The sequence below is a fragment of the Pleuronectes platessa genome, chromosome 7, assembly GCF_947347685.1.
Source record: "Pleuronectes platessa chromosome 7, fPlePla1.1, whole genome shotgun sequence".
NCBI classification, from domain to species: Eukaryota; Metazoa; Chordata; class Actinopteri; order Pleuronectiformes; family Pleuronectidae; genus Pleuronectes; species Pleuronectes platessa.
In genome coordinates, this window is record NC_070632.1 from 12188006 (window position 1) to 12257951 (window position 69946).

General features: G+C 41.9%; 6 protein-coding genes across 9 annotated transcripts; 3 read left to right on the plus strand and 3 right to left on the minus strand.

Annotated features, from left to right (window-relative positions):
• Window positions 1-3176: 3176 nt before the first annotated feature.
• Window positions 3177-5873, plus strand: gtf3c6 (general transcription factor IIIC, polypeptide 6, alpha). Of its 3 annotated transcripts, none has more exons than XM_053427358.1 (6): window positions 3177-3325; window positions 3644-3724; window positions 3845-3908; window positions 4435-4479; window positions 4580-4687; window positions 4840-5873. In XM_053427358.1, the coding sequence occupies exons 1-6, from the start codon at window positions 3302-3304 to the stop codon at window positions 4965-4967; spliced, it is 450 nt and encodes a 149-aa protein (XP_053283333.1). In that variant the 5' UTR covers window positions 3177-3301; the 3' UTR covers window positions 4968-5873. The 3 variants fall into 3 exon arrangements, with proteins under 3 accessions (XP_053283333.1, XP_053283334.1, XP_053283335.1); XM_053427359.1 differs by having other exon boundaries at window positions 4843-5873; XM_053427360.1 differs by having other exon boundaries at window positions 4580-4728; window positions 4840-4978.
• A 178-nt stretch (window positions 5874-6051) lies between these two features.
• calub (calumenin b) lies at window positions 6052-11240 on the plus strand. 2 transcript variants are annotated; one of them, XM_053427356.1, is made up of 7 exons: window positions 6052-6173; window positions 7824-8066; window positions 8257-8450; window positions 8553-8719; window positions 8815-8875; window positions 9045-9244; window positions 9882-11240. In XM_053427356.1, exons 2-7 carry the CDS (start codon window positions 7837-7839, stop codon window positions 9984-9986), a joined length of 957 nt encoding a protein of 318 aa, XP_053283331.1. In that variant the 5' UTR covers window positions 6052-6173; window positions 7824-7836; the 3' UTR covers window positions 9987-11240. The 2 variants fall into 2 exon arrangements, with proteins under 2 accessions (XP_053283331.1, XP_053283332.1); XM_053427357.1 differs by lacking the exon at window positions 6052-6173 and adding an exon at window positions 6375-6505.
• A 2302-nt stretch (window positions 11241-13542) lies between these two features.
• On the minus strand, window positions 13543-20775 carry LOC128444113 (cadherin-related family member 5). The gene is made up of 16 exons (XM_053426420.1): window positions 20526-20775; window positions 19621-19747; window positions 19300-19514; window positions 18594-18650; window positions 18411-18503; window positions 18224-18310; window positions 18001-18111; window positions 17687-17857; window positions 17184-17274; window positions 16955-17061; window positions 16656-16856; window positions 16436-16567; window positions 15724-15802; window positions 15448-15638; window positions 15332-15352; window positions 13543-14553 (listed from the first exon to the last, which is right to left on the minus strand). Exons 2-16 carry the CDS (start codon window positions 19709-19711, stop codon window positions 13543-13545), a joined length of 2658 nt encoding a protein of 885 aa, XP_053282395.1. The 5' UTR covers window positions 19712-19747; window positions 20526-20775.
• Window positions 20776-23173: 2398 nt separating this feature from the next.
• On the plus strand, window positions 23174-41306 carry kcp (kielin cysteine rich BMP regulator). Its single transcript, XM_053427722.1, has 46 exons — window positions 23174-23929; window positions 24919-25478; window positions 25747-25819; window positions 26404-26708; window positions 26793-26961; window positions 28242-28315; window positions 28420-28513; window positions 29002-29084; window positions 29160-29253; window positions 29336-29415; window positions 29903-29988; window positions 30120-30210; window positions 30452-30551; window positions 30640-30725; window positions 30864-30957; window positions 31080-31229; window positions 31585-31691; window positions 31772-31865; window positions 31976-32149; window positions 32227-32309; window positions 32395-32488; window positions 32592-32774; window positions 32887-33057; window positions 33168-33341; window positions 33461-33543; window positions 33635-33725; window positions 33806-33888; window positions 33969-34142; window positions 34512-34691; window positions 34813-35077; window positions 35217-35299; window positions 35389-35482; window positions 35554-35727; window positions 35819-35901; window positions 36469-36589; window positions 36681-36763; window positions 36962-37061; window positions 37156-37241; window positions 37692-37794; window positions 37880-38022; window positions 38286-38458; window positions 38884-38995; window positions 39067-39168; window positions 39260-39424; window positions 39503-39803; window positions 40580-41306. Exons 1-46 carry the CDS (start codon window positions 23827-23829, stop codon window positions 40798-40800), a joined length of 6342 nt encoding a protein of 2113 aa, XP_053283697.1. The 5' UTR covers window positions 23174-23826; the 3' UTR covers window positions 40801-41306.
• A 7641-nt stretch (window positions 41307-48947) lies between these two features.
• dnaja2b (DnaJ heat shock protein family (Hsp40) member A2b) lies at window positions 48948-54606 on the minus strand. Its single transcript, XM_053427192.1, has 9 exons — window positions 54429-54606; window positions 53251-53310; window positions 52674-52900; window positions 52518-52598; window positions 52261-52394; window positions 51973-52169; window positions 51500-51644; window positions 50766-50893; window positions 48948-50651 (listed from the first exon to the last, which is right to left on the minus strand). The coding sequence occupies exons 1-9, from the start codon at window positions 54504-54506 to the stop codon at window positions 50463-50465; spliced, it is 1239 nt and encodes a 412-aa protein (XP_053283167.1). The 5' UTR covers window positions 54507-54606; the 3' UTR covers window positions 48948-50462.
• Window positions 54607-59866: 5260 nt separating this feature from the next.
• LOC128445101 (ferritin, heavy subunit-like) lies at window positions 59867-60567 on the minus strand. Its single transcript, XM_053427870.1, has one exon. The coding sequence runs from the start codon at window positions 60528-60530 to the stop codon at window positions 59997-59999; it is 534 nt and encodes a 177-aa protein (XP_053283845.1). The 5' UTR covers window positions 60531-60567; the 3' UTR covers window positions 59867-59996.
• Between the last annotated feature and the right edge of the window lie 9379 nt (window positions 60568-69946).

The following is a 69946-nucleotide window of genomic DNA, read 5'->3' on the forward strand; positions in this document are numbered from 1 at the left end:
CTGTCACTGCTAATGGGGCAATTAACCACTCAGATACCCCCCAGGCAGAAAGGGAACCAAAAGCTCCCCAACTCCAAACTTGTCTTTATGACATTTATATGACTAAATGTGAGGGGGGGCTGGAGGTTAGCTGGGGACCCATCTGACACCTTGGAGGGTCCTTAATGTCACTCCCTCCCGTGCCCCCCGCCCCTTTCTGCCCCAGGGTATGGCGGTTGGGGTGGAAGTGTAATACATCATGTACTGGAGGGGCTCGGGCCTCGCCCAGGAGGGAGCAAAAAACTTTGCTGTGCAACCAAAGATGCAACGGGGCAACTCTGACATACTGTGTCCAGCTGTGAATGATTATGAATGGGACCAGGCGTCGCAAACACAAACACACTTCAAGCTAACACACTCCAACTTGACCTCTCCCTTCATTCGAGGCTTCGTGGTGTATATAAGTCCCTCTATCTTTGTCTCCGCACACATTCCCCCTGTCCTTCTCACATCCCCAAGGAGGCAATAACCTCCCTAGCAAGTGCTTCCCCTTGAGCCGTTGTCATAGTAACTTGTGGGCTGGTCGACATGACAACCCCACCATGGTCCAGAGATAGATGATAGGCCAGAAATGGGGAGGGAGACGGCTCACGGGGGATTTGCACCCCCTTTAATTTGGTTTGCCTGATTCTGATTCAAAATGTTGTTTTTTTTTCTCGCTCCCTCTTTGAGGCTGAGGCGCCGTCAGCGTCAACCTGCTTTACATTTACACAGGTATAAACAGCCTATTGTCAGCCTCCGAGCTGCTCCGCTTAACAGTCACCTGCCTTGTTCTATGGCACCTGGGCGTATATTCTCAACCTTATTCTATAATCTTATCAATAAAAATATTTTCTACAATGCTAGAAATACTAAATTACATATTGAGCTATTTTCCTATTTTATATTTTTACAATAGGCCATAAAGCACAGTGGTTTAATATTAAGTCCAGAGAATAAGAAGATAATGGAAATGCAATTTTCCCTTTTTGGGTACAAAATCCACATTCCGCTATTTATTGTGACCACAAACAGGAAATTACAGGAGTGAAAACATGCTTTAATATTAACCCCGATTCCTTAAAGATTAAAACAGCATCGTGACCGTCCCTGCACCAAGATCTATCCGCGCCGCTAGAACAAAAAGCAAAAATGTAAATGTGCCAGATGAAATATCGCACATGGGTGAAATGCACTTGATCGTTGATGATTACATTTTCGTGAATATATTTCATTCATTTATCACATCTTCTGGTTATTATTACCTGTTTTTCCCTATGGTCCTTCAGGTGGACGACTGCGTGAGAAGAAACATCCGCCCTCCACACGTCCTGAGCACGCTGATGAAATTCTAGCCGCCCTCAGAGGTGCTGCCCCTCAGCCGACCCTGATTCCTGACCCTGTAGACTGGAGGAGAGAAAAGCGATAATTACCGTTAAGGATTAAAAAATAAGTATGATTACTGATAACGACTGTTAAGCATATGATATTAAAAACTGCATCCATCTTGATATACTGTAAATATATAGTGTGTGAGTGAAAATAAATATATGTTTTGTTTTTTTGCCAAAAATGTTGTTTGCGGCTACATTAAAAGGATAAATTACACACAGCCTATAGTAAAACTGATAAAGCTTCTTACATTAACAACAGAACATCTTTAGATTGTGAATACCATATAATCTAAATTAACTTTCATATTCATTTATATTGACTCACTGAAAAATGTTTTGTAATAACAGACTTTTAGGTGGATTTTTGATTATCATCTGCATCGTCAGAATCAGGTTTGTTCAGGCCGTGGTCTATACCTGTCTGATATTTTACAGTCCACAGTCAGCAAGGCCCCAAAATTCACCTCTGTAAAATAACTACAGTCCAAACAGACAAAAAAACGTGATGTCTAGATTCTCACACGTATGTTCATGTCAACAAGGCTTTTGTTCCTAATATATTTTCCTTGTTGTGCACTTTGATTATAATGTAGTCATAGACATCCGTATCCGCCCTATCATGTCACCTCGAATATGTCACAGTCTGTGTCCTGTCTTGTTTCACCTTTTTTGTGTCTCCTCGCTTAATAAAAAAACATAAGTCAATCAGACATATTCTGTGGTCTTTGATTTATTAGCATTTCTTACCTGGCGTCTGGGTTGTGTGAGTGATTTTTTTCCCTTCTTTTCGTTGCTGTTATTTGCGAAATATGTTTGATGTGTGTGCCTCTTTTTTTGATTTTGTCGCCTCTGCCTTTAACAGATTCATTTCTCCTCTGGGATCAATAAAGTGTATCGTCTCATTTCATCTCATCTCATCACTCGGGTTATGGCCTCCTGCAGGTCAGGAGAACGTTAATAACATTAATGTTGCATGTAGATGAGCGCACCTACAGGTAGACAATATTTATATCCAGTCGTACTCAGACGGATGGAAAGATATGGAGATAGACAAATTGCTAGATAGATAGACATACAGACAAACAGACAGACAAACAGATAGCTGGATAGATAGATATATAGACAGACAGACAGACAGACAGATAGGTAGGTAGATATACAGACAGACAGGCAGACAGATAGCTTGTGCATAGATATATAGACAGACAGACAGGCAGATAGATACATAGACAGAATGAATCAAAGACAGATGGATGGATAGATATGGAGATAGACAAATTGTTAGATAGATAGACATACAGACAAACAGATAGCTGGATAGATAGATATATAGACAGACAGACAGATAGCTGTATATATATATATATATAGACAGAGAGACAGATAGTTGGATATATATATATATATATATATATATAGACAAACAGACAGACAGACAGGTAGGTAGATATACAGACAGACAGGCAGACAGATAGCTTTTGCATAGACAGACAGACAGACAGACAGACAGGCAGATAGATAGATAGACAGAATGAATCAAAGACAGATGAATGGATAGATATATAGATGGATAAACATAGAGAAAGACAGACAGACAGACAGACAGACAGACTGCCGGAAGGACAGATTGATAGATAGATAGAAACGGCTCAGTTATTAAACATGTAACTGTAAACCTGAGCAACAGTGCCCCTCAATGGTCGGACTCTGTAACTGAAGGTAGAGGAGACTCAAAACACTGGACCAACGTACCCTCTCGGACACCGTACATTCGCGGAAGTAACCGAAGACATGCTACAGGACGAGAGAGCGGCAGTTTCCTCTTGACAATATTTGCAAGACTCGATGCTTAACCTGATTGGTATTATAATATTTGTATCACTGTGAACATGGACGATGAATGGGAAGAAGAGGTATGGAATTAAAAGTCCTAGCTCGTTAGCAACCGATTAGAAATGATAACTAAAATGATTTCAGAGTTTTTGCTTGTGTTGACTTAAACACTTCGATGAGAGGTTTGGGGAAAAACTACTCGGCAAATGTTGTTTTGGTTTTTAGCGAGTGAATCCCACAGGTGATTTATTCCCATTCAGATCTAATTATTGTATAAATAGTTCTGTTGTAATGTTTTTGTATTGGTTTCTATCTGTGCTCTTTTCACCTATTGAAAAATGATTGTGTTTAATAATAATTAAAAACTTGTGTCTTTGTGTGTGTTTGTGTTTGTTAAGGAGCAACTTGTTGTGGTGGAGCTCTCCGGTATAATCAGTAACGACTTTCTGTCCAAATGTCGAGGCACATGCAAGATACTGGTGAGTTGCAGGTGTTGTGTTTATATTGTGTCTGTGTGTTTGCATGAACTTTACATAAACATCACTGTCAGTCTGTCTCTGCAGAATCCCTTGTTTTATTTTGTACATATTGTGTTCAAGGACATTGACAGTGACAGGCCCATGATGCAGGTTGGACAGTATGTGTTTGCAGGAGAATATGAAGGTAACAATGAACCTTAAAAAATACCTTCCCATCTTCTTGAAGCAGGTTGCTGTGCTGAAAACGCATCACTTTACTAACTAGTTAGTAATTTGCTAACTTGATATGCAGTTACTCTTTCCATTGATTGTTGTATTATAAATATCTATTTCTTACCTTCATATAATTTATTTCTATTCCTATTTCTATCTTACACATTCAATGGTCTTTCCGCTCCCACTCAATCAATGCATCTCTCTGATCCTGCCCGAGTCTTTGTTTTCATCTTTTGTAGGACACATCCTAAGCACTTCACTCAATGTCCAAGGTTTTCTCGGTAATGACAAATGTGGGCGAACTGCACCTGCAGGAATCTGATAATAATAAAAGCACCACAGATATCTTGTTATACAGTAGATGGTACAGACATTTTAGATGCTTTATTTCTGAATATTAAGTTTAAACAAAAAGCAATCAAATAGTGGACTATATTTACCAGCAATGAAAGAGCTCAAGTGAAATTTGTATCTGTATCCCTCCCTCTTGAAAGACGCCTTGGGAACGTGTGTGCTGTTCGAGGAGGGACCACAGAAAGGTAAGATATACATTTTCAGTGTTTATTGCAGTGTTGAGGTCAGGGTTTACTTTTGTTTTTCTTTTCTTATTCTTTTCTTCATTCTGGCATACGTGTACAGGACAAGGAGACAGTGCTCCAGAGCTCAAATACATGTGCCATACTGTGAAGAAGCTGATGATGCAACGAATCTTCCTCACTGAAAAGAAAGAGGGTGAAACCAGCACAGGTCAGGCTGAACGGCTAAACTCAACATGATGGAAACCTGATGTAATCCCTGTCTTTTAATAAAATTATTATTGCTTGTTGTTTGTGGCACAAACTTTAATGTATTGCTACTTTTGTTAAGAATCTAAATATGGCTGGTTTGTTTTCTCCCAGCAGGAAGTGGTGATGGCGACGAACAGCAAGGCCCAACCTCTCAGTCCAATCAAGGAGAAAATGTGGAACAACAGGGGAAATCAAGAGAAGAGATGGAGAGCATAAATTTAGACTCGGCTGTGGGTTGAGCGGTAGAGGCTTCACTACATTATGACTTTGCTATGCACCTGTACAAACACCAGCATTTGTGAAGCTGTGAGGAGGCTCTTCAATACAGTTAGGTGTACAGGAAATCAGGAACAAGGAGACTTGACAGTAGAAGTGGAGGTCTTTTACAATATGCCTTTTCTTCACTGAGCCTCAGAATCAGGATAATTTACCATGCAACTTAAGTATATGGCAAAATGTTACCTGAAGGTAAAAACAGGCTTTAACAATTCAACATGTAAAAGCATCTCTTTCGGATCTGCATGGTACGAGTCTTGGGGGCAGTTATAGAAACTTGGGGAGGAACCTCAGTTTAGTGGTAGGAAGTGCAGTCATAGTGTGTAGGATTAATTCATTGACAGGAAATTGATAGAAAACTATGGGATTTGGGACTTTTTCTTTGGATCAAAAGGGAGATCTGATCAGTTGGAAATACTGAGTATTTTTGTACGGTTTTGATTGTTGGCTGCAGAATATTAAATAATGAAAATTCTAGTTGCAGCCCTCTACAGAAATCTGCAAGAACTGTAGGGTTAGAGAAGAGTAGTGCTCATTATAGAAACAAGTTTGGTACTTTACTACAAAATACACGGCCCAAATTTGACCTTTTTGTGAAAAACTGACTCCATTGGCACTATTATAGCAACAGAAACCCATCAAGGAAGGAAATACAGCTGTTTTATTTGTCGATTGAATAAACATGACATCTTTTTTTGAAACATGTATATTATATTTATGCTATTTTGATTTGTCATGTGCTTTTATTCCCTAGAATTGTTGCTGCACTGTTGTGGATCGAACGTTTGTTTAAAACTCGAATGTCACTGAGGGCTCAGATCCCCTGTATGATAAGAACTGTGAATAAATCAAACAACATGGAAACTGAAGGTCATGGTGTTGATCCTCTTTCATTGTGATAGTGAGTTTGTAAAACTGCTGGTTTGATCTTTCTCCTGAGTCGGTGTCGGTTTTATGAATGAACGGGGTTTTGTTGACTTTGAGGACGTGGCGGTTTTCGGCCAATCCAATCACCGATGGTCCCTTGGAGTGGACCAATCAGCGAGCGACATCGCACTCGCCTAGCCGCAGCCTGATTGGTCGGTTGGCCTTTTGGCGCAGGAAGTGCTTGGGTGTGTTTCCGAGGGGCGGGACTAAGACGGCAACGACGAACTTCCCTGAAGACACCGGTGAGTTATCCTCCTTAATGTCGGTGTTAAATACAATAACAGACTTTAAGTGTTTCTTCGGCCGCCTGTGTTCGAACAGACACGCCACGAGCTGGTCTGTAGTTGTCTGTCCATCCTCTCCCGACGAGTGGAACGGCAGCGGTATGCTAGGTTAGCTGCTGTGTTCGTGTCTAACCTTGGCTGTGGATTCTAACGGTGCGAGTTGCAGATAACTTTCGCTCCCGCTGTGATTCGTCTCGTTATTTAAAGTCACTGGGCGCAGTTAACGGGCCGAGGTTCGCACACAGTGAACGTGTCTCAGTGAAGCTGTAGATAAAACGGTGGACGTGACGGTAACAAAACTCTTTTCTCCGTTCGATACGTAACTAAATGTTTCCTGCTGTTGTAATGACAGCAGCGTTAATGTGTGTTAATCTGTAAGGTCTGTTTTTGATGCCATGTTATTGGTGAGTGTTGTCCCCCTGTGAGGGAATCCAGGTTGTGTACGTGTCAGTGTTTCAGCTGTGACTACATAGGAAGAGTTAGGTGCAGGGCTGGGCCATAAAACAACATCACTGATAATTACAATGTAATTTTCATTAAATGTTCAATGTATATCAATGTATAGTGTAAGCACAGTGAGGAGATATAAAAGTAAAGAGCAGTGTTTAACAGCAACCTCAACCCACGAGCCAAAATCTCTACTTTAACTTTATAATAACAATGATAACCAAATGATGATAATAACAAAGATTCTGATAATAATAATAATAATGTGCCTTTTTTTGTGATGATTACCAATATCGACTGATTACTTGTCTTGATCAAATTTTGGCCACATCATCAAATCCTAATTGTTGAGGGTTTTCCTATTCTTCAACTCCTTCTGTCATGTTTATTATGCTTCACCTATATCAAACTAGTGATGTCTGACAACAGGTCTGTAATAAGTCATGAAAATAATAATAAACCTTATTTGTATAACCCTTTTTTAAAGGAATGCAGCTCAAAGTGCTTATCATACAGTTTAAAGACAAATAAATACATGTTTTTAAAAATAACACATGTTAGGGAAGGTTTGATGTTCGGTTTTCATGGAAAGCTAATTTAATTGGGGGGGAGGCTGTTGTTTGTAGTGCTTAAAATTGTATTTCTTTATACTGAGACTTGTGTTCTCCCCATTTTTTTTTTTTTACCAGAGGTCAGATTAGATTTTACAAACGTATCTCAGTAAAATACAATTGTGCAACAGTCCCAGTCTTTAAAAAGTCAATCAATGTTTCTGAAACAGCCCAAACATAACCTGGTCATTGTAACCTTTATGAAAGGAGGATTTGTTGCAGGGTTGTTGCATCAGACTGTTTCAACTAGTTGTGACTTACAAACTAACAACTAAGTGTAGTTTGTTGTCTAGTTTGATGAGTTGAGTTTCTGTTAATGTTTGGAGAATTGCTGAGCTCATGGCTGTTGAACATGTTTAAAGTCAGCTGCTACAAATTGACCGAAGTGGATCAAGTGAGGGCCTGGAACAGATCAGCTTAGCAGTTCACCTCTCATTGCGTCATTAAGTATTTCCTTGCACTGTGAGTCAGACGCTTCTAAACTACCATGTGGAAAGTTGAGTAGCCCCAGGTTAATAGCGTTTTCTTGTCTTTTTTACTTCTTGTCTAGACGGTGTTAGCACATGCACATGATGGAGCTCCGGCCACTTGTTATGTGCTTTGCTCTCTGCGTGGTTTACGCCACCAGCAAACCAACAGAGAAGAAGGAACGTATTCATCACGATGATCCCCTCAGTAACCGAGAGCATGATGACGCCGAGAGCTTTGACTATGACCATGAAGCGTTTCTCGGGCAGGAGGAGGCCAAGACTTTCGACCAGCTCACACCTGAGGAGAGCAAGGAGAGGCTCGGGTAATTACACATATCAGACAGAGTGTGAATCTGTTGACTCACTGGGCACGGCAGGAATACACGCATCATACTTTTTATATAACTGTGGTAATGACCTAGTTTGCCCTCAGGGAGCAGAAAAGTTCATCTGAGATGACATCACTAGATGTTGAAAGGGTACTACAAAAACATTTTCCCAATGTCTCTGCAGCATGTTGGTTGAACGTATAGACGAGGATAAGGATGGCTTTGTGACAGCCGAGGAGATGAAGAGATGGATCAAACACGCCCAGAAGAGGTGGATCTATGATGATGTGGACCGACAGTGGAAGAGTCACGACCTCAACGGGGATGAAGTGGTGTCCTGGGAAGAGTACAAGAACGCCACCTACGGATACATTCTGGGTACAGTTGCAGATGTCTCTTCATTTTGTATACTTTAATGTATCCCAGCATATGTTTCCAAACGTCCACATGTTATATGAAGCTGTGACCTTTGACTTGCAGATGACCCCGACCCCGATGATGGTTTCAGCTACAGGCAGATGATGGCTCGCGATGAGAGAAGATTTAAAATGGCCGACCAAGACAACGACTTGAAAGCCAACAAGGAGGAGTTCACAGCCTTCCTTCACCCGGAGGAGTATGACCACATGAAAGACATTGTAGTGCTGGTGAGTCACACTCGCACCTTGGTGTTAGATAATGACTTTAACACTGTATCTTTACGTCCTCTCTCACTGCCGGTTGTTCTCTTTCTTTTCTGTAGGAAACAATGGAAGACATCGATAAGAATGGAGATGGTTTAATTGATCTTGATGAGTACATCGGTGAGTTCCTAAAGCTCAGTGTCTATTCAGTATCATCAGTTTGTGAAACATCTTTTTTTATGTAGTGATGGATTTTATGTTGTTAGGCTCCTGCAAATATTAAGCACTTTTACAAAAATCTGCAATTTCTCACTCGCGTGCTCGTCTCTTTTTATTTGTTGTCCTCTAGGTGACATGTACAACCAGGAGGGAGACTCTTCAGAACCAGAGTGGGTGAAGACAGAGAGGGAGCAGTTTTCTGAATTTAGAGACAAAAACAAAGACGGGAAGATGGACAAGGAGGAGACCAGAGACTGGATCCTGCCCAATGACTACGATCATGCTGAGGCCGAGGCCAAACATCTCGTCTACGAGTCGGATGCAGACAAAGTATGTGAAAGGGAAAACTTCAAATGATTTCAGATACCATAAATGCATGTTTCTCATAAATGTACTTCCTGTCTTATTCTGTGGATATTGAAAAGATGGGGAATCGCAGGTCTGACAACACATGAATGTATTGGTGGTCTTACGCAGAACAATATACAATTTAGTGGTTACTGCTTTGGTGATATTATGCCCAATGAATTAAAGTAGCGCAGAAAGTTACACAAGTTTACATCACCTCACTCAAAATGTCTGGGTTATACCTGCAGTTTTTCCATTAAAAGCCATTCAGCTGCACCTCTTGTCTTCCTGCCTCAGCCACTGGAAGGCTTTGAGTGTGCAGGGGAATTCATTGTTAGACGTTGTTAACCAAGAAATAACAGGCTCATTTTATTTTAGGGCTTTTTTTTACATTTTGCTAACCAATTTAACACAGTTAATGAGGATCTGACTTAATCACAGCTCTAACAAAGCATCAGCCTTTCTGTTATTGTAGTTCTTTAGATTCAATTTGTCAGATTAAGATGTAAAACAACCTTAATTGTTCAGTGACACAATTGCAAATCAGATCGATAAAATACTTAAACTAAACTAATGCCTAACAAGGATTATCATGTTTGTTACTCTCTCTCTCTGATAGGACGGCCTCCTGACTAAGGCAGAAATCGTGGATAAGTACGACCTGTTCGTGGGCAGCCAGGCCACCGACTTTGGAGAAGCTCTGACTCGACACGATGAGTTCTAACGTCTCCACCTCCACAGACTTTGTGTTCATCTTGTGTTTTCCACCTTACTCCTCCGACAGTAGATGGAGTAGTTTCGAACAAGATGAGTTTGCCTAATCCAACGCCACGGACAATAATTTATTTTTTTGTCAGGGAATGTGTCCCATTGTACACACTAACATTTTAAGTAATGTGTACATGCCTGGCTAGGGTGTCCTTATGCTTAGCTGTGTGTAACTTGGGATATATCACCGGCCTTTGCTCTGCTTCCACCCACTTTCCATGTCTTGTCTAGGTTAGTCGAAAGAACAAACAGTGTTAGATGACACTTTATTTCGGTTGAATTTATGTTTTTTTTAATGAAATAGCCATTTTTTGGACAGAACAACAAGTTTAGGCTTGCAATATACACAATAGTTGGTCAAAGCATTTTCCTGCAATGCACCGGACTGTGAAGAGTAAAGCTAATTTCTAGCCATCTGTCGAATCACGTAATCGAGCCCAGACTAAAACAGACTAGTTACTGATTAATTTGAACTTTTGTTTTCATGTCTTTATTGATCATTTATTGCGTAGTATAGTGTGTTTGGAACAAAGAGTAAATATAAAATTCAATGAAGACAATTTGGACAAGTGCAATACAGTATCATCAGTGGGACCATGCTGTGTTTGCTGTACTTGTGGTCCCCCAAAGGCAGCCATGTCAACACGAGCAGTGGCCCCTGCTTCAGGGCTGCTTGTGCTGTTGAAGGAATCAAGATGTGTTTAGGGACTGATGGATACTTTGACGTTGAAGCTGCCTCCTTTCTCATCAACTCAACAGTTTGTGTGTGTGAGTGTGTGTGTGAGCCTGTGTGTGCATGTGGGTGTGAATCTGTGTGCGTATACATTATCGTGATGACTGACTTCCCTCGTGTGTTTCAGGTTTTGTTTGATTCAGCTGAACTTACTGAACTAACTGATATCATATGCGTGCCAAGCAAGAAAAAAAAAATCTTAATACCTTTTTATTTTCCTTCCCCTTTCTCCAAATACATTTGTTATTCTTATATTCTCACTTACCCTTCACCGCCATTTATAACCACTGTTGATACTTTTTATGATATACTGTAACGTATATGACAATGTTTTTTTACAGGCTCACTGCAGCAACAAGCATTTCACGAGTGACTTGACTGTAAATAAGTTGTTGGTCTGCGAACCGAGCACTCTGACGAGCAGGTCCACTTTTTGTGATTGGGAAAAATGTCTCAATTAAAAAAAAACAATTGGAACTTGTTGTCTGTTGTGTTCTTTTGACTCGGTGTGCTAGTTGAGTTTATCCGTACATGGTAATTGGTTTCACAAATGATGTGTTCTCATACTCTGCAGCCACGCTGTTTTCTATGGAGAGCAAGATATGTCAACCAAGGATTTTTTGATTAACTAAAAGTTTTTTTTAATTTTGATTAAAAAGATCTGAAATCCTCAGTTTTAAGTTGTTAAGTTAGAATTTGTCTGTGTTGCATTCGAATCCCTTCCAGCTTTCTGACATGTTCCCCAGCTTTCTGCTTCTTCAGGAAATGGGCCGTTTCCTGGTTTCCTTCAGGCTGTTGACCCGCTGAACCTTGGGTTGTTGTTTCAGACCTGTTTCTTCTCACCATTGCTTTCAGGAAGTCACTTTGTTTCCTAATGTCCCCATAAATAATCTAATATCAGCTAATCTGCAAACACTGCAAAGTATCACAACTGAATACAAATCTAATGCTTGTTGTCCATTTTCAAGACATGTCAGTTTTAGCAACTGAAGCCTAGGGCTTTTTTTACCCTCCTATATCTCATGTCTGTATGACGTGTTATCTTTATATTCACACCTTAATAAAGTGTGATGAGCACTAAGGCAGCTCGTCCTTTTTTAATTGGCCGTTTAGAAACTTTACTCAAGCTGTCGTCCTTATGTTTTCTTTGTTGTAATAAACTAATACTAATTCATCAAGAATGTTTACGTCAAAGTTGCACCGAAAAGTCTCACTTTGTGCTTATGTTGCTTGTACGTGTGTAGAGGTGTTAGAACGAGTCGGATAATCTCCAGGACGGGGGAAGCTAACGTTGCATCATCAGAGCTGAAATGATAGATTGCACATTTTCATTTTCACAGTCACACTCTGCTTGCGTGCAGGTGTTTAATAATCTCGTAAATATTTACTTTGGGGATTCCCTCAACTTCTCCTCTCAACATCCTCCATTGGGTCATGTTTTCACTTTTGGCAAAAAAGAAATGTTCGTGTAAGAGTGATAAGTACTGATATTATGTCAGAATGATAACATGCAAACAAAGGGTTAACATAAGGTCGATTATCAAGAATTCCCACTGTTCTGAAGGAATTCAGAAGGAATCTCAAACACTATTCAAACAATCTAGACATAAAAAATATAAAAAAATATTACTTTTTCTACCAGTCTGACTTTTCTTGGGGATCCTCCAATTATTATTGCAGAGCAACCTTAAACTTAATGAAAACTATTTCAATTGGTATTCCTAAATGGAACCATCTCAAAGCTTAAAACCTTGAATAACTTCTCGTGGTCCATTGTTTCAGTCAAACAACAACTTTACTCACGTTCAACGAAAAAAATGGAGGCAGCTTGTAGAGTAGGCATAATTAAGTAATTAACGACGAAGTACACAATGTAAAAGTTCTGAACATACAGATGTGCAGCTACTTACATGGTAACCCTACAACCACAGGAGCAAAAGAGCTGCCGGTGGCTCACAGACTCTGTGATGTCAAAGCAGGTGTCGTTTCTACATTACATTACATTACATTACATTACATTATATTACATTACATTTATCTGACGCTTTTATCCAAAGCGACTTACAATAAGTGCATTCAACCCCGAGGCTACAGACCCAGGACGACAACAATCAAGAAAGTACAATTTCTTCAAAATAAAGCAAAACTACAAATTGCTATAAGTAAGTAACATTTTTTTTTTTTTTTTTTATTCAAGGTATAGTCGGATAAAAAAAAAACACGGCTGAAGGAGAACACCCACTGTGACATCAATGGGAATGTGTGGTCAGTCCACACTGTATATATAATGTACATGTTAGATATTCTAACTGCAGAGACGAGCCTTTCTTAGTGATTTCATGTGGATTTACCCCCGGACCAAGAATACAGTCGTATTATTCCTAAACAAAGAGAATATATTTATGATGACTATATTATAGACGAATATGCTGTTTTGTTGGAAAAGCTCTGTATGTCAAATAAGTTTGTTATTTGACCTGTGTCTTGTGCATCATACATGTCAGCTTGCCTAATTATGTGATGTGAATGTTAGGGACTTTTTAATTCATCTACATTAATGTGCGTTATGTGTCTTCAATCAGGACAGTGTGTAAACATATGCATGTGGCCGCTGTGCTGTCTTTACAGAAAGCTGCCCTCTTCCATGACTCAGCAGAATCAGACCGTCATGTTTGTTGTGGATGATGTGTTCTCCTCATCTGCTTCTTACATCCTCCATGTTCTGTCGTTCTGCCCCGTCACACTCAGTCCCTGCCACATCCTACTGATCGTAGTAACATCACTTACTAAAGGTGATAAAAATAGGATTACATCGAGCCATCACTCGCAGCAGCTCTTCTTCATCTGACTCTAACGCATCGTCACTTTGCCTGTCTCCATCTTCATCTCCCAGAAAGCCGTCGTCATCCTCCTCCCCCGCCCTGCGGTCGACCTGGGTGTTTGCTGAGTTCTCTGAGGGCCTTCTGTCCTCAGATGGCCTTCTGTTCTCAGATGGACTGCTGGTATCTGCACATGGCTGCTGTGGTGGGTCTACCTGATCCAGCGAGGTGGACGGTTGGTCTTCCTCCATGCATAGAGTCATCGATTTTCGCTGTGGCGTCACCGGAGGCGTATCAAGTGGTGAAGTATCCATGTGGACCAGCTTGGCTTTGAAAGGTTCCTGCTCTGGGGTGGGTGGGGGCGTGCTCATCTGCTTGGGGTGGGATGAGGACAGTAAAGGTGAATACGGGGGCGTCTTCACGCGAGATTTGCGGAATGGTTTGTCTATTTCTGCATAAGCAATGCGGGTTTGACTGCATGGAGCGCTTGATTGAGAGGAGGGGCTTGTGACAAGGTCAATGATGTCATCATAGGTGGTCGCTTGTGAGTCGGGACGGGAATAAGGTGTGTTGGGGCTCGGACTGGTGTTGGGTAGTTCTGCAGGAGGCTCCCGGGGTGTAGCAGGCGGGGAGTTAGGATTTTCTCTGGATGGCACAGCGTCTTGAGCCTTGTGTGTAGGCCTCAAATCCACAGTGGCTGGGTGAGAGGTGGGTGGGCTACGGGAGCTTTTGATTGGTAAAGAAGCATTTTTAATGGAGATCACAGGGCTGCACACGTTCTCAGGGAGGACCAAGCTGCTGTCGAGTGCAGCAGGTGCTCCAGGTGCAGCAGGTCCTTGGCAGGTGGGGAGATCTTGGACGGTGTAGATTGCAGGTTTGTCAGTGAAGCTGAAGGAAGGATTACAGAGTCCATACTCTTCCCTGTTGTTGGGAACTTCCTCCGTGTGTGGCATGGCAGTGCGGTGACTCACCTGAGGATAAACCACAGTCATTGAGGCAATATTTGAAGGAAATGTTGTGAGACTCAATGCAAGTAACATTACCAAAAAACAAGAAATGCTAATCTGATTGACACCCCTCACATTATGTAATTTACATGACAAGGTAAGATTTAGAAAAGCACTCAGTAGAGCGCATATACTTCTGCCAAGGCCGAAGAATTATATATAAGTGAAAATAAGTTATTGTTATTTTAATTATTGAAATTGAAAAAATATAAAGAAAAAAGGAGGTGGTCTAAGTACAGATTTATTTGTGATAAAACATAGTCTTAAACAGTGGAAAATCAAGGTCTGCTCATTGTTCACTGAGATATGAACACAAATTTAAATACTGGATCTGATCCTTAATTCATTATCTGCACCAAATTGTAATGAATTCTTTGCAGGACTATGCTTCATCCCTCTAGCAACATTGGTGGAAATCAGTTTTATAGTTTTTGCGTAGCCCTGCTAACGCACAATGAAAAGCTAACCTACTTACCAGAGGTAATAACTGTTACAGAAAAGAGACCAGGCTTCTCAATAACCATTAAGGGGAAAGAAATGAATTAATCCATCAAATACCGTGTTAGTGTGTTACCTTCCACACTAAGCTACCTTACATGCTCAAATCAAATGAATAGTAAAGACATCTTACACTTACTAATAATAGAATGCTTATTATATACGTATAGTCTTTGTAGGAATAAGACAGGAAATCAGGACAAGAGAGAATCGAAGCTACAACAAGAGAAAATGAATAACTCACCAGATTGAAACACCGCAAACTCTGTGAAAATATCAACAGTAGGAGAAATCTGAGACCGTATTCACAAACAAACAGGCTGACTCTGGATGTAGATTCGAGTCACATAGTGTCCTCACCACATTGGGGTGTTTTCCCTGGGCCACACAGCCTCTCTCCAGTGGGTCCCTGTTTCCCCTTCGTTTCCTCTTCAACCACGTCACCAGAGACAGGACACATCCACCCGTAGTCATGAACACCACGCTCAGGAAGAAGGCTTTGCCCACAGTGCAGCCCGTCAGGCGCTCTTCTCCCAGTGGACTGTGAGGAACTGCAGTGCACACAGAAGGACGGACAGAGTTAGTGTCAGCAGGCTCATCTGCAATGAGTGTGCATGTCGGAGTGTGTGTCCTCACCTGATTGTCCTTCAGTTATCACCTCGATCACGACAGTAGTAAAGGTGGCATCACCTGACTCTTGGTCTGTGGCTTTCACCTGGAAATAAGTTGGACTGTTTATCACATCATCTTCATTGTGTCTTTTCTAAGATTCCGATGAAAGACATAGATGTTGTGTAGTACAATGAACTTGCTTCACTATAATGTGCAGTAGTGTAGCCTATACATATTATTGTTCACTTGCTGCAACTAACTTAAATTGTATATATTTTACATTAGTGCGGATCATTTTATTTACAATTTCAGTTCTTTATTACTATTAACCCCTACAAGGACGTTATGTTTTCACCCCTGTCCATTTGTTTGTTGGTTTGTTTGTTATTTCGCAAGATTATGTAAAAACGAATAGATAAAATAGATAAAACTGGGCAGGACTTCAGTATGGGTCAGAGAAGAAGCTGTTAACGTTTGGTGCGATGATATCTTTTTTTAACATTGCGAGATAAGCTGCTTTTTTGACACTTTCACAGATTATCCGTGGAATAAATCTAATATTTGTGAGTGTGTGTAATTTGGAGCTGCTTTATTTAATTTAAGGGATCAATTGGGCCTTGGCATCTGATTCCATCTAATGCTCACATCATTTCTTGTCACTGGTCTTAACCACGAGCACTCACTAATACAGCCCTTCAATCAAACCCATCATTATTACAATATGTTTGAGGCTCACCTCTAGGGTGTGTCTCTGTTTTGGTTTGAGCTGGTTGGACCTGGCGATCACAAGGCCCTCCTGTGTGAGCTGGTAGAGGTCTGTGTGGTTGGATGTAGGGCTGAAGGTGAAGCTGATCCTGGGATTGAAACCCTGTCAGTTTGTGGAGAGAAGGGAGCGACGGTGGGTAACAGAAAACCAAACAAATACAGAGAGCCAGCGATCATGTAACCGTTCACACCTGCTCAAAGTCCTGGTCTTCTACGTGTAACATCAGCACTTTTCCACCGTACGTGTTCACCAGAGAGGCAGCGCTCTTTACCGCAGTTACAAAGCCGTGATATTCAGCCTCGTCAAACACCGGGTGGAAGTGGTTCACTGCCAGGATTCGGATCAACGCTGTGGCGACAGAGTACTTCCTGGGGTCATCATCCTGGTATGCCTGGGTGAGAGACACACAGAGAGAGAGCACGGAGGATGGTCTGGGGAGTAAGAAAGAAATGTTAAACCCGTCATCAACACAGAGCAGCTTAGTCTTACCAGGACCTGAAGATGCAGCATTGGAGTTGTGAGTCTGTCCGTCACACCCTGAGTCAGTTTCATCTCCCCTGTCACTCGATCGATCAGGACACGGCCATCATCGTTGCCTTAGCATGGACACAAGCACAGTTATAGATGCACACATGAAAGCGTACAGCATAATTTGTATCTATACTGTACATCTGTCTGTGTGTGCGTGTGTGTGTGTGTGGGTGTGTGTGTGTGGTACCTGAGAGTATGGCATAACTGAGTGGAGTGCTGAGGCCTCTGTCTCCATCCACTGCATATATAGGACCAGGAGAGAAGTCCAGCACAATGTCCTGCAGCATAACACACATCCGGTGCTTTACTCATCAAATCCTCACAACAGCTCACAATACAAACCATGAATGTTGAGTGGCCTGAGTCATCTGGACGTTATCAACTGAGCTATGTCAATTTCCAGATGATCTCAGAGTTAGAACTTGTGCAATGACAACACTAGACTCAACATGAATAATAAACACAGGAGCGCATCAAAAATGTGGCAGTATATTCTGTAAGGTCAGATATAATACAATCACACCTATGGTTCCAGTGTCAAGGAAGTGACACATGCGTTATCGAATTTTCCACCTCTGTCCTTAAAAAGCTTTACATGAAGTTAATAATATAGTTAACACAATCCAGGATAACATTAGCACATCCTCCAGTATATAACACTGGTGATGTGTATGAGCTTCAGCCGCTGACCTCCTCCCCCTCCGTGATATTGACTGTGTACACAGGACTGGTGCAGATGTGACTGGTCTCATCTTGGAACAGCAGCGTGCAGGGCAGGAACTGTGGGTACTGGTCGTCTCCATCCAGGACGTGGATGGTGATGTTGGCGCTGGTGTTGAAGTGCTCAGCGGTGCTCATTTCCTGAGGTAATGACAAGGCAAGTTGTCTTTGGAGAAATGGACTGATGGGGGGTTCGTCTTTTTGTGTTAGTTATTGTCAGGAGCATCATGACTCTGGACATTGAGGTGGGTGATGTCAGTGTAGCGGGGATGTGCAGAGCATACCGAGGCGTGGATGGTAACAGTCAGCATGGGTTGAGTCTCATAGTCTAGAGGCTTGGACAGGATCACTTCTCCACTGTTTGGGAAATCAAGCTTGAAATAATCTGCATCAGGCTGCAGAAAACACACAGAAACAGAAATTCAGTGATCGAGTTTCTCTCTCGTGGTGGAGGCATGCAACTGTTCTTGATTCCATTCTTGGTAAGAGAGAAAGACTAAAACTCACGGAGGTCTTGTCAATAGAGTAAATGATCTTGTCGTTATCTGCGTCAGTGGCCAGGACGGTAAAGATCACAGTGTCCACTGGAGTCAGCTGGAAATCACCCAAACAGAAAGGCAGACAGGAAACACTTCACACATTCGTAGAGGCAGTTTCATTCAGTCTGTTTTGTGCACTAATTTGAGTGTCATACCTCACTTATAATAAGAGAGTGGGTGGAGTTTTCTGCAAACACAGGCGAGTTATCATTCTCATTAAGAACCTCCACCATGACCCTGTACACACTCTACAACAACAGCAGATAAAAAAGATGCAGACATGTGTAAATGGAGGACGACACATGAAATCGTGAACGAGATGATGGGACTAAGAGCACCTGAAGTAGATCGTCCTCATAACATTGTAACTCAGCCATCAGGACGGGACTCTGGGCCTGAGAGATGAGAACAGAGAGAACAGACCGGGTATGAAAAGAAGTCTTTCGTTCAAGATGATAAAACATTTAAACACAAATTCTATGTACAAATACTTGAGCCATAAATATTTGAATTACCAAAACACTAAGAACAGGCTTGAGTCAAGGTATTGACAAAGCAAATATCCAAATTTATAATGTTCAACTGTGCTTCAGGTACACTGTAAAAATCCCCTCCCAATGTTTTATTAAGAGTATATTAGGAAGAAGGAAGCATTTTTTAGAGGTAGACAGTCACACACTGAACTGACGCTCTGAAGCACATTGTGTTGAGAAGGTGTAACGTTGAAACTCTTCAGTCAAGCAATATTTTCATTTCAGGGATCGAGTAACAGAAGCAGACAGACAGGGAGAGAGAGAGTCTCTTGATCTGGTTGACCCTTTAAAAGCTGATGTAAGACAGCTGGCTACGAGGAGGATGGCTGTGACGGATTGTGTTTAGTCCAAGAACAAGGATGTGAAGTTCAATGTCCGATAGTTTGTTCTAAACCTAGATACGACTTCCTCACTGCTTTATAATTCTTGCATCAGTTTCATCGAGTCTTCATTATAAGAAGTCTGAAACACTCCGATCAGTGTGTTGTGAGAGTTTATCCAGAATTGTTACCTCCCGGTCAAGAGCCTTGTCGACCGACGTGTTCAACCGGATGTATCGTTCATCCAGGAAGAACCAATCTTTGTCTTTTCCATCCAGGATCCACTGTACCCCTTCCACTGTGGTGTCAGACGAGAGCTCAGCGACAACTTCTCCTGGGGGGCTGTTTTCTCTGACCGTCACAAATACATCATGTCCATCCAAACAACCGCCCCACCCTGACATCCCTGTGCAAACGTAAACACAGACACATATACGCAGTACGGTAACAACCCCGTTCCTTCTGGCCGAGAACCACACGCTTAATAGGATCAGATGTGAATTGGCTCTAACCTTTGGCTGTGTGCAGACATAGAAGGACCAGCAGCAACCAGACTGGAGCCTTGGCCTGAAATGGAGTCAGTTTGAGTTCAGGGAGGTCCATTCCTGGGCTCAGCGAGGCCTCAGGGGCTAGTTCTGTCTGGGAGAAGAGCAAAGTGTAGCACAGATGTTTTAAGACCTTCAGAAACTTTGTCAGATTGTGGAAAAGACGCATAATATGCCCCCTTAATAACAGGTTTCATCTTCTTCATGAGATTTATAGATTGAGCTTCACTCTGTGTCTTGATAGCTACACATAAATACCCTCTCCTGATCTAAAACTGACACACACACACACACACACACACACACACACACACACAAATATACTCTGTCTCCTGTAATTCCCTTTAATCCCTGTACCTGGATTTCTGCCTTGTCTATCACGGTCTACAGAACAAACCTGTATAATGGTTGTGTACTGTCGTTCTTCTTCTCATGCTTCTCTTTAACAGTTGCTCTCTTTTTCTGTTCCCTGTCGAGTTCTGCAGACAATAGCCCCACCCATTTTCCATAGGCACACAAATGATGTTGTAATCACGAACCTTTCTAAAACAAACTCTGAAACCTGATGTTATGTTTTGAAAACAAAATTCAGCTTCAGATACCATATATCTCAAATCAGCTGAGTAACTCTGAGTGTCTCTCGAACTCTTTGTGTGTCTCTGGGTTCAGTTGCGTGTGTTGGCGCATGTGTTTGAATTTAGAGGAGGAGAAGGGGTGGGGGGTCTTAACAGGACCTGGGGTCACATCCCACTAAAACAATAACTCTGCAACCAATGAAATGTAAACAGACGTATTCGCTTTCTGTTACAAACCCAACTGAGTCAGTGTCAGTATGACCGCAGACCGTCTGTGGATTTGTTCAGTCCACTGACCTGTTGCTGTCAAATCCTCTGCCGCTCGTCCATATCCTCCTGACTGGTGATGGAAGCAGCATCTCTGATTCTCAGACACAAAACCCCCCCGGAAAAGTCACTCAAAAAGCCACGATGCAGCTTTTAGGAATAAACAAAGCAAGAACAACAACAACAGGATGACACAGGCCACACACACACACTGCCGTGCAAACAAAGACCCCCCTCCACGCACACATTAAAAGGTAGACAGCAGCTTATGGTGCATGTCCTTGGATAAACGTCAGCTCAGTGGGTAAAGCTTGAGGGCGGGGCTAACCTGGTCAGGGACGAAAGCGTGATCCAATCCGATTGGAGATGGCAAGAGCCGGATGGTGAGGTCGGAGCACATCTGACCCTGGATATGTGAATTTAGGGGATTTGTCTGGAACAAAGACACTTGACCTTCATCAGCAGAACGTCATGCAATCAAAGCTCAGCAGCCTGGGCGTCCAATCAGCTCTCGTCACAGAGGAGATCCAGAGGTATAATTTAACTCTGCCAAATCAGGTCTCTGCAGCTTGTATCATAATGTAAATACAGATGTATTTTAGGTCATTGTTCAGGTTAAAACTTGAGTCTTAGCATGTTCTTTGGTCACACAGCTTGTGCCTGTTGGATTTGCTCAATTAGCAATGTGCAACGACTAATTGGGCCTGACAAGGGATTAGCTATCAAACATCGGCCGTTCGCCTTGTGAAGATTAACCCACATCCTTCTACACTCTTGTCACAGCATGCACAGGCACACACACGCATACACACACACACACACACACACACACACACACACACACACACACACACACACACACACACACACACACACACACACACACACAAACACACACAGTGAGGAGTGTTCTCCACATATCTTCAGGGCTGTGATGAAAGAAACCGTCTGGCTCCATAAGAGATGTTTTGGTTAGTGCAGACATGTGAGTGGTTTCCATTGTAAGAGAAGAGCAGGAGGGGGAGCAGGAGTGTTTAAAGACTCAAAAGGGCCTCAGGGGGAAAAGGCTGAACACTGTGCAGGCTGTGTCTCGGAGAAAGACTGAGTAAATGTTTAAAGATGGTATTTAAAGATACACAAGTCATAGTGAAGTGATACTGAGAGTGTAATGTTGTTATGATACTCTGCAGTTAACAGTATTTGAAAATGACTCATCACACAGGCTTCCAGATTGGGTGAACTGATCTGTAGTGTCTGGACCTGACCACTGGATGTCAGCAGATAGGTCGTGACAGAGGATAAGGTGGATCGATCATAGCTCTTTGACCTCTGCAACATCAGAACATTTGTTTTTCCAGAGAGTGTGTATACGTGTATGTGTGTATGTGTGGGTGTATGTGTGTATGTGTGTGTGTGTTTAGTTTTTTCTTATAATGATACTGAAAATGAAACCAATTTAAAACTGAAACGCACATTTGTTGAGGGCTGATTCCACTAAAGACAGACATCTCACTGAATCAAATCTACTACAGAAGCTTTTGGGAGAGTAACTCAAACCCACTCATGAAATATTCACACATTTACTCCTTTATGCATATGGTATGTTTGCTGTGTGTTATTAGTCTATTTGTGCATAAGATAACATCTCCTGGGCAAAGCTAAATTTGCATGATGTACTGATGGAAACATTGCCATAACAAATGTTGAATTTGAATCAGAATTTTAAATGTACATAAATCTATTTATTTAAATAGCAAGATAAACCGCTAAGGATGAGGACAAAAAACTGAACAAATAAGTTAAAGAATGGTGTAAAAAAAGTAGGGGAATATGCAGTATATTAGAAACAGGATGAAGATAATGTTTTCTAGCTTCACTCTGCACCATTGACTAAACTCAGATTATAAAAGTCTCTGCACACGTCAGGACTCAAACAATAAAAAAGTGACAGCATGATGTCGAACTGTTGAAGGAGGACTCACTAGTGACACGGGGTAATTCTGAGGTAGGCAACACCACAGGCCAATCAAACAGCCCATTCCACACAGGAAGGTTTAAAATGGAGACTGCACTCGAGAAACTAACACACAGGGTGTTAGAGCAACTTTATTTAGTTTCTCCAGGAGGCGAATCAGGTTTGTAAAGACTTCACAGTGCCATGCTGCCATCCAGAGGGACCTGGCAACCAATCGAGTGAAGCGAGGAAGTCCTATGGGAAAACTTTTTAATTGTGATTATTACAGACTAACTGGCTGTAATAATCCCAATTACAGCCACATACCCAAGACAAGGGGGTGAGTTTATGTTTGGTTGGTGGACAGATGGTGGGAAGATTCTGAAACAAAGTCAGGTTTTGTTGTCCCATGTGGAAAACAAAGACAGACCCATCTGCTTCAGCCATCAGCAACAACTAGGTGTCCTATCATCATCACCAGCGATTCGATGACACAGAGCTTTTGCTTACGAGGGTGTAGTTCGAGAAACAACAGAGCAGACATGAGCAGGAACAACAACATGAGAGAAGAGCCAGGAGCTGTTGGAGACAGAGGGGAGTGGGTGGAGGGCACAGTGGGATGCACACTGGGACCGAGTCCAAAGCAGTGAAACATGACTACATGTGTTTACCCCCACCATCTTACTCTCTATCTTTCTCTCTCTCTCTCTCTCTGTCTCTGCATACACACAACACACAGACTTGTTGCTGCTCCAGCATGGATGACTCCTCTCCAGTTCTCCACACCAGGTTTTAGCGCATTACCAAAAACAGGGTCCCTGGGAATCAACACTGCTGAACAGTGCCGGGTGGAGATAATTTTTTTCCCCCCCAACATAAAAAAAGAGGGAAAACAGGAGAAGTAAGAGAAGAAGAAGAAGAAGAAAAAAAAAGAGTCCACTCACAGCAGTGGTTCTGAATGAGGCGGAGATAAGAGCCGGTTCCCTCCCCTCCTCATGCGCACTGCACACCTGAACCCTTTTTACGCATTCGTCTTTTTTTCCACTCCTATGGTTAAAGCTAGGTTGTCAATGTTTCACAATTAATCCTCAGACTCTCAAGACTATTTGCCTTTTTGATCTCGGTGTGAAAGTGCGGTGAGGATGTGGCCCCGGGGGGGAATGTAAGTGTGTGTGACTGCAGAGAGTAGTGACGCCCTGCCCGCATCCAGATGTTCCATGTTTCCCCTCTGGAGACAGAGCTCTGCTCACGGAGGAGCGAGGGGGAGATCCTGAAACGCACAAGCCATTGTCCATGGCTCCAGATCGGATTGAAGGAAAAATGAAAGTCATGCTTTTTTTCTGAGCTGGATGTTGGTGCAACTTTTCGCCTGGAGAAATGGAGAGCGGCAAACTGAGGACTCCAATCCTGCTGGGGATACAGTTTCTCTGGGTGTTTGCGCAGACGGTGCAGGGGCAGTCTGGTTCCCATCATGAAAACGGTGAGTTTACAAAACTGTCAATGACTTGTTCAACCTTTGTGCTCTAATGCTATTTGGAGATAAAGTTCATGCACAACTATTTAAACTATTCCAGAAGCCTTGCAGCCTGCTTAAGTGAAAGTGTAGAAGTATTGTACAGAAACGCTGCGAGTTCTTGGTTTATACTGTGTTTAGAAATGCAATGATTATTATTCATAGATTCACCTGCAGGCAGCAGTTTAATGTTCTACTCTCAAGAAATCGAATATGACCCCTTGTAAATGTTTCATTCTGTCGTGTTTAGCCGATTTTAAAGTGTTATTGAACCCTACATATATTTTTCAACTATTATTGAATTACTGATAAATGATCATTACAATGAACTTATAAACATTTGTGCACTAAACTTAAAATATATATATATTGATTCAGACAAAGGTATCAAATGTTACCACTTGACATAGCACAATTCAACATAACACGTTTTACAGCGTAGTTGAGGAAAGAGGAGATCATTTTATTTTGGAAAGAAACTATACTTGCTAAATATCTGTGATTAGGTAGAAATGTATTTTTGAAGAAAGAGGACAAAAGCTTAATTTAGAAATACTTGGATAACATTTAAGTTGGCTTCTTCAGAGCTCATGTTCTTAGTCACTATATGCTTATATAAATGCATGTCCCAAACCAAATCATACCTTTAGTTTCCAGTCACATGTAGTTCAACTATCTTCAGGTTGCATCAGACGCTGTATCTCACCCACTGAGAAGCAGACAGATACTCACTCTATCCATCATACTTACCTGTTGCTGTTGGGTTTGAGGTCAGCGAAGCAGCCACGTGTGACAAGCCTGAAGAATGGCTTCACTCTGCGTCTCACCCTCACAGACACACACTCATTATACCCAAAAGCCCTGCACAGTGTCATCCTCGGTCACACAGAGCGTTACCTCATACTTGTGTGCAGTATGTCCCAAGTCTGACTCTGTGTTTTACTTCTCTCCTATAGTGATTGACCTTCTGGAGGCTCTGAACATGTCCAGCCACATTAGCGGCGTATCCAAACTGCAGAGTCCCAGTGGCGTGATGTACAGGATACGTCCCAGAGCGCCCCACCTCACTCTACCTGCAGAATATTCCCACCTCCTGCACTCTAACCTTCAGGGAAGCATGGGGTTGTACTTCGTGGGGCATCAGTCGTCAGGCTCCAGTGCCACTCTCCTCTCCCTCTCCTCTCCATCCTCACCCATTCTCCAATTCATCTCCTCCACCCTCAACGACACGCTGCGTTTGGACTACCAGGCTGGAGGAGGAGGAGGAGGAGGAGGAGGAAGAAGAGGAGCTCGGGGCCCTGCCAGCTTTCTCTTCCCAGTGAGAAACCCCTTCTCCAGGGAGGAACGGGTACGGCTGGCTGTGAGCCTGGAGCCCGACAGACTGGCTTTTTTTGTGGACTGTCAAGAAGCTGTTGTTGTTTCGATAAAAAGCGAGGAGCGGATCCACCTGGAGCTGCCTCAAAACGTTGTCATCACTCTTGCCAGCACGCCGCGGAGGAAGGACAGCAAATTCAGCGTGAGTTTAGTGATATAGTTCACGACATCTGGCGAAAATATTGGTGCTTCCAATCATGAGTCGCTGCCCCGTTGAATAGCACCACTTGCAGTTCCACATCACAAAATAAGGGAAACATACTATAACTATCCAGGGGACTAAAATATACTCTGTCCTGAATCTGTGTAACTTTTCACATCACATTTCCATATCGTCTTCATCTTTTTAATGTGAATTCAAAGCATACAGGCCAACATGTGAGCATATCTGTTTTTCTTTATGAAAACAGGGATATTTGAAGACAGCTGAGATTTCAATGAAAGCATATTCAAGGCGCCCGTGGGTCTGTGACAATTTTACAGGTAAAGAAACATTCTCTATATCAATCCTGAGTGTACATCTGTTTTTTTAGAAATAATGTGAATATTCCCTCGAAAATAAACATCATCAATCATAGATATTTTCAAAGTTACCTGGAGAGTTGTAATTGACTTTCTAGATATTGTATGTGTGTATGCAGTACATGGACGTCTGTGTGTGCATATCTGTACATCTGTTTACAATAGCATGTTGTGCGGGTTTATCATGTGATCCGAATTTATTCTTCCCCCAGAGGTTTCCTTGTCATTCCCTTTTATATGAACCTGTAAATCACTGATAATATTTTACTTTGCTTATTTCGTCTGGCATCATATACAGCGAGACCCTCAGTGCAGGGACCACCTAGTCTATGTGGATTAGATCATATCTTTTGGCCCTCAGGCAGTAACCCTCCCAAACAGTGTGTTTATTCTACCTCTTTCCTTGTGGATCTTAATCTTCACAGTGTTCTCCTGGGTGTTTGTTCAGGCTCCGAATGTGTTCTTTGATTCATTCAGTAAATATTCAGGAATCTCTTGCTCCTCTCATCAAACACAAACTCTCACACTTTCTTGTTATTTCCCAGATAATCTGCCTGCGTCTAAGCACGCAGTCGCCCAGAGCCCAGATTCTTGGACTGACAGCAGCCGAGGGTTACAGCAGGGTGCTTCCCCCAGTAAATCTCAAACAAGCCACAGGCCAGTGGACCAAACCGCCACTTATCCCCAGGACGTCCAGAGTGACCAGCTGCAGCGAGGTGTCGCCCTGGGGCCTCCGGCTTCTCCTGAAGGAGTAAAGTCTGTTTCCCAGGTCCAGAAGGACGACAGGCTGAAGACGCTGGAGAAGAGGATGGAGGAGATGGCTCGTATGCTGGACATGGTCAAAGCTCAGGTAGTGCGACTTTTCATGAAAAGTGATATGATGTACCATGATATGACATCTTGGAATTGTATCGATATTTTGGTTGTATTGCAGAATGCCGACCTACAATCTCGTGTCAAGTACCTGGAGGGATGTGAGTGTGTGAGGCAGCGATGTGAATGGGAGGGACGTGAAGTGGACGATGGCCACCGCTGGCAAATTGACCTCAGCAATGTTTGCACTTGCACGTCTGGAAAGGTCACATGTCAATCTAACATCAGAGGTAAAGAGGACTCAGCTTTTGTGTTTGTCTTTGTCTTTATTGCCCTTTCCTCCTGTTTTCTTTCTACCCGTCTCTTCTCACACTCACACTTACAAAATCCCTTATAATTGTAATATAATCCATGTGAATGTTTTCTAGTTATTTGAGGAGACTTTCCACAGCTTGATGTGAAGCAACATGTGGGACTAGCGTTGTTGGATGTTGGACTGGCCTCAGTGGGGATTCCCAGTGTCTCTCTGTGTCTCTCTAACGTCCTCGCTCCCAGAGGGTTATGTAATCATCACTCTGCTCAGCTTATCGTGCACATTTTCACCATCAATGTAATAAACATGTCCCCCACTGTCTCCTCTCTCACCCCCTACGACCGCCCTCTCCGTCACTGTCTCTGCCATTTTCATTCATCTCTGTCTTAATTGTTTCTGCATGTAGGCCAGAAGACTCCGACGGCTCCCAGCTGATATACACTCGCACTTTGATCTCATGCATGCTTGGCTTGCTAGAGGAAATGCCTGTTGGCTGCTGGCACAGTAGGCAGCCTCTCCTGCCTCTCTCTCTCTCTCTCTCTCTCTCTCACCCTGTGATTATAACCCATTATAACTCTCTCACACACTCAAACACATTGTCTCTGTCCTCGTCATTAAAATAAGGATCTCCTGAAAAGTTCAAGTGGAGATACTATTTGATAAGCTCACTGAAAGTGTTTGATGAAAACCAAATTGGCAAGAGTTGATTTTTCAGAGATCGGTAATGTAAACTCCTTTTTTTTTTTAGCAAGATAAGTAAAACAGCCACAGACCGGAGGAAGTCGTTAGCGCCATCGTCCAGAGGGAATCCCCCGGAGGGAAACCTCTTCCCCCTTTTCCAATTTTTCCTCTACTTGTTTCCAACTGTAAATCTCCCTTATTTTTAATAGACTCGCCAGTGGTAGTCGTTAAAAGGGTTACAGGCACTTCTGGTTATAGTTATGCACCGTTAAAATTTAGTGTGAGAGAACGAGCATGTGTACAGTGTATTATATCAAAACAACGCTCCTCTGTCGTTACTGGAGAGAGAGAACAGAGCCAGATGTTCCTCCAGTGACCGAGAGAGAAAAGGTGAAGAACATCTGCATTCGTGGAAAGAGCGCGTAGAGGACAAGACCACCTGCAATGAAACAAAAACATATTTATTCTTCTTTTATTGATCAGGATACACTCTTAGATTATTACCTGGACTATGCAAACGTACACACTGAGAAGATAAAAAATGTGGGTGCACTTAAGATTTTGTCTCTTATTCAGGATGTGAGCTGGACGGCACAATTCATAATGTGTCCTACAGCACTCTGGATGGCTGTCAGACATGTACGTGTAAGGTAAGTATTTTACACGCACGTGACAGCCATTTTTATTGAGCCTTAACAACTCTTCTGGTATTTTTTTACTATGTCTCACCTGTTCCCCCCTCTTTTGGCCACAGGGTGGTACCAGGGAGTGCTCTCCTCGGCCCTGCCCCTCACTGGACTGCACACAGAAAGAGACTGTACCTGGAGACTGCTGCCCGCAATGCAAAAGTAAGAATAAAAAAATATATATAAATCAATTTCGCGTAGTATTTTTTTTTAATTTAATTAAATTTAAAAAAGAAAAAAAATTATAAATAAAAGAAAATAAATGAAAAGTACATTTTAACCACTTTCTAATTTACTGCAAATTTTGGTTAGAATTTGAGCATGCTAGAGCCCTCAAAAAGTCAATTAATTTGCCTGAAAAATTATAATAATAATCCTTACAATTTCAATAGGGCCTCACTGTCTGTCAGTGCCTGTCAGTGCTCGGGCCCTAATAATTAAAACACATGCATACAGAAGATAAAGCTAAATGGCTAAGGAGTATGGATTTATATTCATGCAATTAATACAATAAACAGCAGAAAGAAAATGGGTTCATTTTTCCCAAGACGGAGGTTTTTCTCTTCTATTTCTTGTGTTGTTAAATTTAATTTGAAAGACTTAAGTTCCACAATGACAGTTAAGTAATCGGATACAACATTTGTTTGCAGGCTGCATCCATACTGGTGTCCGTTATGATCACAAAGCCAAGTGGAGACCAGAAGAGAGCCCCTGTGACGTCTGCACCTGTCTGGTGAGCTGAATGATAATCATCCACTTAGGTTCTCATCTCTTCATATCCAGTGACATTTATCTGTCTTCTCTCCAGGAGGGTCGTGTTCACTGTGAGAAGGAGCAGTGCCGCACACCTTGTAAAAACCCAGCTGCTCCACCGCCAAATACCTGCTGTCCGGTCTGTCAGGGTGGGTTTGATTCATTCACCCGAGCAGTGTGAGTGTGTGATGGACTGCAGAGAAACAGCTTGTGCTCATGTGTGTCTCTCAGGCTGTAGCGAGAATGGTCACGACTTCCCCAACGGTGCCGCGATTCCTACAGGAGACCGCTGTCAAGAGTGTACTTGTGTGGTAAGTGTACGTGTACACCAAAGACTGTGTAAAGATGGAAGACACAACTCCACTTCCTCCCATTATCCAGAAATGAAGTCAAAATACAAACTTTGCCCTCTTGCACATGAGGAGAGATCCTGCTGATACATGCTCACCAGTAGATAGTCAATGACATTTAAATCTGTTTCTGTAGCTTTAAATAACTAATTAAAACCAAACCTTAAAAGCGAGAGCACGCTGACATACTTTAGTTTGATCATTACTACTGTAAATGACAGAAAACATCTCATGTGTACTTGGATTTTTTTTCCATGTCCCTTCCACTAACATGGAGGATGCAGGATTTATGAACTGTCGTGCAGCCGGCCATAAGTGGGTTGATCGAGACATCTTGGGGAGCTGACACGTCTTCTATCTGTATATGCAGTCTGTGGTGTAGATCAGTTGTGAATAATTTATTATTGAGTACATCTGTGTTTGAATCTGTTTCTGCTTTATTTACAAGAATGGAAATGTGGCGTGTTCCCCTCTTCCCTGTCCTGCTCTGTCCTGTCGAAACCCTGTACATCGTGCTGGAGACTGCTGCCCACGGTATCAAACCTGCCTCATCTCACCCATGTCACATTCAAACCTGCAGCTGTTCCATCTCACCCAAAGATGAATGTTGGGATGCAGACAAAAGATTTAGAGTTTTTTGTTGTGTTTGATTTGAAACTCTGTAGGTGTGAGCAGTGTGAATATGAGTCCAAGGTGTATGTGGACGGACAGACGTTCCCCTCCAGGAGAGACCCCTGCCTCCGCTGCTACTGCTCTGTGAGTTCAGTTTGGCAAAGCTGTGGTGGTTTCACGGTTAGGTGAACTTCACGTGACTGGATTTGGCGAGATTCCACGACCCACATGTTGAAAGAAAACCAGTCAAAAATCATTTCTAATAATCTGTGAAAATGTGATTAAGGGTTAAAAATGAGGCTGTTTTTTTGAAATCTTTGACAGTGGATGAACGTTGGCTGCATCAGGTTGAAGCACCTAATCCCATCTTGTCTCCATCTGTCAGGCAGGCGAAGTGTCCTGTGAACGTTTGGACTCATCGTGTCCGACACCGCGCTGCAATCATCCAGCTAAGCACAAGGGAGAGTGTTGTCCCACATGTGATGGTTTGTGTATCTAATGGCATTTCATCTTTCATTTTCGTCTTTTACTGCTCAAGCTGAAACCTGATCAGGTTGTGTGTTTTTCCTGCAGTCTGTGAATATGACAGGAGGGTGTATGCTCATGGGGAAGTGTTCACCCCTGCAGGGAGTGGACCGTGTCTACAGTGCAGGTGTAAGGTAAGCTCTAAAATAAAGTATCGAAAAGTCTAGATTAAATGATTCCACTCTGCATTAAACTAAATTGTACTTACACATTTTTCACTGCAGCTAACTTTCCCTCATATGTCTGTATTATCTTATAAATGTATCTGTAAGGGTGGCAATGTCATTTGCCATGAAGAGAAGTGTCCTCCTGTCCAGTGTTCCAACCCCATAATAGACCCACAACACTGCTGTCCGATCTGCAAAGGTATTACTCTGCACACACACAGACACACACACACACACAGACACACACACACACAGACACACACACACACTCGGCTTCAATTCTTATCTGAACACATGGCGTCTCCTCCTTTCTCATTGTAGCATGTGTGTTGGAGGGGGTGGAATATGACGAAGGCTCCAGCTGGCAACTGGAGAACCGCTGCTCCAGCTGCACCTGTGCGAATGGAGAAACCCGGTGTACACACACACACTGCCCACCCCGCGAGTGCCTGCATCCCACCAAGACCACTGGTAAGACCTGGACCCGGTCCTGAACGCGTCCTGAGATCCCATCACTCAGACCATATTTGGAGGTGGTCTGGGCCACATGTGAAGAACCAGACTCAGCTGAAGCTGTCTGACTCGAATCAAATGTATTTTCCATATGGTGGTTTGTTTGTGGCCACCACTTCAGTATCAACACATGGCCGACCAAAAAATATTGATACTATTCTTAAATACTCACTTTTCTTCATAGCACAGCTGCACATTCATCTCTCTCTCTCTCTCTCTCTCTCTCTCTCTCTCTCTCTCTCTCTCTCTCTCTCTCTCTCTCTCTCTCTGTCAATGTGCACCCTCTGTACATGTGTCCTTTTCCTTGTCTTAGGCTCCTGCTGTGCAACGTGCGAAAGCTGCACCTACAATCATCGTATCTACAGTGAGGGCCAGAGGTTTGCGACCCCCGAGCAGCCCTGCCACATCTGCACCTGTCAGGTGAGCGTGTCTCTATTCACCAACCCGCTGCTCTACTCTGTTAAACCTCAGACCTGCTGACAGCTTCTCCTTCTCCTCAGCACGGGACTGTGGCATGTGAGAGGAGACCTTGTCCTCCAGTCAACTGCTCCAACTCGTACACACCACCCGGAGAGTGCTGCGCTAAATGTCCAGGTACACAAAGTCGTGACATGATCGTGATTCATGTTGTACATTGTACATTATCCTCATCAACTATCCTCAGTCGGCTCGGTCACACTTCTGTGTATTTGCATCTTTTCTAGACTGCTCCTTTGAAAACCGTGTTTTTGTGGATGGACAAGTTTTCCTCAATCCCCTCAGTGTGTGTGAGGAGTGTGAGTGTGTGAGCGGCAGGATCGACTGCCACCAAGCACAATGCCCTCAGCCGCACTGTAACGCGCCTCGACCTGGAACCTGCTGTCAGAACAACTGCAATGGTGAGGCTGTGTTATTTCATCATCACGAACACTCAATGCATTTCACCCAATCTCACAGTTTCCCAATCTGCCATCAGGCTGCACCCATGCTGGGAAAGAGTATCCCAACGGTCTGGAGTTTCCTCATCCCACTGACACGTGCAGGACATGCAGCTGCATCGTAAGAATACTGAGCCTCACACCATGACTTGTCCCCCTGTGTTGCTGCGGGTTTTCATTGTTATCTTATGTTATGTTTGTTACAGAATGGGAATGTCCAGTGTCTGAAGAAGAGGTGTCGACCACTGCTGTGCTCACACCCGAATGTGATACCAGGAGACTGCTGCCCCCAGTGTCCAGGTAAGGCTGTGCAAGAGAGAACAAAAATCAGGAGGAGTAACAGTGGAGGAAAGAAGCTCATGACGGCACACAACACTCATTCTTTTCCCTGATGCCCCCTCAGCTCCTCCATCAGACTGTGTGTTTGAACAACGGACCTACAGACACACCGAGCGTTTTTACCACCCGACTGACAACTGTCGATCATGTGGCTGCACCAACGGGACAGTTCACTGTCAGCGCAAGCCCTGCCCCTTCACAGCGTGTTCCCACCCCATCACACAAGAGTGCTGCCGGACCTGCGAAGGTACAACCTCACGAGTCCTGTCGGGAAACTTGAAGACGAAGCAGTTTAGATTGTTCCTAAGAGACTGCACATTCAGTCTGAGCATGTTTCCATAACTCGCTCCCTCTCGCAGGCTGTTTACATGAGAGTCGAGAGCGAGCCAACGGGGAGACGTGGGTCGAAGCGTCAGACCCCTGCTCTGAATGTTTGTGCCGTGAGGGATCTGTCCGCTGTGAGAGAAAACGCTGTCCACCCTCCAACTGTAACCACCCAGTCCGGAGGCAGTGCTGCATGTCCTGTGACGGTGAGCATTTGAAACACTTGACTACAACGTTACTTTCAACAAAATACCCCAGTTACTGAAGTTTTTAATTCATCTCAAAAACATGTCGGCCTCGAATCTTCAACTTGCAGGGTGCATGTTTCACGGTAAAGAATATCCCGATGGCACTGAGTTTCCCGATGACCAAGACCCTTGTAGTGTGTGTTACTGCTACGGAGGGGAGGTCGTCTGCTCCAAGCTGCCCTGTTATGGAGATTGTAGCCACCCATATAACCCCCCCGGACAATGCTGTGCAGAATGTGACCGTACGTAAAGGCAAAGCCAGACACATTCCTAGTTCAGGATTCACTTGATTCACACGCTTTGTGTCTTCATCATCTCCATGATCACAACACGACTAAATGAACCTGTCTCTGTTGAAAAGGCTGCCTCTATAACAGTGTGGTCCTGACCAATGGGCAGACGATCCCTGACCCAGGGAACCTCTGCTCTGAGTGTACCTGCCAGGTAGCAGCAATATACACACACACACACATTCACATACACATTCCTGCTGGTTAATCTCTCAAAACAACATGTCTCGCTTATTCACTTGCAGAGGGGTTCAGTGCGCTGCCTGAAGAAAACGTGTCCAGCAGCTCTGTGTCCTCACCCCGTCACCAGCCCATGTGGCTGCCCGGTCTGTGACGGTACGTTATCACTGCAGATGTAACAAAGACGCATGCATGTGCAGATTGTGTGAATAACTCAGGCTGTCTTTTGTTCTTAGGTTGTCATTTCCAAGGTGTCTCGCATGTTGACGGTCAGGTTCTCCCCGGAGGAGAGAAAGGCTGCGAGGAATGCACCTGCTCAGTGAGTGAGACCCTTTAACCTTTTGACCTGTGCACCATCGCATCTTCACGTCATCTGGTTTATTTTTCATCCCTCCATAGAGAGGCGAGGTGGTGTGTGTGCAGAGAAGATGCCCAGCTGTGTCATGTCCACACCCAGCTCTGGACGGATGTGCCTGTGGAGTGTGTGATGGATGCAGCTTTAACGGACGGGAGTGTTTTAGCGGAGAACGATTCCAACACCCTACAGACCCCTGTCAGCTCTGCTCCTGTCTGGTACATAATATATACTATATTACACATTATTATGAAACCCAATAAGAGCTGTGGACACAACACGTTACAAGTGTGTTTTAGGAAATTGTGTATTTTATTTATTTGACTTTAATTCGATTTTTTGCATGATCCACTTTTCTGCTTCTGATTGGAATGTCCAGTGTGTTTCACAAGAGATTTGCTTTGTGTGAATTACTTCATACTCTATGACTTCCACTGGAGCAGACAAGGAGCACAACATAGTGACTTGTGGAGAAAGGTTTTTGGTGGAGTTTCCCTTTAAACCCACAAAATCCTGAAAATGGATGGATAAATCCAAATTACCACTCCACTATTCATTCTGAAGCCGACATGTGTCTTTATGTGTAGAACGGAGGTGTGGTGTGTGCACGTGCATCTTGTCCAAGCGTTGCCTGCATGCGTCCGGTGACTCCTCCTGGAGAGTGCTGCCCCGTCTGCACCGGCGTATGTCAGCATCAAGGGAGAGAGTATCAGTCCGGCTCCACCTTCTCTTCACCCTCTGACCCCTGCTCCTCCTGCTCCTGTCTGGTCAGTCTGACAATTCTGACTGTATGAAAAATAAAAAAAACATCTGAATGGCGAATGCACATGGTTTGATTTAGTCCATCCTTTCAGCCGTTCTCTTTTCCCACCTTCTTCCCCTGAGCAGAACGAGGTGGTGACCTGTCAGAGGAGACCTTGTCCAGTCCGGTGCTCTCACCCGGTCCCTTCAGAAAGCTGCTGCCCCGTCTGTGACTCCTGCCTGTACGAGGGTGTCGTGCACTCTCACAGTCACACCTTCACGGCCTCCTCGAACCCCTGCCAGCGCTGCACATGTGTCAGAGGCACCGTCACTTGTGTGCCGCTCGTCTGCCCGTCGACGCCCTGCGCTCGACCCGTTACCAAACCAGGACAGTGCTGCCCTGAGTGCACAGGTAATTTTTGGAACTGTTGGTGTAAATGGTAAAAAACTGATACGACAATCCAGGAACATACTATTTTTCTTTTTCTGTCCGTACAGTAATTCAGGAAATCTTCTAACTTCTTTCTTTCTGTCTTGGTGTTTGGTCTCAGTGTGTGTGCTGGATGGGAAGGAGTTCAGCGACGGCCAAGCATGGACCCTGAGTTCAAACCGCTGCTCCAGCTGCACCTGCCAGGTCTGACCTCCTTTGTGAAGCTCTTTCCTTTTCTCTCTGTATTTTCACCGTCTCCTGTCTTCAGGTGCTAATGTGTTTGAGTCTTGCAGGCAGGTGAGGTCCAGTGTTCGTCTCCCCGGTGTCCCAAACTACCATGTATGCATCAGGTGACGGATCCCGGCGCCTGCTGTCCTCGCTGCAGAGGTAAATACTTCCCTGCGGTTGCACTCACAGCTGGAAACAGTTGTTCCTGTGACTGATCTTCCCTCTCGCAGGCTGCACGTACGGAGGAGAGGAGCACACCGAGGGCAGCAGCTGGTTCGCAGACTCCACTCCCTGTATGACGTGCATGTGTGTGGACGGAGTGACCACCTGCTCTGAAGTGCACTGTCTATCTCCCTGTATCAACTTCATCAGCGTGCCCGGGGAGTGCTGCCCCGTGTGTGCTGGTAAGAAAATAAGGATCTGAAGCTCATTGGCTGCATGTTTCATATCAGGGTTTTTTTCTATTTGATGAACTTACACAGTGTTTTTGAACAGACTGTGTATTTGAGGGCAGAGTTTACGGCCCAGGGGACAGTTTTCATCCGGCAGACGACCCCTGTCAGATCTGCACTTGTGAGGTATTGAGGCATAAACACCTTCTGACTGGAGACCTGGTTCTTACCTTTAACTTCTTGATTCTGTGAAAGTTTGAAGTTTCTTAATTTGATGTGTTATCAGCCGAAAATTCAATATATGGTCCGATGACATGACTCAAACATTTGTGAAGCTGTAACCAGACATTGTTTTGCATCTTTATTTAATAAAAGCCAACAAAATAAATGAATCATGGAAATATTTTACAAAAAAGAACACTGCTGTAGACGTAAAGACTGTAATTTAGCAATTATTGCTTTTTTATAATGTCATAATGCCATTTCATAATTATGCCATTTATACCATATGATAATGAATAATCTAAATAAGCTTTAGATTGTGTATCTTATGTTATTAGTCGTAAAAGATAATGCATTTCTGCGCTATATAAGGTAATTTTCGGACTTCATAGTGACATCATTCCTATTATGTAACTATAAATTAATTTACAACTGCCTTTCTATTAATTATGAATACAAATTGTTTTTTCAGACCATATTTTTCTTGACCTTAACCTTTGACCTTGGACTGATCATCCGTTTGTATTCCAGGTGATGCCGGACGGAGAGCAGCATCTGAGGTGTTTACGAAAGCAGTGTCCCAGTCTGGTTGACTGTCCCAAGAGCAACATCCTGTTCTCTGGTCCAGACTCCTGCTGTCCTGTCTGTGCACGTCAGTACCACAGGGCAATCACATGATATAATGTGATGAATATTATTCTGCTGTGAACTTGTAATTTATGTGTTGTGTATATTGTGTTCAGAGCCTCTCAGTAACTGCACCTCTGCACTGATTGGGAACGAGGTGTTGGCCACAGATGACCCTTGTTTTACCTGCCACTGCAAGGTGACACAGCAACGACACTTCTCGTGCAATTAACTGAATATGTCAGGAAAACTATAAGGGCATTAAGTGATCAATAGTTTTTTACCAACACTAATCTGCAACTGAAGAACAGAAACAAACCGGACAAACCTCTACAAGAGTTTTAAATGTGATTATTATGATTCTATGCCACGCAGTGATTCCATTTCTTTGATTTAGGACCTGACATGGACCTGCCTCCACCAGCTGTGCGTCCCGGTGACTTGTCCTCTTCGTGAACAGTTCATGTCTCCAGAGTCATGCTGCCCAGTGTGTAAAGGTGAGAGGACCAAGGATTTCTCCCCGTTTCTCTTTTCCTTTTACATTTCTTAGTCTTATTGGCATTAAAACGTTCATAATTGTGTTTCATACAGAGTGTGTGATTGAGGGTCAAGGCAGAGTGGCCAATGGCAGCAGCTGGACAGACAGTGATGACAACTGCGTGACGTGTACCTGTAACGTGAGTCGGATAGAAACACGTACAGCTCTCGGGATTTTTTTTAAATGTCCATTTATACTGGAGGGAGAAGTTAAGAAAAACAACCAGCAAGAGCCTTATCAGGAAAATATTTTGGGAGTAAATGGAAAGAAAATATTGATTTGTGTGGGATTTTCTCTTTGGATATATCTACTGAATATATCATGACTTCAAGCCTTCTTAGAGTCAACATTCAGGACTTGATTCCAATGACCAAACTTGAGCCGAGATTGGTGATAGTTTTTGTATCTATTCCACGGAGCCTCGACAGGTGATATTTCCTTTAGTCTTCCCGCACAAGAGAGATATATACTTTTTAAGAAAAATATATATTTATCCTCTATGCGCGAGATACAAAATATCAGGTACTATTCACACCATCTTCCTCAATCTACCTCTAGAGCCGTGTGTTCTTTTTGTATGTCTCCTCAGTTGGGCTACATTGAATGCAGCATTGAGGAGTGTTTACCTGCAGTTTGTCTGGACGGCCAGAAACCAGTAAAGACTCCAGGGAAATGCTGCCCAGAATGCCCTGGTAATGCTGCAAGCCAGTACAGTGACCATCCCTAACTGTTTGCATGGAGTCTGCTTAACAAGTTGCATACATGTGTGTGTTGTAGCCTCGGGGGTGTCCTGTTTGCACCAGGGGACAGTGTATCACAGTAATGAGCAGTGGGAGGTGGACGAGTGCACCAGCTGTACCTGTGTGTCTGGAGACGTGCACTGTCATAGTGAACGCTGCCCTCCCCTCACCTGTGCAACAGTTAGTATAAGAACCAAACACACACACACACACACACACACACACACACACACACACACACAGTTTTTCATCATAGTTTAAAATGTTATCTCACTATTTTAACCCTTTAGTCTGTACAGAGATATGTTTCCTTAGATTTTGAATTGACACTGAAAACATTTATTTGGCTTCCACTGAGACTCTGGGGTCCATCACGTTACTCAGCCAGTGTGTGTGTGTGTTCGTGTGTGTGTCTGCGTGCCTTTGTGTGTGTTTGCCATCAGGATGAGATGCCAGCAGTTGTGCCAGGTCTTTGCTGTCCTCACTGCCTTCCTCGTCCGGCCACCTGCATCGCCTTCGGTGACCCTCATTATCGCACCTTCGATGGCCGCATGCTGCACTTCCAGGGAGCGTGCACGTACGTCCTGGCACAGGACTGTGAGGATGGAGACTTCAGGTGAGAGGGTCTGCACAGTTACACAAGCAAGGGGTGTAAGGAGTAGGCAGTAGAAGGCCGTAACCGGTGATGAGAGGTCAGAAGTAGACGTTGGTTTTAAATGGTCTTACAACTTTTGAATAAGTGTCACAAGCCATTTACAGACATCACCTCGGGTCCGACTTTAATGAATGCAGCAGGATATTCTGAGCTCAGGCGTAGTCACACAAACACAGAAAAAGAGAGAGAAACACGTTATCTGGGAGTTCACAAACCGGAAAACCTATTGTCTTCAAGTCCTCCACCAACATCCTATTTCATGTGGAAAAGTCCACTAGAGGAAATAACAAGCAGTTCCCTCTGACTTTCACTGAAGAAACACGTTTTATAATATAAATAGAAAAATAAGTTATTAATGTGAAACTTAAAGTCTCTTCTTTGTGCAGCGTTCACGTGACCAACGATGATCGTGGACGTAAAGGAGTGTCCTGGACTAAAGAGGTCACCGTGTTTATTGGAGACGTTGCAGTGCAGCTACTTCAGGATTGGGTTGTGAAGGTTTGTGTGCGCAACAACTGCAAATAAGTCTGTGTGTTTGCATCCACTCAGTCCGTTTTTTTTACTTTCAGGTCGATGATGAAGTTGTGAGTTTGCCGTTCCTCAGAGAACCGTACATCTACGTCGAACGACAAACCAACACCATCTTACTCAACACAAACATCGGCCTGAAGGTACACACTGTTCCATCTCATCTTACTTTGACTCTTTGGATAATATGTTTTCTGATATATTACGACTTCGTCACACTAACACACCCTGTAGGTGCTGTGGAGTGGCCGTTCACACCTGGAAGTGAGCGTGCCGGGCTCCTATAAGGGCCACACCTGTGGTCTCTGTGGAAACTTCAACAACTACTACCAGGATGACCTCCGAATGCCCAGCGGACAACTCAGCCTATCAGAGTCTGGCTTTGGCAACAGCTGGATGGTAAAACCCACACATCGCAGAAAGAGAACGACTGAATGAAAGCCTCAAGTTTATCAATCAACGTTTTTTTTATTTTAGGTGGAGAACGGTAGCCGCTCCCTCTCAACCTGTCGACCCGGTGAAGACGTTGACCCCTGTAAGGACGCAGGTTACCAGGCCAAGAAGGGCGCTAATGCTCGCTGTAAGGTGTTGAAGTCGGCCGTCTTTAAGCCCTGCCATCGCGTGGTGCCTCCTGAGCCGTGGTACGGAGCCTGCGTGTACGATCTCTGTGCCTGCGGGGCCAACGGGGATGAGTGTCTGTGCGACGCCCTGGAGGCCTACAGCAGTCGGTGCAGGGAGGCCGGGGTTGTCCTGAAGTGGAGGAGCCCGTCGCTGTGTGGTGAGAGAAATGTGTGGTGGAAGAAAACCAGCAGAAAACATGTTTCAGATTCTTACTTTATTGGAGTGGGCGACTTTATGAAAACAATTAATCAGCCAAAGAGCCAAGATTTAACATGTTTGTCACACCAGTTGTAAAATTATAATTTTGTGAAAAAAATTATAATATAAAATAAACAAAAATATAAAGAATAGACAAAAATATAAGCGGGCACAAATCTCACACACCAAAAATACAAAAACACAGCAAAAGGGCTAAAAACAAACTTACAAGAAATATGACATACTGTACATAGAAACATAATGTGACTTTTTGAGATCTAAACTATGATAATAGATTTAGATATCTATGATAATAAATGGTAAACAATTTAATTGTTTCCTTATTAACTCTGTACTGTATCATCTTATCAAGAAAAAGATTTTAAACCCAGTTTTCAGGGCTTTTTCAGGAAAATGTGTTTATTGCTGACAACAAACTAATCTACTGAATAACATTGAAGAATTACGAAGATAAACCTGTGAGTTTTTACATTGAAATAAAAGTCATAACAGATTTTTTTTATATCTATCTCAAAGAAAGTCCACCTGCTCCTATTTAAACTGCTGTGTAAAAACAGGGATGCTCTCTTCACAATGCTACTGGCAGGAGATGTTTTAACAATCTGCTGACTCCTGCTGAGCCCCAGTAAAGGTCATCACGCTCTTTAAACCATAATGGATGCACAGTGTCTCCAGTCCCTCTCACAGTTTTATTCCCGTGTCTGTCTCTCACAGCTGTGGGCTGTCCGGTGGAGAGGGGCTTTGTGTTTGACGAGTGTGGCCCTCCGTGTCCCGTCACCTGCTTTAACCTCGACGTACCACTAGGGGTTATAGAGAGCCACTGCTTCAAGCCCTGCGTCCCAGGCTGCCAGTGTCCTGCCGGTCTGGTTCTGCACAACAACCACTGCATACAGCCTGAAAAGTGCCCCAAGATCATTCACGGCAAACACACATGATGCTTGAACTGCTACACAAACTAACTTGTATACACACACACCCACACACACACACAGACGCATACACACGCAATGCCATGCTATGGTTATCTGCAATCTACTCACGGACTGCATCAGCCTTTGGTCACTGAAGTTTGAAATGGAAGACAACCCCAGAGGTGAAATCCTGCCACGACCTCTGGATTCTACACTTGAGTGTATAACTGAATCCTTGATGTTTATATTAACATTTATATATATGAATCTGTAGCACTGAATATTTATATAACAAAGCAGTTTGTTTAATTCATTTCAAATGTCACTTGTTATTTGGTATTATTCCTGTATCACACATTAGTGAAATATTAGATTGTTTAACATTTTTATTTACAGTCCAAAGAGCATTTGTTTACTGTTCAGGTTAATTTTAGCCTGTGTGATATTGACTGTTTATACAATAAACCACATGACCTCAGGTGTTCCTTTATTTTCCCTCTCAATTCTAAAATAAACAAAGGTTTCTCCAATGTTTCTGTTGTTTCATTTTATATTTATTTATTTATTTTTCAATTCTAAGACAGAAATAAGAAATCGACAGTTTCTCAATAATTTATTAGTAGGTTACCTGCAACGAAATTAGTAAAATGATAGAAAAAAAGAATTGTAAAATGATATAGACATAGTCTTTCATTATGAAATTACTAATTAATTAAAGGGTTATAGTGAGTACAGCAGACGGACATATACAAATGTGAAAAAGGTCTAAAGTTGAGCCGATATGAAGAGTAATGATTTAATTAATGTTGTAGTTCTTTTAAAAGTTCTTTCTAAAAGTTTTAGACAGAACTCTTTCTCCCCATAGACAATACACTGAGGTATTTTATCCTGTTAAATTTTATTTTATGTCTTAATCTGCTTTTTATATTCAATTTGATGTTTACGTGTTTCATTATACATTTTTGAACTGCTTTTATGTGACGCACTTACTTACTTAGTATTTATTATCATTATTATTATTGTTTGTATCAGTTACTTTGTTCCGTCCAGGAGCTACTGTCAGAGGAGATTACAGACTTAATGAAAGTGATGTTAACATTTTATGGGCTGGGATCTGTCACCGGACTTTTCCACACAGGTTTATTATGTCACATGATCGCGTGTCACCTGTCACCCGTCTCCGTCTCCCTCTGACAGACAACACTGTCACTTTTGTTGCTTGGTAACCTGATCCAGCTGTTGTCCAGAGGACCGCCGTAACCATAGTAACTGCCTGTATAATTTGCCAGGCCCACGGAGGTGAAAACATGGACCAGGTAAGATCTTCTGATTATTTAGGTTTTCCATGTGTGAGTGTGTGTGTGGACTACAATAATGTCCTTGTGTTGTCCTCTCAGGATTGCGTTGCCGGTGTGTACCAGTGTCTGGGTTTGTCTGTCGGAGCCGAGTTCTCCTCAGAAGACGTGAGTGTCCTCTACGGAAAAGTGTGTCATGTTCCCTCCGACCCTGATGAAGCCCATTCGGCTCTGAAGAAGGTAAGAAGACGTCCCTATCACACCAACTACCACCTTCATGTATCATTGTTTCTCACTTTGTGTCGGTGTCAGATTGCAGGGGGTGACATCGGCTGGTCCTGTGTTGGTGAAAACGTTTTTGATGTTCTTGTAGAAATGGAAAGGGAGAGGGAGAAGAAGGAAAAGGTCAAATTCAATCTTCGTTTTCTGAATCTTATAATATCAGAGAAACACTGTATGTACAATTAAATGTTTTCACAACCATGACTGAGTATTTTTTATCTTCAGCTGTACTGGGACCTCCAGCTGATAAATGGCGGACACGTCAACACTCTCTATGAGATGGACACGCTGCTTCAAAGCACAAACACAGATACTCTGAAAAAGACCAAAAGCTCAGATACAGGATCTTTACACTCATGCACAACAGTCAGTTCACAGGTATGTCTTTAACATTGGGGCAGTGTTTTCCTGCACGGAGGCCGAGGCTCTGTTCTTCATTATTTGATTACTTCTGTTATTTTCTCCCAAAGACAGAGAGACTAGTGGGGAACAAGGAGCTGTGTGGGAGTGGCAGAGGAGTGAAGAGGCTGAGGAGAGCAGCCAGGCAGTGCTGGATCAGGTGAGCATGTTTGTGTTTCAGGTAAAAAGGTAAAAGATTTCCTCCCTATAGGAACTTTACTTGATTTCCTATTGGTAACACTAGAATATACCACAGTCAAGAGGGAAATACACCACAACATAATTTTTCCTTGTTAATGTATGTTTGGTTACTTTCCTGATTAAGGTTGTAAGATAAAATTGCCTGTGAACGGCCTGTGATAGAAAAGCAGAAAATACCTTCAATCTTCAATTTAATATGATAAATAATAAAGTTGAATATAATTATGTCTGTCTACTTTATCACTATCAGTTTGTATTGGTTTTTATGTGAAACATTTTCATAACCCCTGGCGTTGTATATTTGTTTGTTTGCTATGTTGTTTCATGTGGCACTATTTTGTATCAACTTTATAAAAAAATATATATAATAGCTACCTAATTCTGAGTGATACCAGACCACATGAGGTTGTAGTTCTAAAACTCAAATCTGTTGTTGTGATCAAAAAACTATTTAAGAGCTGATGAATTAAAGTTTAAATTTATTAGAGAAAAATTCCTCCACAGAGGCCCCTTATGAAACCAGGTTTAATTTCACAAGGTCTGGATTTTATATAGATCTGCACCAAATTACACACGTTTGTAAATATCAGTCCCTTGAACATGACAGATTTATTTTCATCAGGATCCATGAATCAGTCGCTGAGAAATGTGGAAAAACTTCACATCTCACAGTTAACGAAAGTGTTTTGGGATCTGCAAAGAAATTGAATGGGCTCTTTCCTGACCCATACCACATCCTTCAACCAGGTTTCGTGATTATCCATCCAATAATCTTTGCGTAATTATGCATAATAACAAAACAAACAAATGCAGAAGAAAACATGACCTCCTTGGCAGAGTTAACGATGAACAACTTCTTGTAACAAGCTAGCCATCATGTGTTGATATGGATGTGTGCTGTGATGATGATGTTGATGTGTGTTTGGGTTTGTGTGGTTAGATTGGCTTCAGAGGGTGCGCACAGCTTGCTGCCCTCTCCCTGGCAAGCCCAAAGCCTGAAGGTCAAAGGTCAGGCCTGGGGCTGGGTGTCCCTGTCAGATGTCCTCCTCCTGGTGGACGAGAAGTTTGACGTTATGAGCCACTTGCTTTATTCAGAAATGCTTCAGGAGCATCACAGTAAGGAACAATGATTCACTTTAAGCGCAACTTAGAAGTTGTTTTCTCCTTTTCTTGTTATAATTGTTGTTGTTGATTCTTCAGCTCCAAACGTCTGGAAAACCTTGCTGCCATGTCAACGACGCTCAGAAGAGGAGGGGCTGGAGGACATGGCAGAGGAGGCTTTGGAGTCAGGTGACATGCTCCGTCTGGCTGAGCTGCCAGGAGCATTCAGGATGTACAGGTAACACACATGCATCAAGTCTGCCAATGTAGATTTAAGGTTTAAAAGAAAAAGTCATTTTCCCAACCTGCAATATATGGAGTCTCTATTAGATATAAAAGAAAAAATGCAAAAAGATTATTTATTGTTTTAATTTTAACCCAACATTTGTATATAAACAGATTTGTGCACGATCAGCATCAAACAGCTGCAGTATGGTTACACCGATTTTCCTGCAGGGCCTGTCTGGGTGCATCCTTTAACTCCAGGGAGCTTTGCTGGTCTGCTGCTTCGTTCCTGTGTGAGTTACACTCGTCCCGTCAACAAGAAAAGGACAAAGTGGCAGTCCTGGGAGAGAGGTAATCTTAATCTAAATCTTAAATCAATCCTTCATAAATAAAACGATGTCAGATAAGATGTCACATAAATACACTCCATGTTCTCTGAAATCTATAGTCCCATGTCACATTCTTGCTCTTAGCATTCAGGTAACAGCTAATGTAAGGAATAACTGATTTGTTCCTCTTCCTCCTCGCAGGCTGGACGGGGAGAGTCTGAAACTGTTGTGTCTCTACATCCGACTGGCAACTCTCAGAGCTCGGAGAGAGAAACTGTCCTACAGAGCTCTTCTGGCAGCGAAGCAGTCCTGGGACACTTGGTAAGTCAACAAACACTGAGTGAAAACCACTGAAAATGGGGTTCAAGTCACTTCCATCAAGTGGGACCCCGACTCCCTTTGCAAACTCAGTTTCAGTTAAACCCTGTCTGACCCTGGTGTCTCTGTTCAGGCCCCATGTTCCCAGTTCCTGCCGAGCGGAGCAGGCTGCTCTGTGGCTACGTGAGGAAGAGGAAGCAGAAAATGAAGACTTGATCTCAGCATCACCACAGCAGGTGCTGTAGCTCATTGGGCTGTATTGATCTTACACTGCACATATTACGCTTTTTTTTTTGTAATGCTAAAAGTAAAAAAAAAAGCAGACACTACACCACAGCAGTGTTATCAGCAGCAACGGATTAAAACTCTGGCCCTCTCCCAGCAGGCCGCGCTGCAGTTGCTGGTGCTGACTCAGGAGCAGGACAGGAAGCAGCTGGTCAAGCTGGTGCAAGGGGTTTCCCCGAAGGATCTGCAAGGTCCAGGTTGCACAGATTCTCAGAAAGACGGTAAATCAGTGTCCCACCTCTGGAGTCGTAAAGTTGATGTTCAGACTTTGGTGTGTTTTCATTTGCTTTGTCAGAATGTTTGAAAACAAACTCTAACACTGTAAACAAAATGTGTGTGTTTGATCTGTTTGAAGCTTTTAAATAACACATTGACACATATTTACAACATTTGCATAATAATGAAGAGAAAAGAAAAAGGATCAGGTGTGAGAGGCATATAAATAATTTAAAACACATACAAGTTAGTAATATTATGAATTGTTTAAAAGTCTGGTGTTAGGTGCTTGTGGGAGATGGACATGCAGTTTCACTTCATTTATTTTTTTATTTGACAGGGACGATGCTCATTAATCGACTGTAAATGAGCCAGAGTGTGCAACAGTCTAATTTGTATCTGTTGTCCCTGGACAGGTTTTTAAATGGAAACCTAAAATTTTAATGAAATGACACACACAAGCAATATATAGAGATTAATATTCAGGCATGCACAATACATAACAATAAGTAACAACATAACATATTAGACAGCAAGCACTACCACAGCAAGTAAAGATCAACAAAAACAAAGTGCAAGCAGCAAAAGTTTAACATTTGACTAGCTCACATTATAAGCTCTGATTTGCAGCTGTTTGTGAAATTGTGTTGATTGGTTTATAATTCATGATGTCAGCAGCTCATGTGCCAAAATGTTTGCAGACCTCACAAGTTGTTTAAACTTGAGATGGTGCTCACGTGAATTTTTCCCGTCAGGAACACATTTTCAGATTATTCTGACTCCACATCCGAATGCACAATCAGGATCAGTATTTTCTTCATTTTCTCCTGGATATTTCCTGGAATAGTTTCTTCCCTTTTGTCCCAACCCCCCCTTATTCATGTTTCTTTCCTATGCAGGTAGTAATACAACAGTTTTAATGAGTGGCTGTATTAAAATGCTAAGGCAAATCCATGCCAGCATGCAGATGCACAATGAGACTCAACCCCTCCTTGAGCAAGCTACCTCTGAGCCTCAGCTCCAGACCCAGCCTCAAACACAGACCCACATGTGCAGTACGGCAGCAGTGTGTTCTCCAAACCAGCTGGAGGAGTGTTCCCTGCTCCTCTTAACTCAACTAATGGAGCTCCACGACCTCCAAGCTTCCGCATTTCTGCCACTGTTAAAGAACAAGGTGAGTCAACCAAAGCATCAATTCCAAAAAGAATCCACAATGATGCATGTTCTTTTAATGTGTAAAAACTCTGATGTGTGTCTGTTAGAGCGCACAACATCTCCAGGTTCTGCGAGATGAGTATGAATCTGAACTTCGGATGCAGAGCAGCACCAACCTGCTCCAGCTCCTCACCTCAGACGTCCCCTCTATCCTCGTGTCTAAGAGCTGCAACGAGCAAAAGACTGCAGAGTGCAGCAGCTCTGGAGCGGTCGAGACCCAGAACGTGAGTCCTGGGTCGGCTGAAGTTTCGTCAGCTGTTTTTGTCAGATGGGCGGACAGTGAACTGAATGGAATCCAAGCTGCTGATGTGACTAACACACAGGATGCCTGCACAGGTACCTCAAACACAGCCAAACATATTGAATCGTACTCTAACAGCTGCAACGACAACCTTCTTTGAATTCCCCCAGACTGTGGAGCGGTCGTGGAGGAGATGCCCTACTTGGAGATAGTGTGCGTCTCAGATGCGACGAATAAAACTCATCTCGCTGCAGAGGGAGGATGTCAGGAGGAAGAAGGAGGCAATGCAACAAAAAGCCCCCAGTCTTATGAGAAACAGGGCTCTTTGATCACGCTCGCTTGGAGCAAGCCACCAGAGGAGGATGAAGTTGACTCTGACGCAAAGGCTGCAGATGGAGGTGCAGAAATGAGCCAGGACAGTGAGAGGATCCAAGTCCTGCCGAGTGATGTGAGCAGGACTTATGCATCCGCTTGTCGAGAAAAGCCCGATGAGGAGCTGAAGCCCACTTTGTTCCAGTCTGGATCCACAGAGTCTGCAGTCGAGCAGTGCAGCACAGACGGACAGGTGCTCTGCACGTTTGTAACAGACCATTAAACACTCTCTATAACTATATCAAGCATCTGATCTTATTCCCTGATTATTTTCTCGTCAGCTGACCCTGGAGGAGAGGACAGTGGTGGACAAACCACACAAGGGAGAGGATGCATTTAACCTGCAATCACATGCTTTAATAGCAGAAACCCTGCAGCATGTGCAGCCACATCTCTTCACCGGGCTTGAGCCGCACTCTGATGACCTGTGCTCTGGACCGACCGATGAGACAGCTGAGGCTGACAGAGATGGGGTTGGTGTGGAGGTACGTGCCACTGCAACAGAGTCAGAGCTGTGGGACCCAATAGAGCCAGACCCCACTCCTACTGAGGACCCGACACATGACTCACAGGTGATGGTTGGTCTTGTGTTATCTTGTTGTGTACATGAGCATCTCTTGAACTAGAATGACACGCAGTAGAGCGCAAAAATTGTTTACAATGTTAAAGAAAGTCCTGAATCCAACCCCTGATCTGGATCTGACCCAAAAATGTAAAAGCTTTTCTTTTCCGGGGAATCTGTTTGGTTTGTTTTCTCACAAACCTACAACAAGATAAGAGTGAAAACCTAACCTCAACTGTTTATCCTGTTTTTCAAGTTTGACTGTGGCCGCGCAGAGAGGGATGCAAGGAGAGAACGAGTGAGAGAGCCAGTCTCAGAACTGGAGAGAGAGAAGACGATTCGCAACCTTGTGGACATGCAGAGGAAGGTGGAGCAGAGGCAGCAGAGAGACAGAGAGAGACAGATGCTCAGGGTGAGAGAGATATGGACAGACAGAAAGAATATACACATCGTTATGAATGAGAAACAAATGAGCTGCGTCACTGACAGTGTTTGTCCTCCAGGTTCAGGAGCGTCTTTCCATCATCCAGAACAGAAAGGCAGAGGAGGACCTGCTGGGCCTGAAACACACTGACAGACTAAGGCACCTCACACAAGATCTACCACAGGTAAACATACTGAGGGATCCTGTCTGCATTATTAACTGTTAAGTTCTGTATCATCACCAGCTTTATGTTTTAGGAGGATAAGAACCAGCAGAAAACAGTTGTCAGAGAGCGTCTGGAGCAGCTGAGACGAGAGCGCTCTTACGTCCTGCAGTCCAAACGAGACAGGCAAGTGACACTCCACTCCTATCAGTTAAGATAGAAAACACCAAACTAATGTTCTCTATCCCCCTTTTTTTTTTATCCTTCAGAAATACTGCAGGATTCAAGGAACTCCTGGCTCCAGTTGCCTTCCACAGTAAAGAAACAGAGGATGGAGCAGACTGAGATACAACAGCTGCTTTAATTCAGGTGTTCTTATAAAAAATATTTTTGGTTGATTCCATTTTCTCCATAACAGTGGACAAATTCCACAAGCGATTGATGGTTCACTATTCATTTAAAAAGTTTGAAACCACTTTGTTGTTCTGGTAATATTCTTCTGCAAAATATGACAAGGCACATTGAAATATGACAGATCTCCACTAACTTGTATCGACTGTTTATTATAGTTTAATTATCTTCGACAAACATAAGCATCAACAGTAACGTCATTAATCAGTGACCCCCCTTTAGTTGTGTACATATGAATCCCATGTGGCCTAAATTACATACACGATGGGCCGCAGAGGTGCATTTATAGTCTACAGAGGTTCCGTCAACTCTTCTTCACATAAACTTAATATTTATATATTGGCCGTAAATCATTTGTGTAAGAAATCATCTTGGGATGACAGGAAGGACACTGCTGTAGACCCTGAATGCACCTATGGACTGTGGCTGTATTTATTTACAGGTATGGAGGGGGTTGGGGATAAAATGTCAAAGGACAAAGGTGTGGCTGACAACTCTACGATGCAGGGAAATGTATAGTAAAGAGGGGGTTTGGTGCGGTCCCGGTGGTGTTCCTGTCTGAGAGGAGGATCTCAGTCCTGGTGAGCGGAAGGGGAAAAAAAGAGACATGTCTACGAGAGTGAGACTCTCAGCAAATCAACATTCAGTTTTTTCCTCGTAAATTGACCCTATATATTGTCCACACACTGCAGTCCAACAAAACGCAGAAGGATCTATCACCCTAATAAACCTGAACATTCAACAGCAGCTCCCACTCAATGAGTCACTGCATTACACACATTCAAAGTACACAAGTGTGGCTGCAACTCAAAGGAAGAGTACAGTTAGCTTCAAGCTCTGTGGTCTCGAACACATGAACATTCAAACCAACAAAGAGGAAAAAAAGAAATCTTAATTTCCGAACTAAGAAAACATGGCGCCTGGCTTACAGGTGCAACACTCAAGGCTTTAATATTGTAGCGATGTGACGGCTGGGGACTGAGCAGAACCAGCAAGCCTCTTTTTTTTCTAAATATGAGAGATCATATCGGGGATGAGGTGGTGAAACGTGCGGCTCTCAGCTGGGCTGTGAAGAGGACACTCTTTAAGGGCTGTAATCAGTTCGGCTCTTATGACAGCAGGACACTTTGATAGCGGTGACACACTGAAATTTACACAGGTGTAGTGTCAAATTTCTCTGTTGTGTCCGAACCTTGGATCTACGTGTGCAAGACCTTCGGCGAGAAGCAGCATGCGCTTGTGTGAGACTTAACTACACCATATACAAGATAGTCAACATTATTTGCATTTTATACACTAGACAGGTGTTTCCCTCAGTGAAAGGGAAAAGCCTGGGATGAAAACAGGGAGGCATTGAGCCGTCAATGAACCTTCTTGCAGGAGGTTTTGATGAGCACTACTGTCCAAACACACAAAAAATGGTCATCACACGTCCAGCATCTCTCTGACTTATGGGCACCATGGAACTGAGGAGGGTTGGTATGCGTATATATGTATGTGTGTTTATCTCTTTTTCACGGGAATCATGAAAGGAGAGAAGTGTGCATGTATGCGCATCAAGCCTTGAACAGTGTTAGCAACGAGACTTGAGGGATGGTCATGTATCTATGCTTTTATGTATGTGCATGTCTTTATGGATGAGTCTTTCTATTGGTGTGCGCACTGCACCCCTGGGCCATGATGGCCCCCTTCCTCATCTGAGCTATCGTTGTAGGCCTCTCTCCTGGCTCCACTTCCGGACCCTTGACTCTTGTCAAAATCTGTCAGGTCAACTTCCTCTGCATCAGCTGCGATGACTGGATTATCAGCACGAGCAGGCAGCAAGCACTCCAGTTCCTGAAAGAAATTTATTGAATTTAAAAAAAAAAACTAAAATCATGTCACCGTAATCACTCAGGATTACTGGAGTTTAAATTGTGCAAATAGCGATATTTAATGATTGTCTCTCACATTCAGTTTTTCAGGGCTGATCCAGTTGTTTTCAGGGAACTGGACATCGAACTTGATGTAAAGGTCTCCTTTCTCAAAGGGATTTCTGTACTGAGGCATTCCCTCGCCCTTCACCATTCGAATACAGCCTGCCAAACACAAGGGGTACAACGGTATGAAAACACAATTAGAATCTCATGATGAAGTGTGAGACCGTGGCTCCTGTATGTACTGTGAACTGAGGAGAGGAATATTTTATCATAAACTGTCAGACAAAAACTAAGCTTGATTTAAGAACACCAATGTGCTTTTGAATTACATTTAAATACAATTCTACGATAATACTTTTCATCACATACTAGCATTTAACTTTTTTATTTTAAACTCTAAAATATTGACATTTACATATACACTGTTTATGTCATATTACTACTTTCCAGGAGATTATAGATTTTTGTAAACTATAAGATTATCAGTAGCTGCACAATGGCTGGCAGAGTTATTTCTCACTGTGCTTAAGGCTGCAACTAACAGCTCAACCGTTATTCCATATTTAAGGGGATCAGCCTGCAAACACGTTTTCTTAAATACTTTTAATTCGTTGGTCCAGAAATAAATGTTGGCACGAACTCCTTAATTGCAGCGTTAAACACTAAAAGCAATAATCTCCCCATTTTCACTTAAATGGTCTCTGGGAATAAAGAATGCGTAACAAAAGAGATCAAATCCAAAAAAGTTGTATGAAGATGGTTTACCGGGCTCGATGACCTTGCCAGGTGGGTATTTAACAAGCAGCTGACGTCCGTCCAGGTGTGCGACCGTCATCTGGAAGCCACACAGAGCCTCAACCAAGCCGATGCGTTGGACCATGTGGAGGTCACTGCCATCACGGCGGAATTCCTGATTTACATTGGTTGTGAACAAAGTTATTTCTTAGGTTCATTAAACAGATGCTAGTAACAAAGGTTTCCTACAAACAATGATAAAATATGCCTTTAGAATAATAATAAACTTATGTATGGAATAATAATAATTTCCTGAATCTTTGTTTAACATTATAATGCTTAACAATGTATGAACAATTATGCAACAAATAATTATTAAAGCATTTTTAATAGTTATAGGGTTTGTTGAATCTCAATTAATAAACTGTTCGAACTTAACAAACACTCCCTGCAGGTGGAATATTCTATATTTTTCTCTTTTTCAACGCACACAGGTAGGCTACCTCATGCTCTTTCTCTTGCAGCACCAGGACTATATCTCCTGGTTCCACGCCGGGTGCTTGGTCAGCTTCCCCAGTGAACGTGATCTTCTGTCCGTGCCTCATGCCTTTGTCCACATGCACCTCCAGAAGCTTCGTCTCCTTAGACACCTTATGACCCTCACACTTTCTGCAGCGGTCCTTCTCATTTATCACCTCACCTGCACAAACAAAGATTGGAGAATTTAAAGTGCTGTTTTGCTCATGACTATGCATCACCCCTCCAATATGTGGGTGTAGTGAATATATTACCTTCTCCATTGCAGTCTGTGCAGACTGACTGCATCTGTTGGACCATCCCAGGGGCCAGTTGTCTGAGCATGATTCTCATGCCTCGTCCTCGACATGCCACACACTTCTGCACTGCTCCTGCCTTACCCCCCTGACTGCATGGCAAACATGTATGTGCAGTGTTATTAGCAGGAAGATATGACAAATCACCATCAGTCTGGACTTTATATCAATATATGTTTTTAATAATGAGACCAAAACTTTAAAAGCTGACTCACCCATTACAGGCACCACAGAGCACGTTCTTGCTAAGCTGCAGTTTAGTGGTTTTGCCATTGTAGAGGTCTTCAAGAGAAACTCTGTGAGACAAAAGAAAATTTAGATTTGGACAATAGTATATTGTATTTGAAGCAGCATCAAAGCAAAAAACTTACTTCAGAGGGTGTACCATGTCTTCTCCTCTCCTCTTGCCTCCGTTGCGTCCTCTGCCCTGTCCCCCCATGAACCCGAAAAGTCCTCCGCCAAAAATGTGAGAGAAGATATCATCCATGCCAGGCCCTCCGCCTCCTCCATCTCGTAGCCCTTGTTCTCCACAGCGGTCATAAAGCTCCTTCTTTTCTGGGTTTGTCAGTACTTCATATGCAAAGCTGATCTCTTTGAACTGCAAAACATGTGCATGAAACAAAAGTCAGTCAGTACATCACAGCAATGAGAGCCAAGAGGGTTTGTTTTTGAGGAGCACATCTTATTAAGTTAAAAAGGAATTTAAAAGACAGACACTTTTGCAACATCTGAGGAACAGAGCAGTACAAATAAAGAACTGTTGCACTTTTCTCTAGTGAAAATCCATTTCATGTACTGTGCACTCATTGTGTTAATCCTCAGAGTTAGGCTGTGTGATTATGATTCTACAATGGCATTATTTCTCTGCCCTCATTGTTGACAAATTGAGCTCCAGCTGCGAACAATGACATAGCTGAAGTTACAAAGACATGCTTTGGTGCCTCATACCTTGTCTCCAGCATCAGGGTTCTTGTCCGGATGGTACTCTTTGGCCAATTTGCGGTAGGACTGCAATTTACACAAAGAAAGGAAACGTGAACAATGTCTTCAAGAACTCAAATCACTAAGTCAATGAACTGTCCTGCCAAGACAAGGCCTGGACGTGTGGGTGTGCTGTCAAAAACATCAGGACACTGTCAAGAGCATCTCTGCTTCTGACACCTTGGCCCCTCAAGTGTGGTGGAGACGCAAACAAAGCTCCGTTCGAAATTCCGCATATTCTGAGTTATCCTGCTTTACCAGCAGTTATGTTTAATTCAACGAGTATCTATGATGATACTCTGGTATATGAGTTTTCCACTAACATTTCGGGCATTAACAAAGATTTTGAAGTGGAGAACATCGTCGCTAGTTAACCCAGCAAGATGAATTTGAATAGCCGTGTCGATCACGCAGCGATCTCAAAATAATGTACAGAATTATTCGGTTTTATTTAATGACGTAAAATGTGATGGTTGCACGTGATAAAATAACAATGAAGCGACGCTCTGAAGGAGACGCAGTGTTGTACATTACGAACAATTCGTGACTACCTGATGTTGTGTGAACTTTGTGGCGAACACAGCGACGTGCGTAATGCTAAGTACAGTAGCTAAATGTACGTTAGCTAGCGAATTCAACCATAACCCCTTTCCACTGGCTACACTTCACACAACGTTCAGCGTCACCAAATGTTGCACCGACGCGTTGGTTTGCTTTACTGGCGCATGAATCGAAGTGAACTGCTAAGCTAACGCGTATTGCTTCCGATTTGGTGAGGGTTATTTTCTGGAATGTATCATCTGATAGCCGGGAGGCTATCAGACTCGTGGTTAGCCGGGTTTTTAGATTTTAGGGCTAATAAATTAAATCTTCCAAATTCACTTGTGTAGAAACAATGAAAATGACGAACACCGAGGGGAAATTTACCATCGTCAAGGTGTAGCTTTAAAGTTTTCGGTAAAAAAAAATAACATCGAGCCACTAAGTATTTAGCCGATATCTAGCTTAGCTTCCCCGGCTAGATTAGCAAACTAGCCGCGTCGATTAGCTTGTGTTTAGGCCACATTTCGCTGGTGACCTCTCTTCCTCCTTTATTCTGTTCTCAAACCGGCAAATCTCCCCTTCTCATTTCAGACGTCTCGTACCTTCTTGAGCTCATTCTCAGAGGCAGATGGTGAAACTCCGAGGATGTCGTACAGCTTGGTGTCCACGACGTTGGCCATGATGCTAACCGGCGACCACAGAAAGACCCTATGCGGAGCTTCAGCTGAGCGACGAGCAGACTCCACCGGCTGGGCAGTAACGGTAAGCTCAAATCGTGGCAGCGGTAGCTTGTAGAGTCACTTCCGGCAGCTGCATTAAAACAGTGGCAGCTACCTCTCTTACCACTCTGTTTATAGCAGCTACCTTCTGTTTGGGATCTGCCTCTGTTTCTATTCATAAAAGCACCGTTACACAACAGAATCAGAATCAGAATTCTTTTTTCAGGCCACGTATATTTGCATATATTGGAAATTGCCATGGTGTGGTTGGTGCACTGTACATAAAAACAAAAACAACAAAACAAAAATATATACAGTGAGACAATATATACAGTAATAAACAATAACTTATGGAGATAAATAATGTGCGGGTGGGGGGCAGAGTCAGTGTGATGCAGGGGGCTAGACAAGACAAGTGAAGGAAAGACATGCACATGGAAACTAACAATAAATTCAAAAAACTATTTGATTAGCATATCTGCAGAAAAAGACAAGATATTGAATCAGATAAAGATATGCACAATAGGCTACATAAATATACATATGGAAATACCTGAATGTACAGATGGTTATGTAGTAAAGTATCCACTTGTCACATGTTGCACATTGTTACGGTTCAAAGTAGTAATGATGTCATCAAACGTTTTTTGACAGCAGAACATGTCAAATAGCCCAAGGATCCAATACTAATATCACTTAATTTTTTTATGCAGTTCAAAAAACGCACTTACTAAGAAATATGAGGACACAATACTTAAGAGAAAAAAAAAAACATCTTTACCTTGTTCTCGTTGATCTTTAGGTAAAACTAGTGTGGGTAGCCCAAGTGCTCATCTACATTATGTGCTGACTAGAAATCATATTGTTCCATGGAGACTGGATTTTTTGGGTTTTAAAAAAAATATTATGATGTTATTTGTTCTGTGTCACTGAGGAGTCTGAGGTGTGGCACAGACACATCTTATAAATTAACAATAGACAAAAATAAAAGGCATGGACCCATAAAATGCTCAATAAACGTTTCACTTTACAAGTGGAGAAATAAAGATCAATTATTCTTGCTACTCAGAACAGTAACACGCTGATAAACATTTATAAACTACGTATAAATCCCACGGTATAAGTCATAAACAGAAGTGGTTACCCTCAAACAGGGTGGCCACTGTGGCAGCTGCCTTTACATATCAGTGGGAGTTTCCATTGCCACCGGAAGGGCCTCTACGAGCTGCCGCTGCCACGATGTAAGCTTGCTAGCTCTCTGGCTGGGTCCGTGCAGAGTTGCCAGCTCCTGCTGTCACAAACACCCGCTTGGAGTCAGGTGCCCTAAAGCTGCAGCCATATTATTCTGAAGACATTATACCACATCACAACACGAAATATACATTGATTAAGGTTTTTTTCACCTAAATACTTTTTTAACCTGACAGGAATTCTGTTTTTTGTGTCCATACCTGGCCCATACCGACCTGAGCCCGAGGGTTTTCCCCTGTCGCATGTGCAGCATACAAAAATCCTTCAGAAATCTATGGTCTGACAATTCATACTCTTTGTTTACCAAATTATTCTTGTTGGCGCTACACTTTATCTTTCACATCATTTTGAAGTAGAGGTGAGATCTGAAGTGGACTCAGATTTCTGAACAAAATGTTCCTGATCCAATCATCTAACTGGGCCAGCAGAATTCACTGCGGTCAAGTGAGCAGACGTTCGTCTTTTCGTGGTCAAGTGAGCAGACGTTCGTCTTTTCCTGATTTCAAGTGCGCCCGTATTACAGAGTGTACGGTAGTCCATGATACGGAGCGAGCCAATCTTTTATGCTACTGTAAAATCCCTTTATTCCATAATTTCTGACAAAGGCTGACACAGTTGTGCTCAGGACCATCCAGACTGTACACTCATTCAGTATCAAGCATATTTACTGTATCATTTTGGAGAAATTCAGCCTTAAAGTTCATTATTTTGAATTGAAAAAAGCATTATGTGCAAAATGTACCCTTCCGTAAAATCCCTTTATTCCATAATTTCTGACAAAGGCTGATACAGGTGTCCTCAGGACCATCCAGACTGTTCACTTACTCAGTATCAAGCATATGTACTGTATCATTCTGGAGCAATTCAGCCTCAAAGTTTAATATTTTGAAGTGAAAAAGGCATAGTTCCTTTTTTTTTGTTGAAATAAGCATTATGTTCAATATTTACCCTTCTGTAAAATCCCTTTATTCCATAATTTCTGACAAAGGCTGATACAGGTGTCCTCAGGACCATCCTGACTGTTCACTTACTCAGTATCAAGCATATTTACTGTATCATTCTGGAGCAATTCAGCCTCAAAGTTTATTATTTTGAAGTGAAAAAGGCAAAGTTCCTTTTTTTTGTTGAAAAAAGCATTATGTTCAATATTTACCCTTCTGTAAAATCCCTTTATTCCATAATTTCTGACAAAGGCTGATACAGTTGTGCTCAGGACCATCCAAACTGTACACTCACTCAGTATCAAGCATATTTACTGTATCCTTCTGTAGAAATTCAGCCTCAAAGTTCATTACTGTATGTATATATTTGTATTCTATTTTATTCTATTTAGTTATATATTGTTGTTTTTATATTGTTGTTTTAAGTTAAAGTGCACCAATGACACCAAGGCAATTTCCTGTTTGTGCAAATATACTTGGCAAATAAAATAATTCTGATTCTGATTCTGATTCTGATTATTTTGAATTGAAAAAGGCAGCCTCAAAGTTCATTTATTTTGAATTGAAAAAGGCAAAGTTCCTTTTTTTTTGTTGAAAAAAGCATTATGTTCAATACTTACCCTTCTGTAAAATCCCTTTATTCCATAATTTCTGAGACAGGCTGCTACAGTTGTCCTCAGGACCATCCTGACTGTACACTCACTCAGTATCAAGCATATTTACTGTATCATTTTGGAGAAATTCAGCCTTAAAGTTCATTATTTAGAATTGAAAAAAGCATTATGTTCAATACTTACCCTTCTGTAAAATCCCTTTATTCCATAATTTCTGAGACAGGCTGGTACAGTTGTCCTCAGGACCATCCTGCCTGTACACTCATTCAGTATCAAGCCTATTTACTGTATCATTTTGGAGAAATTCAGCCTTAAAGTTCATTATTTAGAATTGAAAAAAGCATTATGTTCAATATTTACCCTTCTGTAAAATCCCTTTTTTCCATAATTTCTGAGAGAGGCTGCTACAGTTGTCCTCAGGACCATCCAGACTGTTCACTCACTCAGTATCAAGCATATTTACTGTATCATTTTGGAGAAATTCAGCCTCAAAGTTCATTTATTTTGAATTGAAAAAGGCAAAGTTCCTTTTTTTTTGTTGAAAAAAGCATTATGTTCAATACTTACCCTTCTGTAAAATCCCTTTATTCCATAATTTCTGAGACAGGCTGCTACAGTTGTCCTCAGGACTATCCTGACTGTACACTCACTCAGTATCAAGCATATTTACTGTATCATTTTGGAGAAATTCAGCCTTAAAGTTCATTATTTAGAATTGAAAAAAGCATTATGTTCAATATTTACCCTTCTGTAAAATCCCTTTTTTCCATAATTTCTGAGAGAGGCTGCTACAGTTGTCCTCAGGACCATCCAGACTGTTCACTCACTCAGTATCAAGCATATTTACTGTATCATTTTGGAGAAATTCAGCCTCAAAGTTCATTTATTTTGAATTGAAAAAGGCAAAGTTCCTTTTTTTTTGTTGAAAAAAGCATTATGTTCAATACTTACCCTTCTGTAAAATCCCTTTATTCCATAATTTCTGAGACAGGCTGCTACAGTTGTCCTCAGGACCATCCTGACTGTACACTCACTCAGTATCAAGCATATTTACTGTATCATTTTGGAGAAATTCAGCCTCAAAGTTCATTTATTTTGAATTGAAAAAGGCAAAGTTCCTTTTTTTTTGTTGAAAAAAGCATTATGTTCAATACTTACCCTTCTGTAAAATCCCTTTATTCCATAATTTCTGAGACAGGCTGCTACAGTTGTCCTCAGGACCATCCTGACTGTACACTCACTCAGTATCAAGCATATTTACTGTATCATTTTGGAGAAATTCAGCCTTAAAGTTCATTATTTAGAATTGAAAAAAGCATTATGTTCAATATTTACCCTTCTGTAAAATCCCTTTTTTCCATAATTTCTGAGAGAGGCTGCTACAGTTGTCCTCAGGACCATCCAGACTGTTCACTCACTCAGTATCAAGCATATTTACTGTATCATTTTGGAGAAATTCAGCCTCAAAGTTCATTTATTTTGAATTGAAAAAGGCAAAGTTCCTTTTTTTTTGTTGAAAAAAGCATTATGTTCAATACTTACCCTTCTGTAAAATCCCTTTATTCCATAATTTCTGAGACAGGCTGCTACAGTTGTCCTCAGGACCATCCTGACTGTACACTCACTCAGTATCAAGCATATTTACTGTATCATTTTGGAGAAATTCAGCCTTAAAGTTCATTATTTAGAATTGAAAAAAGCATTATGTTCAATACTTACCCTTCTGTAAAATCCCTTTATTCCATAATTTCTGAGACAGGCTGCTACAGTTGTCCTCAGGACCATCCTGACTGTACACTCACTCAGTATCAAGCCTATTTACTGTATCATTTTGGAGAAATTCAGCCTTAAAGTTCATTATTTAGAATTGAAAAAAGCATTATGTTCAATATTTACCCTTCTGTAAAATCCCTTTATTCCATAATTTCTGAGACAGGCTGCTACAGTTGTCCTCAGGACCATCCAGACTGTTCACTCACTCAGTATCAAGCATATTTACTGTATCATTTTGGAGAAATTCAGCCTCAAAGTTCAAATTTTTGCTTTGTAAAGGGAGATTCTTTATTATTTTTTTTAAATATCAGTTTTGTTTATTTGTTCAAAATAAGAATGAAGCTGAACAAATCAAGAGGTTTAAACTCCAAGCACAGAGGAAAAACTAAACTCAGTTGAAAACTGAAAACATCATTACAAACCCTCCATGTCTCAGCTCCACATTTGTGGAACAAATAACATCATTCTCTAGTAAAATGTGGATGTGGGAGCAGGATGAATATAGACTGTAGATATAGTCTGAGATCATTGTTGAAGTTGTTTATTCTTTTTTTTTTTTTTTTTTTTTTTTTTCAGAATCCAGAGGGCTCAATTTTTCAACAGTTCTTGGCATAAAACTCAGCAAACACATAGTAATGACAAGAATGCAGCTAAACGAGAGAGAGCAAGATATGAGAGACGATTGGAATGGAATAGCACTCAGGCGTGTCATAGATGTTAAGATTACAGGAAACGGCGATGTAAAGAAGAATATAACAGGTTCCAAATGACAAGCCACTATCATGCAGACGCCTTAATATTGTTTAAAATACTTAGACGCATGATACAAATATACATATAAAGAGGCGTCTGTGAAGGAACTATGCAGGGATCTAGCTGCTTTCTTTGCCCATGGTGTGTTTGTCAAACAAGTATTCGGCCATGCCATTGCTTGGAGCTCCCATGCGACGCAGGTTGGTCACCCAGTCTCCAAGCTCTTTGATGGACTTCACCTGCTCGTCCAGGTAGTGCGTCTCGATGAAATCACACATATGTGGGTCATTGTGATCAGCGCAGAGCTTGTGCAGTTCCAGCAGTGACTGGTTCACGCTCTTCTCCAGCTGCAGGGCACATTCAAGAGCCTCGATCCCACTGCCCCACTCGTCTCTCTCTGGTTTCCTGATATCTTGGAGGAAGATCCGTCCCCCCCTCTGGTTCTGTTGTTTCATTAGCTTCTCAGCTTGCTCACGCTCCTCCAGCGACTGATGACGGAAGAACTTAGCAAAGTTGTGCAATGCTTGGTCATCCCGGTCAAAGAAGTAACCCATGGACAGGTAGACGTAGGAGGCGTACAGCTCCAGGTTGATCTGCCTGTTGATTGCAGCCTCGCAGTCCTGATGGAAGTTCTGTCTCACTTGGGAAGACATGGTTCGAACGTTGGTTGTTGTTGTCCTGTGTTGGAGGTTGAAACGTAGCGTCTCGTGTCGTTAGCACAACAAACTGTTAGCTAGCTGTCGGGCTAGCTGTTTTTGGACGGTGTTTCCTCGGAGGTGGATGTTGGATGTTTTGTTTCGGGTGAGATGATTGAGGAGGATGGATGATTGATCGGATGGAGAAGTCCTGAGCCGAGGTGGTGGGAGACAGATGAGAGGTTTCCGTTCAAGCACTGTTGAAGCAGGTAACCTTCACTGTCCGCTAGCAAGGAGTCGACTCGTTTATTCATTTTTCACAAATAACACAATACCATTCACTTTTCTCTGCCTGCTGAAATGTTTCTGAGTCCATGTCGATGCACTCGACATGGAACCACCTGCAACAGGTGTCACACTGAATCTGTAAAAGGGCAAATTAAGCACATGCAAGAATAAACTTTGATATCTAGCCATGATGGACACCAGATAACCATGATCCCCAAAGTAATATTTTGAGCTAATATTGCTTCTTTGAAACACTTAATACAGATACATTTTTTTATACTTGTAGATCTTTCTCTAGAAATGGTGATGGCTTCACAGTGTGATATTTTGGTTGATGTGTGTAGAAATGCATTTCCACCATGTAAAACAGGACATTATAAATGTGAATGACATTAAATTACAGGGTTGACTTAGCCGTTGTTTTTGCTTTCTTCATGGAAATCACTAAGTAATTATGTTCTGTTCTACAACCTTTTGATGACTATCTTCATTTGATTATTCTCCTGATCAAAATGTTGTCATTGTTGAAATCTCAATCTAATGCACACTTTCTTTTTGGAATTCTTGATAGGAAAACATGCATATCCCTATGTCTGAGGAGTGAACCTCAGGTTATCCTAGCACAGATGATTGTCTGTCGTCATTTCTCATCCTTTTCGGCTCTTGCTTGCTGTCATCCACTTTAAAACAAGGCATACAAAATGTGCAGATTTTTTTTTTTAAACAACTTACCCAGTTTGTTAAGTCAGGCCCTTTAATTGGTGGTTTGACTGCTGAGCACATGGCACAGCTGGTCTCTGTGTTAAACACTAACATAAAGTTGAAAATATTAGATTTACCACTACTGCCACCATTAACAATTGTACTTATAATAAATAAAATAATGATTGACTTGTTTTAGTGTATACAGAATATGTTTACAAAGTGTTTTCTGTAATACCGTGTCACTGTAGATTTAAGATAAGTTGTTACACACCTGAGGCTTCCAGGAGCTCGAGAGCCAGGTGTTTTCTCTCATCTGCCATCAATCTTGGAGCTGTCCCAAATGACATTTCTGCTTTTTTTGGAAAAGCCTCCATGACTGCCTTTGCCATCTAAACACACAAGAAAGCATCTGTTTGCATAAGTTTCCTAGTTAGCAAAATAAAGGACGTGGAATTGCAATAAAACAGAAATTGATCCAAATTCTTAATGAATGTAGATCATTTAGATAAAGCTGATGTTTCAAGAAATATTCGTATTACTTTGATGACAATTACACCGCAGCTACTCCCGTCTCTCTGAAATGGGTGTTCCAGAACACCGCCTTTCCACTTAACATTGACCCAGTCAGTTTTTCCCAGACAGATCCTCCTCATGTTGAAGTACTCACTGTGAAAGGACATTTTTTTTAAAGTGGTTAATGTAAGGAATATGTACACATTATTCACCCAAGAAAACAATGTATGTCGTAGTAAAGAAAAAGGGGGTTGTTTGGCCAATATTTTGGGGTCAGAATTACAAATAATGTAACACTTGTTCGGCTAATGGTGTTAACAAGTTTGATTGAAAAAAATTATATGTTGGTAATGATGTCTTTAAGTGGTCACAAGTCTCTTCTAACTGTTTTAGGTGTTTAGCATGGGTGACATTGTTAATGTGTGGGACATTGAACAAGTATTTTCTGCCATATTGCCTATGTTCAGCCTTATGCATAAATTCTGCTTGTTACCCATTTCTGTTTTGTAAAGCTGCCTCTAACATGTTGTTTAACAGATTACTGCAAGCATGATTCACAACATAGCATCCATACTTAAATATTTTAATTTAAAGAAAACACATCTTGCAAACATATAAGAAATATTCAGTTTTGAAATTGCTTCAGTCACACTGTTCAGATAGATCTGCTTAATTACCGCAATCTTTTTGCTGCGTTGTCTGAGTCTGCCTGCTCGATAGCACTGCGTGCGGGATCAACAACATAGACAGTACTATCTGCAGCACTGATGTACTGTAACCAAAAGAGAAAATATGAAATATCATTTAGAAGTTAGTAATGACATACAGAGAATTGAAGGCAGTTGTGATGTATTAAGTAACAACTTACCAGAAACTTCCAGTGTACATTGCCAATGTTAATAAAGGACACAATGGCCTTATAGTTGTCAAAGTCGGTCTGTAACAAAACACAAAATTAGTTATTTAATTTTACTAGTGCTTTGACTGTGCAACATCTGTTTTGCGTGTGTTTTTACTACAAAGTCAGACATCCAAACTATCCCACGTATTGATAGCGGCTCCCTGACGCCCGTAAATGAGATCCAATCTCCCAGAATCTGGAGCGTGCAAGCATGAGCGCGTGTATGTGTGTGTGTTCCTGTAATTTATAGATAGATATGTCATTGCAACTACAAATAAATTAATGACTGACTGAAAGGCTCAATGGAATATTGTTTTTATCTGATTACTCTTAATTCACACCCAACCACCCACCCACCACACACACACACACACACACACACACACACACACACACACACACACACACACACACACACACACACACACACACACACACACACACACACACACACAGCTAACTTGTAAACAATTGACATACTATTCTACTTTGTTTTTGTACCTGACAAAAATATTACCTTTGACATAGGCTGTCTCCTAACTTCTTCCCTCTTACCAAAGAGGATCACACCAGCCACATAATGGCTTAGAACGTAAATGGTGCTTCCCAAATTCAGTTTCCTGGCAGTGTGGTGAAGTAGGGACTCGATGACCTTCAGAGAATATTTTATGAACACACACAAAGTGTTGTGAAGTCATACATTTAGTTAAAATGCTGAAAATATGATCCTTATGGATTACTGTTCATCTTCTCTGTTATGTATAACACAAAGTCAACAAAAAACATTTAAATCACATACTTATATCAATTGTTGTGGCTAATGGAGCTGTTCTTCAATGATATTTGACTCACTATCACACATTGTTCAAACTGCTTGTACTGTAATAGTCTGCTCGATCATCGCTGACTGCATCTTTCATAGTTTTTATGTCTGTATGATAAGTGGTTCTGTTCTTTTAATGAATCTACTTACCTCGCCTACAAGCCACTGGTGAGGTCTTAGAGTGTTGAACTCACTGTGGTGGATAACATAGTTGTTCCCTAATTGAGAGGGCACCACAGAAACGACCACTTCTGTGTCCCTTTTTCCCCACAGTTCTGTGACCTGCAAATCATAAAAAGCTATGACTTTTTTTTATAGTGGGTATAAAACAGGTGCTGGCTTACAGAATACCAAACTTGAAACCTATTAATAATAGACAGAGGTTGTCCTGTAAGAAGGGGAAGGATGGTGAAGGGTTAATGAGTCCAGTTCACACACACTCTCATTGAGATGCCCCTCATTTATTGCCGAATAAACTCTTCTGTTGATATTGTCTGTGGTTACTACAATAAGGAATCAACAGAAATTTGCATATTAATCATATGCAATATTAATAATAAACATAAACAGACTTGCTTAAATTACACAATGCAATAATAAGGATATATAATGATAAAAAGTAAAAGATGAATAAATGATAAGATTTGAGTGTTTATAAACTTAAAGGACTTTAAGAGACTGTTAACAAAAAGCAACCTCTTGGCTCAGAAAGGCCCACATCTATGTCGCTGGCATAGTGTACACGGAAGGCGAGACAAATAAATGTGTGACGATCCCTTAATGGACGCATTGGCACGCTCACTACACTGCCGTGACATAACTAATAAACACCTGAAGCCACAGCGATACATCATTAATCAACATAACAATATTATCAGGGATTATATACATCAATTGGAATATTAAATCGGCAACAATTAACCAATTTTTTTTTCATCCTAGAGTTAATTTAATAAAATATATAAAATATAATTAAGAAATATAACATTTGACAATTACGCTATGTTGGACATACCTGTGATTGAAGATCATCACTGAGTGATGCTGGTGGAGCTTGTATGCTGCTTTGTGGACTCTAGGGATAGAAATAGTAGTGTTATAGAAATATTTCAAGTACATATTGCAAGCAATGGAAATTAACCCTTTCACTTTATGCATTTATACATTTTTATCTAAAATCAGAACATGTAAAATCAAGTTTTTGATTTCTACTTTGTTTGTTTTGCTTGCAATTTGTAGCATTTTGCCTCAATAAATTACCTGTGATGGAGCCTGTGATGGAGAATGATCTTCAGATGCTTTAGATGGTTTTTTGGCCAATGTTCTCTAAAATAGACAGACACAGTACATTATTCTTAGACTTAGACCGCACTTTATTGATCACTTTGGGATGACTCCCTCAAGGAAATTGAATTTCCAGGAGCATACAGACACTTGTATACAAAACAAAGGAGGTATACAAAAATACAATATAAGATAAACAATAGACTCTTAGCTAAATATATATATAAGTAAACAGTAAAACAATAAACTCTTAACAGTAAGCAGTAAACTCTAACTAAATATATAAAGTAAGATTCAAGTGAAATAGGATCAGATAAAATAAATGTAGAGAACTGTATGGAGGATGAATATAGATAAATATACAGGACTGTGTATGGTATTGTGTTATTGTACAGTGGAATATGACCATATTCTGCATCCACTTGTGAAATTCCAATGAATCTCTCAAAAACACTTACCTTCTTCTTCTGTTGTTTATAAACAAAAGGTGTGTTCAGTCGAGACACATACAGCCCTCGTTTTCTCTGTTTCCTGCTCTTCCAGCGTTCCACGTCCACCCGATGTGTCTAAAGTAAATCAACAAAATATTGTCAATATCAAATTAATTTAATAGTAGTATTCTTGAAGCACAATTTAGCATTGTTCAATGCTACATTATTAGATTTAACTACAAACATTTTTTACTTATTTTTCATGTGACTTTGAATGGAAAATTATCTTGATTTTGATTATTGTAGCCATAGTGTAAGCATTACATTTTGTGGATTGTACTTTTTGTGTGGTTGTTTGGCATGAGGGTGGGGTTACTTTAATTAGAAATTGGGATAGCAATGGCTGGTGCACAATCACACATTTCTAAAATACTAGTAATTGAAGTATTTATGATCAGCATATGCACTTCTTACCTTTTTCTTTCTCCTCTGGGAGTCAGCATACTCCCTCAATAGGGCCTTGAGTGTGACTTTGTAGGTGTCCACAAAGTCATCGAGTCTGGTAATTTTTTTGCGTTGGAAACGGATGTGTTTGAGGTCCCATTGGCTTTTTTCCATTATTCCCTGCGTTTTGTTGTCCAGAGTGTAATTCTAGGGTTCAACATAAACATTGCATCAAATCGAAATGTCTTCATTCATTTGGTTTATTTTATCATGTGTAATATCCAGCATGAAAATGTGCAAGTAATATTCAGTTTCATTAACAGATGATCAGCTTTATTGTACCTGTTGTGATTTACAGGCAGCTCTACTGTACTTTTTAGTCAGACTGTCATATACTGGGCCTGATCCATGACGACCTAGATCACCTGGGAGAAGATGGAACATAAATTTTTTATTTAATTTACTTAAATATATTAAAATAAGCATATAGATTAATAAAAACAATTAAACAGGACTAACCCAGGAGTAAGCCAGACCATAGGCCAGCCTGAGGTAAAAAGTACTTCATCAATGTCGGGATGAAGGTTGGACAGAAGTAGATGTTTGAATCACCTTCCTGGTCACATACTTCCGTCTTAATGACTTCTTCAAAATGCTGCGTGAAAGGCGTTGTTCCAACATCGTTCTAGAAAAAAAATTAACTAATCTATAAGATTGTTTAAGAAAGAGTGTGTGCAGGGCAGGTGACACTACAGTGGCTGGCAGAGTGTGTGGAAAAATGTTTTTCACACATCACAGATGAAACATAAAACTTTTATGCATGCCTACACAAGAGTTTAGTTTAGCAAAGAAGTAAAAAAAAAGAACAAAGCTTTAAAGGGATAGTTAAGTTTTTAAGTGTGGTTGTATGAGGCCCTAATGACCCCCTAAGTATATAACTGTAGTTGACAGCTCTCTCCCCTCCACAAGTTAGACATAATGCTGGGTCCGCACACTGCAAGAGTCTGACCCAAACAGCTGAGGAATGGAGTGTCGTGGAGCATGTTTTTTAAAACCAGCTGTGTATACATCATACACTTTTGAGTTATGCTGTTCACAGCTGTATCTGTGTCCAGTGTTGTCCCCTTTAGAGCTTGAATTTAGAAAGCCAAATGTGTTTGAAATGACACATTTCTTAGTCAGGTACAGCAAAAACCTAAATCCAAAGCAAGAATGTAACAGTTGCAGTTAAGGAAAAGATACCTCATAGTCTTGCTCTTTGATTGAAGTATCCTCAGCACATGGTCCTGCTTTGGTCAGAAGCATTTGTAGATTTTGAAAATGTTTCTCAACATTTTGACCACTGTGAGAACTGGAGAAGACCACGTTAGCACTGATGACAACTTCCTCCAGTTCCTTAAGAGTTGATGCTCGGGTCATGAGTCCAAACACAAACATTGTAAAGAGGTAATGTTTGGAGGCACTACAAAGGATAATTAAAAAAAAAACATTATCAGAGATGTCATAATGCTGTTATGTCTGAAATCTTAAGCATATTTATATACAGACACCACGTACTGTTTTCTGCAAAGCCCCTTAGCATTTTTCATGATGTGGCTCAAGCATCGGTGGAGTATTGGTAGACCTATGGCATCATTTGTTGCTTGTCCAGTCACAACTGCAAAATATCTGCAGAGTAGTTCCTGAAGACTCACTCCACAGAAATTATACGCAAGTGACTGCAGCAGAACCACTGACCCGTCACAAATTAACATTACTGGCCTTGATTTGGCTTGTCGACCATGAAGTTTTACTAAGGCTGTGACCACTGACCCTAAGAAATGTGAGACTGATGCTGTGGTGTGGTCACTGGTGATAAATGTTGCCACAGGGAGAGGGGAAGATCCTTTAGTTGGGTGTCTCACGACCAACTCATAGACGTAGAAGGGTGACGTCTCTCCTTTTCCCTTCCGTACAATGCTGCCTGTTGCATCTAAATACACAATATCTTCTTTGCACCGGTCAAAGAAAATATTAAGTGTTTTTACAGAATACAGCATCACACTTTTAGGGTAAAGACCGATGTTCTGGATCACCCTTCCTTCTGCCTCTGCCTCCTCTTCAGCCACCATCTTCTGGAGGCTGATCATCTCATTGTTGTGTCTTCTTTTTTGTTTTTTCTTACTCCATGACACTGTTTTCATGACACCAGTTGCAGGGACGTTGTCCCTGCACCCTGATGCCACAACAGTTTCATCCAGCCTCTCAATGCTCTCCAAGAAGACAGTCCTCGGCAGTTTGGTTGAAAGGGTATGGGACAGGGCATCCCTTTCCTCACCTCGCACCGGCCGTCTTTTTATTTGGTCCCATCGGTGGCAGACCAAATCACCACTGAAGATGACCTCAGCCTTCAGACACGACTCTTCTTGAACCTTTATTACCACCTCTACAGGGCAGTCATCAAAAGTACAGTAGCCAGAACATGTGAAGACTGGGCCACTTCTTTTAGAGCCGATGGATTTGACACTGTGGCACTTAAATCCAAAACTGCAGTAAGGATGAACACTCCGTATTCCTTTGGCCATTACAGAGGTCCAGTTCAGTGTTTTGAATCTGCGGCAGTGTTGTTTTTTGCGCAGTTTGGTCCAATCCTTCTGGTCAATGAAGAAAAAACAAGGTGGCGGCGGTAATGAATGGGTGAAGTACTCTTCACTAGATGATTTTTCTTCATCTGAAGCGACTGTGGATCCAATCTGCAAATAGCAATGAAACACAATTAAAATATGAGTTATTCTTTTAAAGGCTGATAATTTATATTACTGCACTTTGAATGTTAAATAATGTAAGACACTCAATTATTTTTCATGTATCATAACACCCATCTCCATATTTCTGTCTTTACTACTGAAAGATTTAATTCTTGTGTTACCTCCACAAGTGGTGTGGTCTCTTTTGCAGGACTCTGGACATTTGGCCCAGGTGTGGGCAGGGTCACGCTAGCGGACACATTTGCCTAGACAGAGATGAAACAGTCAGTCATAACACATTACATTACCTTGGAAAACAGCTAGTACAGTGGGGCAATAGGATTTTTACTGGCAGATTTCATTTGTGGTGCCAAATATTAGAGCCTCTGGAAACTCACATGCAACATGTGCATAAGTTATCTTTCATTGTGGTTGTGCTTAGCGTTCAACACACAAATTATGCAATTAATTACAAAAAGGTCATAAATAAGTAAAGTTACTTGCTGAGTGGGTGTGTAAAGAAAATTGTTCTGTTGTAACATCAAGCTATGTTCTATTGCTACTCATTCTGCCTACTGAGTCTGGACCAAGCAACACAGCGGTTTGTCAACTTAGTTTCTCAGTTTATAAACATTTTCTTTCTCTAAGAAATTTATGGACAAATAATGACAATACAAAATGTTGACACTATATGAACTATGAATTTGACTATTTAAAGGTTCATGTCCACAGGCTTTTAGAAATGTCAAAGTGAGAATGTGAAACCATTACCTTTTTATATCGAAGATAGCCATCTTTGAGCCTTGTCCTGTTTATGTTGGAATTTGTAATACCAAGGTCATGGCAGATTTCACCCCAAAAAGTCTCATCATGGCCTGAGGCACGACGCTTGTCAATGACAGTCACTATATCCTCAATAGTTTTTTCAAGTTTTCTGGACTGTAAAACAAAGACAATATGTCATTTTCCCAAGTAAGATTGTACTTAAGGACTTAAGAGCACTCTTAAGAATGTTTCCCATGCGCGTTCTTAACTGGCTTCTTTGGAGTGCCTTAAGATCACACTGAAGAAGCTGTTAACGGGAGCTGTCCAGCACCGCGGTGCTTAAAAGAAATCAATAAATGCAGATACAGATTACATGTCCTGAAATGTTATCTGTAATGTATTCCCTTGGATTACTCAAGTAAAGTAATGTATTCTAAATACTTTTGGATTACTTTAAGCTTACTTCAAAATTGTCTATTTGAACGTATTTATCTGGGACACTGATTTTAGTTAACACTTGCATTAGAGAGCGATCTCATTACTGTCTTCAGAGA

What these genes read in the sequence shown, in the direction of transcription:
- dnaja2b (XM_053427192.1), bottom strand. Translation starts at nt 54,506, where the DNA reads ATGGCCAACGTCGTGGACACCAAGCTGTACGACATCCTCGGAGTTTCA. An exon ending in CACAGACTGCAATGGAGAAG is followed by an intron (nt 52,170 to 52,260) that starts GTAATATATTCA and finishes TTGTTTGTGCAG; the next exon opens with GTGAGGTGATAAATGAGAAG. An exon ending in TGGCAAGGTCATCGAGCCCG is followed by an intron (nt 50,894 to 51,499) that starts GTAAACCATCTT and finishes TGTGTTTGGCAG; the next exon opens with GCTGTATTCGAATGGTGAAG.
- LOC128444113 (XM_053426420.1), bottom strand. Translation starts at nt 19,711, where the DNA reads ATGGACCTCCCTGAACTCAAACTGACTCCATTTCAGGCCAAGGCTCCA. An exon ending in GATAACTGAAGGACAATCAG is followed by an intron (nt 15,639 to 15,723) that starts GTGAGGACACAC and finishes TGTGCACTGCAG; the next exon opens with TTCCTCACAGTCCACTGGGA. An exon ending in AGGGAAAACACCCCAATGTG is followed by an intron (nt 15,353 to 15,447) that starts GTGAGGACACTA and finishes ATATTTTCACAG; the next exon opens with AGTTTGCGGTGTTTCAATCT.
- calub (XM_053427356.1), top strand. Translation starts at nt 7,837, where the DNA reads ATGCACATGATGGAGCTCCGGCCACTTGTTATGTGCTTTGCTCTCTGC. An exon ending in GAGAGCAAGGAGAGGCTCGG is followed by an intron (nt 8,067 to 8,256) that starts GTAATTACACAT and finishes ATGTCTCTGCAG; the next exon opens with CATGTTGGTTGAACGTATAG. An exon ending in ACGAGTCGGATGCAGACAAA is followed by an intron (nt 9,245 to 9,881) that starts GTATGTGAAAGG and finishes TCTCTCTGATAG; the next exon opens with GACGGCCTCCTGACTAAGGC.
- gtf3c6 (XM_053427358.1), top strand. Translation starts at nt 3,302, where the DNA reads ATGGACGATGAATGGGAAGAAGAG. An exon ending in ACGATGAATGGGAAGAAGAG is followed by an intron (nt 3,326 to 3,643) that starts GTATGGAATTAA and finishes GTGTTTGTTAAG; the next exon opens with GAGCAACTTGTTGTGGTGGA. An exon ending in GTTTGCAGGAGAATATGAAG is followed by an intron (nt 3,909 to 4,434) that starts GTAACAATGAAC and finishes CCCTCTTGAAAG; the next exon opens with ACGCCTTGGGAACGTGTGTG.
- kcp (XM_053427722.1), top strand. Translation starts at nt 23,827, where the DNA reads ATGGAGAGCGGCAAACTGAGGACTCCAATCCTGCTGGGGATACAGTTT. An exon ending in GTCAGACATGTACGTGTAAG is followed by an intron (nt 28,316 to 28,419) that starts GTAAGTATTTTA and finishes TTTTGGCCACAG; the next exon opens with GGTGGTACCAGGGAGTGCTC. An exon ending in GTGACGTCTGCACCTGTCTG is followed by an intron (nt 29,085 to 29,159) that starts GTGAGCTGAATG and finishes TCTTCTCTCCAG; the next exon opens with GAGGGTCGTGTTCACTGTGA.
- LOC128445101 (XM_053427870.1), bottom strand. Translation starts at nt 60,530, where the DNA reads ATGTCTTCCCAAGTGAGACAGAACTTCCATCAGGACTGCGAGGCTGCA.